The sequence below is a fragment of the Scomber japonicus genome, chromosome 3, assembly GCF_027409825.1.
Source record: "Scomber japonicus isolate fScoJap1 chromosome 3, fScoJap1.pri, whole genome shotgun sequence".
NCBI lineage: Eukaryota > Metazoa > Chordata > Actinopteri > Scombriformes > Scombridae > Scomber > Scomber japonicus.
Window position 1 is genome coordinate 10,899,393 of NC_070580.1, and position 60,948 is coordinate 10,960,340.

The following is a 60,948-nucleotide window of genomic DNA, read 5'->3' on the forward strand; positions in this document are numbered from 1 at the left end:
TAAATTACTGAAGTTTATTTGAGTTCACTCATTATCATATTTTTATTGTAATTACTGTAATGCCTGTTAGTTCCTATAGTTCAGAATTTTAAACCGATTTTTTTCAAAATGAAGTGAAACAAAGCTTCAAGGAAGTGCTTATTAAAATATGATGTATTGTATTAATTCATTTTATTATTTAATATATATATATATATACACACATATATATATTTTCTGTGGAACTTATATTTTTAATTATGAAAATATAATTGATATCAAATAATGGTGGTGACCATTTATATTCAGTAGCATTATTTTCCAGTAATGCATTAAAATGGTATAATGTTGTAGTTATTAGTAGTACTACTACTCAGAGTACTGATCAGGTAGCTAATGACTCTCTGCATACTGTGTGTACAGACACATTAAATGGAAACTTAATCTCAACATTTTACTTAATTCCACCCTCTAACTCCCCATCTCTGCAGCTACAGTCCCGTTTGTAGTCAATAGAGGGCAGAAGTGATCTGTGCAGGCTTGTCTCTATGTGAAGGAGACAGAGACATAAGTAGACTGTTAGTGTGTGTCTATGTGCCTGTGTGTTTGTGTGCGTTCAGTCCTGTCAGTGTGCATGTGAGCTCATCTGACTGTATGTTTAAGTTTTTGATATGTTTGCTTGTTTATTCCTTTGATGAATGTTTGTTTATCACTGGTCCATCTGTTTGCGCTGGACGGTAAAAGTAACAGAAAGGCTACTAACCTAAAATGATTTCACACAGATGTAAAACAATAATAATAAGAATAATAATTAGAATTATGATGGCACTGTCACAGATTTAAAAAAAACAATCCTAAAGCACCACACCACCCTTATAAACTATTAAGTACTCATATAGACCTACCCTGTGCTTATTCTAGCAGTAATGCAGTGATCTTGCACAATGTCTTTTTCCTCTGACATCTTGCACACAGAAACTGTGCAGCTGTACGTAATATATTAATTTATCGAATGTAACAATTGTGACCAGCACACTGACAATGACCTGTCAATTCTTACTTACTTTCCTGTAACAGTTTAATGAAAATTAAAAAGGACTGTCTTTTTTTTCTACCTTATAAATCAAACAGCATCAAATGTATGGAAGAGTTATGGAAGAGTAACCCCCCCCCCTCAATCCTCCATCCTCCACCCCCTCCCCGTGGTTTGGTGGCTTTATTGTCACACAGGCCTTATCTCCGATTGACACCTCTGGAAGCGTCCCAGGAGAGGGACAGATTTGCTGCAGGATTAAACTAATTTACCAGATGATTGAATGTGAGTCCAAAGCCACTCTTTTGGAAAAAATGCAAAAAGGGGGCTCATGGCCATCCCTCCAGTAGCCATGATACATGAATGACTTGGCAATCATGCCTACTCTATGTGTACATGCAAGTATGTGTGTTACATATAAACATACATCTTAAGATGAGCTGTTTTGAAGCTGATTTTTGTATCTTTCCTCCTGGACAATATTTGCTCTGTAGTTTCTGATAGAACTTCAAAAAAACGCTGTTGCACTGTTATGGTTGTGAAGATGTTCGTTTAAAAGCAAGCAGCCTGACACCAAAGCCAGCCACCATCTCTGGATTTGCAGCATTAGCAGCAGACGTGAATCATCATCAGGATGTAGAGCAGATGGAGACGGGGAGAGATTGCTTTTGGGACTGACAGTTTAGGAGAAGTGGGCTCCTCTGTAAGACTCCACAGAAACCAAACATCTTTCCAACACTTGTATGGCATGTAACTTTGCATTTTCTTCACGTTCTTCATGGTCTCCCAAATATGTAAAAATATGGGAACATTTTCAGTGTGTCCAAACCAATTTGTGCCTGGGGGATGTTTCTTAATTGGAACACATTCAAGAGAACCCTTACACGCTCCCGAGTGGTGTACAAAATATTACATTAATTAACATGCAAAACAGTCCCACTCGGCTAACGCACACACACACACTCACAATACAGGAACGCAAAAGGATTGCAGCGACAGCACAAAACAGACATAGGCCAAGAGGAAATAAGGGCAAAGAATAGGAAGGAAATTTGCTCGAAAATTTAGCTGTAAGCCTGCTGAAGATCTTATTACATAGGCTGAAGATAGAGATCTCAGCTGGAATAATACTTAGCACATGCTGCCCTTTTAATTAAGCAGTAATATCTGCAGAGAGGGGTGGAGAGCAAAATCTCTCTGTTTCTGTCTTCATCTTCCTCGCTCTCTCTCCTCCATATCACCGTTCCCCATCTTTACCCTCTGTTCCTCTCTCTCTCCCAATAATCTTGTGTTAAAGGGACGGGCCGAGGTGTGGGATGGGGGAGGAACAGGGGACACACTCCTCTGTGAAGTGAATGTCTTCTTTAAGGCCTTACACATGTTTCTGTGTTTCTGTCTCACTGGGGCTGTCTGAGCTCCCTGCCGATGGCCCTCGGGCTCTCACTTTGAGGTGTCTTTAAGTGTGTAAGCCGACATGCACGTATCCTCTCTTTATGCACACCAATTCTGCTCCCGTGTGTAGGTGAGGACCACCTCCAAAGCCCACGAGTGGTACATGGGCACCTCTACACCAACGTGTTAGCACTCTTAAAACCAGGCCCCGATGTGCCCTCAGGCTGCAGGGCCTTCCTCCTGTGGCAGCGATGTCTCATGTGAGTGTGGGATAGGAACCAGTTGTCCAAACAGGGCCATCCAGTCTGGTGGGGTCTGAAATATCATGATCTCTCACCATGGGGCAGCTGTCAGGGACAGACCCTTGGCGTCAGGACCAGGACCTCATTAAGTTCAGTCGCCAAAGTGTTTTGATGTGAAACTCAACAATATTAAAGTGTTCTTTGTTTAACCTGCCGCGGTCACAATAACTGTCACTTAATGGTCTTTTTTTAAATTATTTTTTTCATTTGAAAATGTGTAAAGAAAATCAGTCACTGCATCTTGAAATTATGGCTTGGTGGGAAGTGATGCATTATGATACCAATAAGTAAAACACAGCGGTAGTAAATGCAGTAGGTGAGCTGAATGCCTGGTTGTTATAGTGCATTACTGTTCTTAGGTATAAAGCCTTTAATCCTCTGAGTATGCTATTTAATCTAGTGGATGAGTGACGCCTCTGTGCACTTCCAATTGTACGACATGTAGCACATAAAGCCTTTATTCAGATGTGTTAACCATTGCTCCGTGCTCCATACAAGTGCAAATCGAGTTAACACTCTCTGTTAGCTTGTGTCTACACACCCTGTGCCTGTGTCATTACTCTGCTCACACTGGCAAAGGAGCTCATTCTGTAATTCTGCACTCTGCACACACACACGCATACACACACTGCACACACGGGAGCTCCAAAAGGCCACATGTTAATCAGCTGTGAGTTAAACTTGCAGCGGAGAAAAGACAACAGATCAGCTCAATTAACACAAAAAAGAAAGTGCTCACTATACACACACACACACACACACACACAGCCTTAGCCATTGCACCTGCAGCTGAAGGGGCATTGTTCCAACAGACCCCTCCTCTCTCTCTATCTCTCTCTCTCCCTCTCTCTGTGACTCTCTCTCTCTCTCTCTGGAGGAAAGCTGTTTTGTGGCTGCTCTTTTCTCTCCTCTCCAGGCCTTGGCCTTTCCATAGAGCACCCCTCCTTTCTCACATTTCCCCGGGTCGCTACTCTCTTTCGGAGGTGCAGGGTGCCCCTCGCCTGCCTCAGTGCAAACACAGCTGACAGAGGGCCGCTCACGTGCCGCTCCACAGGGCCCCAAAATCTCTTTGAGAGCGTGTACGAGACTGAGTGTCGAAGAGAGCATGGGGGTTTGTGTGTTTGAGGAGGATCCGTGCTATTCATCCTATTCCTCTTGATGCTTGCGGATGTCTGTCCATTTTCAATTGTTTGGGTGGATTGTTCCTTGAATATCACCCAAACATATCATGTAATCTAATCTTGTCTTTCTAAGATGAGATACATTAAGTAGCACAATATAAAGCAGGCTTTCTCTGATGCTGCCAGTGTTTTAGCTTACATTCTTCTTTAAATTAGAGCTATATTACAATGTAGACTTTAAAAATCCCCAGTATTACACCTTAATGCATGGAGCAACATAACATCAGCTATGTGAGAGTGTTTTTCAGTTTCAGTGTTACATAGACTCTCGTAGATGGAGTGAAAGTGAAAAACATGAAATGGAATAAATGACTAAGTGACTGATATCAGGAGTTTATTATTGACCTGTTCATTCTAAGAAAGTATGTTCTGTCTCCACTTCTCTTGGAAAATCATTCTGTCCTTGGCTCTAATGCCGTTTTGCATTGCTCTCCTCTTTGCCTCCCTGTCCCATTTGTCACTGAGGACCGTATTGCTCATTCTCACTGATCATCCTATCACAGCGCTATTTTTCATATTTCTCATATCCGCTCCCCTTATCTCTCCTCCAGCGCCTGGGCCAGACACGCAAAGCTAATACAGGCTCCCAATACGTGCGCAGAATTCAGTGACCAGAGATCACAGTGGTGTGAAATACATATAGATTTCATACATTATTCTCTGTTTGCTTGTAATAGGATCGGGCTTATCCCATTTCCAATAACTCTGGGAGATAACATGAAAGTACACATTGCTGATCAATGAGAAAGTAGGATTCCTAACAGGCCCGTGGACATTAATTTACTCTACACAAATTAGGACCGTGGTGGAAATGGCAACCGATATAATTATTTGCAATATCAATTAGGCTATTCACCGAGCACTTGACAATCAATTTCTGCAGCCACTCGCTAACCCATGGAGCAAGACAGACACACACGCACAGAGATTATAAAGTTGTGTATATGTGTGTGTTTCTGAGCACATGCGCATATGCAAGTGTGTGTTTGTGTCGAGGCTGTGATGGATGAGCTGCTCTAACTGTTGGTTGAGTGGTGTTGCTGGTATTCTAACCATGCTGCCTCTGTGTTTACTGCCCTGCTGGGCTGCTCTTTCATGAAGACCCTGCCTGGCTGCATCTATCTCCCCAGGTTAAAACAAACACAAACGCCCTCCACCACCATTCAGCCTCCTACCCAGGCCTGCTTGGCCTGCCCTCCTCCTTCTCTGGCTCCAACAGCCCCGTCCAGGGGGCAATAAACTCGTTATCTCCCCCTCTCAGATCCTAATCTGACGGCCCGCCGCCCTGCGCGCTGCCAGGTGACCTGGGGTGGGGTGGGGTGAAGCTCCCTCTCCAGCTCTTACTGCTCCAACTCCAGCTCCCCTCCGCTCGCCTTTTAAATCCCTTCAGCTTTCCCTGCCTGTCAGCACCATCTTAACCCCCACCTTCTGAAAACCCTCCCCTGCCTCAGGCTCTGACGACCCCCCCCCCCCACACACACACACACACTACTCCCCCTCGCTCTCCTCCTCCTCCTCCCTCCGCCCTTTCAGCAATTAATCCAGCTATTGATCACAGTGAAACTCTAAAGGCTGGGTTCAGGCAGACTGGTGGAGGTCTATTCAGGCCGGTGGCTGACACTGAATATGAAGCCAAAGCATCCGTGTTGTTCTTAAGTGTGAATTATGTTATATTTTATTTAAACCTTTGACATAACCTAGAATTATTGTACATTTTCACTTTCAAACTCTTAAATTTAAACTTTCCACTTTCTGTGTTGTATTGTGTTTCAATTCCATGCAACACACGTGTAAGACCTGAAAGTTGAGTTTGCCATTATCGCAGCGCAGTTGGTTTGTGTAACAGTTAGGGCGCGGGGCTTTGACAGTGTGCAAGATATTGGCTGAATTCCAGTCATTCTTCAACTCTTTTTGAGGAATGCTTTAAGATACTGCCCCACACTTTGCTTATTGTTCTTTGCATGCAGGGTCAAGAGAGGCCCTCCAACATTTACAGTAAAGTAAAGCCAGACAGATACTTGTAGACATGCTGTAGAAATGTTGTGACACTCCTTTGGCGTGTTCCACTTTAAAATACATTCATAATGTTGACATAACCTGAATACAGTTGGTGTAGCTCAGACAGCGTCCAGAGACTAGTTCATAAGCCAGACCACCACCTGTGATAGCTGCTCAGGAACAATGCTAATGTATGTGAGGCCTGTGACGACCCAGGGTCTGGCTAATGGAAAATTCCCCAAAATTCACTCACTTCCTTAATGACTCATTGTGCAGGTTTCCAGCTGTTGAGCTCCTATTTTAGTGTTGCGTTTGATGACAGTATGGGGGTGTGGGTGTGTGTTTTTCTCAGATTTGTGTGTGCAGTAAGTGTGCTTCCACTTACTCAGGAGTGAGTGACTTTCTTGGAATACTTTTTAGCAGCAGAAAGCATCACTTTATCACAATTGGGATTGTGAAATCTCTCAGGGGGTTTTCCCCGGTGATCACAACTACATTGGTGAACCACTTTGCTTTCCCCTTTGCTGGTGACACAGTCACCCTCTGTGCTGTGCATGGCTGAGGCTGCAGTCTGGGTCCAGGTCTTTGATGTAAGAAGCTAGGCGAGCTGTTTGGGTGTTTGGGCAGGAGCTGGGACAGACGGGGGCAGAGTGTGATGGAGTGATTACTCTCCTCGCTGCTCTCCTGTCAGCCCTGGCATGAATGCCCCTCTTCATCCACCCTAAAAGGCACATTATTGGCCCAGAGAGAGTGGGATATCCTGGCCACTGACCCCAGAGTAGAGGTCAAGGGGAACAGGGGGGCAGATGAAAGAGAACGTAATTATGAGCAAAAGACAAAAAGAAACCTTGTCTCCAAACAACTATTTTGGTGGGAAGCGGGGAGAGGGTCGGGTTTAAAGGAATACAATTGAGATCAAGACGTTTTCTCTGGCAAGTTATGTCCTTATCGTGTCCCCTGCCCTGCCATGTTAAGCTGAGGCCCGGCTCTGATTGGCAGAGTTGTGGGTCTTATCTGATGACGATTGGCTAAAGCCCGCGGGCACAGGAAGTGACAGCATGGTTCCCACAGTCCCACCCCTGTGAGAAACAGACTCTGATCTACCAAGGGCATGCTTATGTGTGTGTGTGTGTGTGTGTGTGTGTGTGTGTGTGTGTGTGTGTCCACATATTTATTGAACTATTTTTTACAGACTGCATCTCTTCTATATGTGGGAGGCTTTTCCTGCACACCGCTGAGGCTCTCTCTCTGTCTCTGGCCTCTGACATTATGGCAGCCTCAGGGTCTGTGTTTGTTTGACCTGGCATGCACTAACTGGCCAAATGACCATCTGACTTTGTGTTTTTTGAGTTAATACCCAGTCAGACACAGATTTGAGTTTGCAGCTTCTGATTTTGTGCTGTTGATTGCTGTTAAATGTCATCTAATAAATTGTGTGTAAAACATCAATTTTGCTCTCTGAAATACTACCAGAAACCTGTGTAATTGCCTCTTTCTGGCAGGGGATCCTCAAATTGAAAAGATTTTTATGGTTACTGTGGGTCACAGCAGTAGAGGGATCTCACTCTGGCGGTTTAGTCAGATCAGAATATATATAGCATTAACATGTTGTAAGGTTTAAGTGTTTTTGCAGGTTGTGGATCAGGGAAACTTCGCCAGTGGCAATCAAGCGTGTTGTCATGTAAGGGTGCCGATGCCATTCGTTGAGACCAATTTAACTATAATTTGTAGTATTTATAATATGTCTTCTGTGCAGTTATGCTGTGAGTGTTTTTATAAAAGGTCATTTACGGACAGGCAGTGCAAACAGGCTGAGGTTATAAATGCTGCAGTGTGTTGCATTGGTTCATGCTGTTCCTGTAAAAACAAACAGTAAAATAATAAAATTCATTTATCTTTACAAGATAAGTTTGCGGTGCGCGGTTAAAACTGTGGTACAATTTGAATGAATAACAAAGCAGTCTCTGCTCATTCATCAAAGCATATCAAGTCCATGTGCTGCTGAGTTGATTTTAACTTGACAATGTGATTATTAACACATCAAAATCAAACACTGAGGAAAATGAATTGTTCAGTAATGTTGTTGTATAATGACCCACAGTGTGAATCACACCAAGCTGGATTCATCTTAAAGTTGAGTTTATATTTGAAAATGACAAATATAAACTCACACTTTTTCAGGTCAGTTTTATAAGAATCTGTCAACGCTGATAGGGAAAATAGCTAAATCCTCAAAATGACTAATCTCAAAATCTTCATTTTCACAGATATACTGCACTCCATTGGATTGATTCATGGTTGAATTTTAAGATAAGGATTCTGCAGACAAGCAGAATTGTGAAAAAAGATGAAACCAGATCAATGATGGGGGGGGGGGCGCTTTGGAAATATCAAACTCAAGTTTAGACTGACAGCTGTGTCACTTTTAGATTATTTTGTATAATTATACCGCGATTAGTAATGACTGAGTGCACACATAAAAATGCAGAGTGAGTCAATCTAGCACTAATCTGACTGCAATTTTCTTTGAATTCATCTAGGGACCCTTTTTTCAGTCCCCTGAGACCCACCTGTGGGCGCTCAGTTCCTCTTACTGTGGACTGACTCACACAGCTTCAGAATGGAGAGGTGTGCCTTGGCACCCCAAGCCAACAGTAAGCATAAATGTGTGCGTTGTGTGTTTGCTTTATGAGATCATTCACATGTTGCCCTTGTGATCTTCAAGTTTTCCTACATAAATGGAAATGCACCCTTCTCATTATTATAAATGAGGAGCATAAAAGGGATTTGGAAGAGATAAGTCAGGAGTTGAATACCTGACCACTTGACAGGATTATCTAACAGTTGACTGATTAGATGGTGAGCTGGTGTGTTTGGAGCTGTTAGTGCATGTTTTGACACCTGTGGGCTTCAGATAGGTTAGATGCTTCTGGAGGGTGTGTGTGTGTGTGTGTGCGTGTGCGTGTGCGTGTGCGTGTGCAGGCTGGTGCTACATGCTGGCAGATGGATTTAGGATCCAGTCAGTGAGCAGAGGCGAGTACTCCCCCCAGGCTGATGGATGGAGGTCAGGGGGGTGTGCGGGGCTCTCCTTGCCCACCCAGGGATGACTTTATTGGGGATAGGAGGAGTGCTGCCACAGGCTGCCTTACCAGCACAGGACTCCTGGCCAAGATTCATGGTCGCCCTTTACAGGAATGTGGTCAGGCGAAGGGAAACGGTGTAAAATGTATGTGTGTGTAAAAGTCTTTAGAGGTGCGTTTATGTGGGGAGACAAGCATGTGAGCGTTTATACGTGTGTCCTTTTTTGTTGCTAAACTTGAGGATATATTTGCATTACTCCATGGATCTCCCAAAACTCCTAAACCTGGATTGAGAGCTGACACTTGAGGATGACTTAGTGGGAGCAATGAAAGGCAGTCGGGGCTTGTCTTATAAAATGTTTTAAAAAGTCACAAATTTGTGATGAGGGAGAGACGAACCAGCATTAGGAAGGAACATTGGCCCGAGCAGCTTTATTACTGCCAGAGATTTACGCTCTACTTTATTCCCAACTGTCACTCGTAAAACTAAAGGAGAGGAGAGGAGAAGAGAGGGAGGGGATGATATACTAGCATGGCCCTATATGATAATCAAACCCAAACAGGAAATCAGTCGCAGGACTCGGCAGGGAGGAGGATGTCATCATGCAGCTGGATGCTCTGATGGGGAGCGATATATCTGTTATTTCTCATTTCACCTTCACTCAATCTGCCCCTAAGCCTTTTTTTCCAACAGGACCTTTTTTTTCCTATGCTTTTCATAGAATGAAATACAATTTTAAAAAATCCTAACAATACTGTTACTGACTTCATTATGCAATACCATAATTGCCATATCATCATAAACTCTCTTCTAACATAAGCATCCTCTGTCACACGCGCGCACATGATAGTGTCATCTACAGAAGACATATCCTCAAGTCATCTCGCTAAGAAAAAAAAACATGCTTTGACGACTTGAGGAGGAATTTGAAGAACTGTCCCGAGGAGTGTTTCTGAGAAAATAGATAAGATAAACCGATGGAGGAGTTCAATGAGGCATTCAGTGAGATCAACCCCTCTGATAAACTTAAAGATAGAGAGAGGAAAGAGTGGAGAGATAGTGCAGGTATGTGTGAGGTAGTCAGATTTAGGAGATGCAGTTGGCAGGTTTTATGTACAAGATTGTTGTTAGATTATGGTATCTTATTTGAGCAAGCTAGATACAAGGAGGTGGCAAGAGTCACTTTTGAACAGTGCTTGAGCATGCGGAAGGGGGCTATGTGCTGTTGTTTAGCCACGCTCGGCTATACGGGCCCCTCTCTCGGACTGCATTGTAAAATCACATTGATCTGGCCTGACAAGGCGTTGAGTCTTATCCCCGCAGCGCAAGCTTAGGGGTTGACGCCACCGGCTGAGGAGGATAGCAGCAGCGGATAAGATGAGGGAGAGGCGAAGATCCTCTGCCTCATCGGCCGCATTAAGAGATGGGAGGAATCTAAAGTGCAAAATCGGCCTCTTTTGCGATCAGTTGGGATTTAGCGCTGGTTTGTGGCAGTCGGCGCCGGCGCTGAGTTCTCCCTCCTGACAGGGTAATCGCCCAGGGGCTTAGCGCCACAGGAAGAACAATACCTCCCACTTCCTCTCATCTCATCTCACGGATGATCTGGACAAAGTACACGTCCACATCGACCATATCTGCCGCAGCGAAGCAGCCGGGGAGAGACAGGAGGATGACAGACCGAGGCCTGAGAGAACGCTTAGAAGTCCAACATGCTGTCAGTGAGGGGCAGGCATGAAGAAATGTTTGTGTTTGTCTGAAGCATGTGTGTGTTGATGTGTGTCTGTGTCTCTAAATATACTGTGTGTGTGTGTGTGTGTTTGTGTGCGCGCACGCATCACTTTTTGAGTTTGCGTTCTTTTCTGTTTGCTGTTTGTTCAAACGCCGCGTTATAAGATTAAGTGTCTGCGTACACTGTACTTATATATTTGTGTGTATTTACACTGTTATAAGATGCAAGCGTGTAGCTGCACACTCAGATAATATGCTCATGAATGTATGTGAAGAAACAGCATGCATGCGAGATCCAGGGGGGTCAGTGATAATCTGCCTCAGGTTTTAGTATCTAGAATCCCTCCTGTTCCCATTAATAAGCGCCCTAAATAAAGCTGTATCCCTGACACATGCAAATGAACAGACGCAGCAGTAAAAAAGATCAAAAGATGAGAAAGGCTGCTATTACAGTAATCTACCTCGGCGGAGATGAGAGGCTTTTATCTGGCCTAAATTAACTGGCTGATCCGCAGTCCATCATCAGCCACAGGATCAGAAGGCGTCAGGTAGCGCAGTGCTGCACAAATGTGTTTCTAACACAAAACACTGAAAAACAGCCGGTGGTCTGCTTTTATCAGCTCGCACAGTTATGCAGGAGTAAACTCATTTTGAATCTTTCCATCTACATCTACTTTGTAGATGTAGATGGAAAGAGGAGGTGGGGGGTGGAAGATGGCTTTATTGGACAAAACTGTGCAGCTGCTGAAGCTGTAAAATGCAAAGGGAAACCAAATGACCTGAATCATGAATACAGCTGGTTGTCTGCCTTTATGGTAAAACTTTTAGCGCTGTCCAGGTTTTCTCTGTATCTCTTTGCTTTAGGCCGGACCGGCTGCACTGTAACCTGAGATACAACTCTCCTCCCCTCTCCCTCTGTCCAGGTGCTGGGCTTCACTGAGCGTCTAAATCTGTTAAGTACAGTCTCACTCCTCTCCGTCTAGCGCCGTGATAAGCACCAGAGTTTCCAGTCTCTACCTCACACATGCATTCTCATATAACCCAGCCATTACTTTGCATCATTGAGGTTTATTTTACCTGATAAGCACACTGAGGGACCATTCTCTCTGCTCTGCAAGTCCCAAGGAGGAGCGACTGCCCTGAAAAGGGTTTTAGCTATCTGAGGTATGGCAACCATTTTTATAACACTGCCTGTTGCACTTAGCAGCTTGTTGCCAGGTTTTCATGTCAGGCACATGCACAACAGAAAAGCACCCCATTGTGTGCATAAAACAATCAGGGGGTAATTATATGACCGTAAAAAGGCCTGTCCTCAAAGCAGGGGAGCCATTAGAGAGAGAGTCGTTTTTGCAAGCATAAATCACTAACGGACACAACTGCACACATGTGTACAGACACACACACTGACACATAACATAGCTTCAGGGCCATGACCTCTGCCCCAAAGGAGCTGCTAATATGCCCAAATGACTGCGCAACAACTTGGAAAACATCAAGTGGCTGACTGTTGAACAATAATGACATCTGCCTCTGACCATCCAATTAGCACCACAAATGGCCACAAGAGGTCCTACATGTATGTGTCACCGTGTGTGTATGTGTGTGTGATTCCCATTCATATTTGTACCTTTCTTTCTCCTGGATGTTTTAGTTGTTCATATGTGTGTTTTTGAGCTTCAACATATTTAAATACCGGTAAATGTAGTAATAATGTCTTTGCTGTGTGTGTGTGTGTGTGTGTGTGTGTGTGTGTGTGAGTGAGTGTGTGTGTTACCTGCCTCCTTTGGCTGGAAACTGTCACTGTCTCTGTCTAATCGGATTGGGAGAACACCGGCGGCTAATGCAGCCTGCTGCCATCAAGTCGTCCATTTAAAGCAGCACTGATCTGATTGCTGGAGTTTATTGGAAAATGGAGCGAGCAGGGGCAGGGCCAAGCTCCCCGTGTTCCTCTCAATGTAGCTCTTTTCACGGAGCGAACACTGGGAAGTGCTTCAGCCTTTACCTAGTTATCACTCTTATCAGTCACAGCGAGTTTGGGGTCACTTTGGACAAGGACCTAGAGGGAGATGTTTAATGTAATTTCATTGACAGGAAATGGGACTTTGGATGCGATTAGGTACTTGCGGAACAGGTAGGGGAGAAGTGAAGCACTGTTTGGACTGTGTTTAAAAGCCATTTAAATGTGCAGGTTGTAGCCCTCATATCACTCGTGGAATCGGCCACACCAGAACGAAAGCACCGGCGTTCACTGCGAATTCAAAGTCATATAGGTCACTTAACATCAACCTCTCTGTGGGATTAACGGGTCTCTCCAAGACATCCGTTTATTTCTGTTTTGTCTCCCGGAGAAGGGGACTGAGTCAAAGGTGCTGTGTTGTCACTCAATACAAATGTTCATGACACATTTTCATTCAATAAACAAACAGAGGGTGATTGTTTGGTTTCGAGTGAGTGCCATTTTTACATGCCGCTGAGCTCTGCTGCAACAGAAAGAAAAATTACTCTGACTGAAAATTGAAAGTGTTTGTGGAAAAAAATAGCACTCCCCAGTGAGTTGCATTAGAAGTGTGTGAATATGTGTGCAAACCCCTTACTAATGCCCCCCCTCCCCCTTTTCTATGACTTCCTATGACTCCCCCAACCCCCACCCCCGCTCCTGCTTGCGGCCACCACTCTCCCAGTCTCTGTCGCCCCGCGATCTTATCGCAACTCTTCTGATTTCATTTGACCGTCGCCAGCTAATCAGAGGCCAACATCTGGATGATTCCCATGGCAACCGACTGCACCAAATATTCTGGGCCTTAAAAGGTGGGCTGAGGTCTGGTGGGGGGAAGCAATGAGAAATTCCCAGAGATTGACAGTTTTGATGGACAGAGCAGAACAGAGGCCTGAATGGTGCTAGACTGCCACTGTGTTTTCTATGTGTGTGTATGCATGGGTGTGTATGTGTTACCTCATTTCCCCTGAGTCCACTGCCCATCCCATGGACCCAGTGGGAAAGGGTGGAGCGGAGGGCTATTTGTTTGTGTGTGTGTGTGTGTGTTAGGGGGAAAGAGTGCAGTGGTGGAGCTATTTTCTAACTGTATCAAAGGGCTCCAAGCAGCCGTAACAGCTACAGCTTATAAATACATTCATACACACAATAGTGTTCTTGCAGTAGTGAGAGAAAGGAAGTGCACTGGCCAGTGTATAAACCTCTGCCGCCTCCATGTTGAGTCACTAAGAGCTTCACGGCATTACCACAGCCTTATTTAACTTATTAAATGTCTGTATCTGTCGAGAGACATCAGTAAATTTGTTTGTTCCTTGTCCTTAAGATGCAGCTTTGTCACTGATCATCTGAGAGATGGATAAAGATGGATTCACATTTGATTGATCAAGGGATTGACTGATCATGTTACCTGTTAATTACTGTCACTGTTCCTACTTCTCCTCTGATTCAAGCAGCCTTTCCTGCACTGGCCTGCCTCTCTTTTTCATGTATTCATTTAGCTGCGTCCATTAAAGTTGGGCTCCCCAGGGCAAGTAAAAACCTTATTTAGCACAGCCTGCTCAGCCAAGACGGGAAACGCCAGACCCCCTCAGCCCTAACTGGATTAGGAACCAGCCAACGGATGGGCCGCGGGACAGAACTCCCTGGTCCAACCACTTAAGACTACACCACACCAAAACAGAGCCGGGTGGGATATGAGGGGATCAATACAGTAGGTAGTAGGATGGTGGAATGGGAAATTATTTCCATAGAAATTAAGTCATACAGTATATCACAACTGTGAATATGGAAATTGAAATATTTAGTATTTTGTAAGTCCTTGAAGAAAATTCCTCTGACATATAATTAATAGTGCTAGACTTTTAGGTTTGTATTGCCGTGGCTCCCAACTAAGGCATTGGGGCCCCCAGAAGGGGTCACAAGATGAATCTAAGGGGTTGCAAGATGAACTAGGACAGGGATACCCAACTACAGATACTGGTACCACAGAATACCTCTGCAGTTGTCAGGGAGTCTGCGGAAAGATTATAGAGCTGCTCGACCAATTTGAAAAAAAAAGAATTATAAATCCATATATTTATGTTCAGGGGGAAAAAAACCTAGCAAATAGGATTATGAATTGATATGATATTGACCAGTAGTATGAGTACAATAAGCTTTTTTCTATGATAGTGCAGACCACCCAACCTGATTGAGTTGTAACATGGTGTGAATAAAATGAGTCTTAAGGAATTCTTACATATTGATAGCTGGAATTAATTAATGGTTGAAAGTTGAAACTTTTAGTTTGTGCTACTCTGAGTGGTAGTAGTATGAATGCAAGCTTGACTAAACCAAACACTGACAATTCATTTTATGAAGAGAAAAAAAACCCTATTCTAAACCCAACATCTGTTTTTATACAATCAGTAGTGTTAAATAACATCCAGTTTATAATCAATTAATGTGAACACATTTAGGAGACAATGTGTGGCATTGATGAAAGGTTACTTGAGCTCAGTGTGTAGCTGTGAGGATTCATTAGACAAAACAGGCTGGGAGCCACTGCAAAAGGAAATTTGCCACACAAATTATGTTTATAATTTTTTTTTTGCCTTTTTCTTGAACCACATAGTTTTATCTTTGCAGGCAACAAAAAAATTTCAAATACTGTAAAACAACCTGAGGAGGTAAAAATTAGAAGACAAATTAAGGACATGCAACCAGTGATGAGGGGCTCAAGTAGATATGGATTTGAATGAGAGGGTCACAAGAAAAAAAGGTTGAGATCCACTGTTTTGTTCCTTCTTTTTATCCTTCTGAATGTGAGGTTTGCAGAGACCTTGTGTTGTTGGTCATTCGAAATCAATAATAATGCACAAAATAAATAAATAAAACAAGAAAAAACGTCTTTAAAAGGGCGATTGATGGCATGTCTTACTGACTTACTGATTGAACAAGTATTGCCACATCTACATTTAAAACAAAATAGAAAACCAACAATGTGACATTAGTAGAATCAAACTGATTTAATGAGTTCTAATAAGTGCAATATAGCAGCCTCATAGAGAGGAGACCTAGAACAAAAGATGTCCTAACCCCCCCACCAAAAAAACCTGAACTAAACAAACAAGCAAAATCACTTTTCACAATTCATCACTTACAGATGTATTAATTCTTTCCTGCACATAGACAAAATAATGCCACTTGGTTTTAGTGATTTCAGGTAAGGTTTTCTCTGTGTAAACATTATGTCATTTTACTCAAGAGTGGATATGCAGTTTTTCAGTGTAGCATTTATCATTGTCTTGATTAGTAATTTGGTCAAATTAACACCCAAAAAATCTGTATAAGTGTCTAATAAAATCATATTAATAGAAAATGTACTGACAATCTGACAATAAGGTTTAGTCATAAAATTGAGTTTAGTACCAACATAATCATACAGTTTAAATTCAATATGAGATTGGGTGTTATAAGTGAATTATACTAAAGTGTCTGGTTAAGTGTTTAAATGATCACTGTCATAAACAGACTGGTATGTAAGCGGGCTTCTCGTCGTCCCAGCCCCCCCACACACACCTCCACCTCCCTCTCCCCCCACTCCTCTTATCTAGCTCTCTTGTGTCACATTTTAAGACTATTCTCAAATGATTTACATGTATTTTCCAAACAGGCAGACAAAGATCACAGATCTCCCCAGCACAGCCCCTAACACTATTATCTCCCTGGTAGATATTAGTCACATGGGACATTAATGTGTTTTATTACATGGAAAGAAACTTGGTTTGTTTTTATATACAATGATTCATGTATTATTGCTTTTAGTCATCTGCGTGTGTGCTATTGGCTTCATGAGAGCAACTCATTTTAAACTATCAAGCAGAGTGTACCTGATGTTTTGCTTTGGCTGACCATTTCTCCTCTCGCTGACCTCATCTTACAGAATACTATTAATAAGAATACTATTTTCTCAGACAGTGAGGACAGAGGAGAGACAGAGGAGAGACCGAGGTGGTCCCGTTCAGCACAGAGATGTCAGAATAGCAACCAGGTTTTCTGGAGGTAAAGGTGGGGTTAACAGTTTGAGACAGAAACGGGGTGGGACGTTCCTCAGAGATCACAGCATTCCGAGAGAGGACGACAGAGACAGAGGCAGGGAGACGCGTTTTAGTCCTACACTAATAAAAATGTTTGATCTGTCAGATGCAGTAATTCACAATAAAATCAAACACGGTTTCATCTCCCTTTCTGTCGCTTTGCTTTTGTTTGATCCCTAAATCAATCTCTCCTCTTTCCTCGCTAAGCTTTGCAGTAGACATTCTTTTAGAGTTCAACAACCTATAAATTAATATACAGTATGATGAAATTTGGATAATTGAATGTCCTACAGAAAGAAATATAACTTGCTTATCTTGCATTTACATCATGCTTATTTAGCTGTTTTCTCTGCTTACAAATCAAGATAGCATGTGTGATATGCTAGTGCAATGTGACATGATGCTCAGATCCTATTACATAAATGATTTGATCTAATATTGTTAGTTTATTACCAAGTGGAAGCAACTCAGCCGACAACAACATGAAGCTTCAGCTGACAGTTGAGGGCGTTTCCTCTGTGTTGCCATGCACTATTGGTCACTTTGAATCAATTTGAAAGAACACATCATTGCACGCCAAAATGCATCATCCATGCCAACACCAGACTGGCCTTACAAACGCTACCGTTAGAGATAATACCCCAGGGAACCCAGAGGACAGAGAGGCTGAGGGCGGGGGAGGAAATAGAGGGGGAATTAAATCAGTACAAAAAAAGAGCTCAGAGAAAGTCATCGAGTATCAGGGGAGTTGTATGGATCCGTTATGGTGTAGGTATAATTAAGAGGGACAAACAGAATGTACATAGGGAGTATAGTTGGGTGTAAATGCATTAGGGCCCCCAACCCACCAGCCTGCTGTGATCAATAAGTCTCCTTTCACATCAGGCTGGACAGGAGCTGTCCAGCTCCCTGAGTGCTGAGAAAATCAGACAGACTCTCAAATCATGTATGAGGTGTTATGTTTTAAGATATATAATACACTGTGCAGGCAGCCCGTTGAAGGAATTTAATGGCAGACACCTGTTGAAGGCAGCAAAGAGCAGATTAAATAGGAAAAGACAGAGAAACCAGCAGGGAAAGATAATGTAATAAAAATGATCAGACAAGAGCGAAGGAGAACGGGAGCCCAAATTGAGGAGATGATGACAGGCAAAGGGAGGAGCACTGATAACCTTGCTGTCTTAAAAGCTTCCTCCAGAGCCTAATCAGGCCTCCCAATTACAAAAACGAGCTCCCAATGTACCCCCACCCCATCCTCCCCCCGTCCCAGTGCCTGATGTCCCCCCCGATAAACAGCATTATTAATTAAAAGGCTCCAATTGAATCTGTGTCTGATGGACGAGCCTCGGGACGATTAGCCTGACAGAGCTTATTTCTGCGTGGCATGATGGAATTTGTCGATAAAAGGAAGGAGAGGATTCAACACACCTATACAATGTCATAGAGAGGTGAACAAACACACGGACAAAGTATTTACTTACATTCTAATAGTATTTGTATTGATCAGCATCACATACAGAAAAAATATGATGCAATAGGGGAAGTATCTGTTTTTATTAGTCACAGTACACTTTTTGCGAGATTGTATTTTGGGGAATTTTTGTCTTTATTTCAGAGGTGACTCAATAACAGGAAGCTAACCTGCAGAGAGAGAGAGAGAGAGAGAGCAAAGGGGATGATATGCAACAAAGGTCACAAGTTGAAATAGAACCAGGGACTTTGCAGTTACATGATCATGCATCTTAAAATGTATTTCATATGAAGTGACTGTAAGGTGTCTAGCAGTTACATACAGCCTTTATAGACAAGAAGTCCTTCAAGTGCTCCGATGAAATGACATTTGAACATCGACAGTTCCATGACAACCAGACAAACTCTGTATGCTGAAAAGGTCATGTGATATGATTGAAAGCACCAGACCAGCTACTAAATGGACCCTGTGGTGAGATTGTTTTCTCATAATCTAACCTAGAAGCTGCTGATCAGTTGCCAGAATATATTAACTAATTTCCTGCTAAATCCTGCCAAATCATGAACACATCTATATCACTGACGCATTAAAGTTTCAATACGTGTTTCAGGATGTAACTGAATTTGTCATCAACATTTTTTCATTGTTTTTACCGTTTAACTGAATTTCTGCTGTTGAAGCAACAGGTAAATAACAAATCTTCTGCTTAGACCTTACAGATGTTGACAGACATGAGGACTTAAACTGAGTCATGTGCACTTGATATAAATAAGTCCAGAACTTATTAGAATATTGTCAATAAATCAGAAATAGAATACAAAGAAGTCATATTAAATACATTAGGATTATCAGTAGTGAGATGTATAGACGTATATTTAGTCAAATACTGTATAAAATTGTATGTTTGAGGTACTTATACTTTACTTGAGTATTTCCTTTATGTGCTACTATATTTAAGGGGAAAATATTTTAACTTTACTCCACTACATGTATCTGTTATCCTTCTTCTTTGACTCTAATGGTATAAACAATCCTAAAACACACAACCACCTAATGGCTAATAGATGTTGAGCATCATTTAAATGCTTCTCATGACCTTTAATTCTTCACTTTATACCATCTGTTAAAACATGTATGCTCACCGTTAGGTTTCACCTCACTGTGTGAAAGTTGGATGATAGCTGGTTATGAAGAGGTATGTAGACAAGGCTTGGCTTGGCTTGGCTGGGACGCCCCTCCACTACGACCCATCCACCCCCCCCTGAGGGAGCCCTGGGGGATCAGATAAGCCTGGGTTCCCAGATCAGGGTGAGATTGACAGTTGAGTGCCTGAGGAAGAGTGATGGGCTTGGGATTGAGATTGGAAGGCGGTCCCTTCCACTAGAAGGCCCCTGAGGGACCTCCAGAGCCCACAAAATATGTTGACCGAAATGATACTGATTACTTGATTAGGGCGAAATCACTGAATGGAAAACTGAATGTTATTATTATTAGTATTATTGTTATTATATCAGAATGTATTCATTGCTTGGCTGAGTCAGGATGGGACTGGATGAACTTTTTGGAGCTGAGCTATGGTTTCACTTTTGCTAATTAGTGTGATTGTATCCAATTAGCTCCTGCTTGTGAGAGAGCAATAAAATATTTGTAGCTGATGAGATTGGAGCTTGACAAGAAAACAGATTGTAGCGTCTCCTGGGATCCTTCCTCTCCTCCTCCTGTTGTATGATAGAACAAGATAGTTAAATAATGAGAGCGTTAGTTGGGGTTGATTCCCACGTATGTATCAACCATGTAAGCAACATTACAAGAGGGGTCAAAGGGCAGAAGCAGGGATTTTATCTAGAGAAGACCATTCCGTGTGAGAAGTGATAATACTTCTCGAGACAAAACAAGAAAAGGCCAAATTATCTTTTATAATAAGATCTGTAATGGCAGATTTTAATCAGCAACAAAATAGATAAATTTAGCACAAAAGTAAACCAATCTATTGCCTGGTCACAAGTTGTGGCTTTATGATTAACTGGTTGTGTTTTATAATTTGCTCATGGTTAGAATACTTGTTTTAGATAGTAAATTAAAGGCAGAAGTCGCTGTAACCAGCTTGCAAAATCCACAGTATCTCATCTGAGAGGGGATTGTATTCTGTGTTATATTTAAAAGGAAAAAAAATGATATTCTGGGCAATGCACTCTCAAGGCCATCGAGGACTCCTCCAGGGCTTCTGACTTAACCAGAGAAATAATGTTGCTGCAGACACAGACTGCATTATTGTCCTTAGCCTGCAGACAACCTTTCACATATTTTCCCTTTTGGTTGATGGAGCTTTGAGACTTCATGTCTCTGCTAGACACACATGCAAAGACACACACACACACATACACACACACACACACACACACACACACACACACGATTATATACACATACTCATGCCCCTTATAACCGTGAACTGACCTATTAACCCAGTACACAGCACCATTTACATTCAGTCACACACACTCACGTACGATTACACACTCATATATTGCACTATGTACACTGAGGGAGTTACGGACGCGCACATACACTCACACACTGTTTCCATCCGCCGTACACACGAGCAGAAACGCGCAGACGTGTCGGTCAGACAGACTAACTGGCTCTCGGGCTAATTGAGTAGAGTGTGTGGCCCCGTGTGGCCCTGGTCTGACCCCTCTGTAGCCAGGGACACCACTGAGCCGCTGCTTTGATACATTTGATACGGTTTAAGTGAGGAATGAAGACCTAAGCCTGTTTACATTTGAACTGGATTAGTGTTGGGGTGACAGTGCATTAACGAAAAGGGTTGGGGGGGAGGGGGCTGAGAGTCAGGAAAAGCAGAAGTATTGGAAGACTTGAAAAGAGGAATCAGTTTTACTGTAAATCTAACAGGTGGTAAAAACCAGTTTGTGCATGATTTGCATTTTTGTCTTCTTTCGGCTCTTCATATTTTGGTGCGGACTTAAGTTGAAGATGCTGCTGCAGTTATTTTATGCTTTCATGTTTGTCTCGTATAAAAATGAAATGATTGTAGTGTATGAATGCACTTTGTACATGCATACTTGTATATTCGCCAAGCCTTCCTACAGGGAGCGAGTATTGTTTCATTGTTTCAGTGAGCCTCTTGGTCAGTGGTGTAGTTAACTGTTTATTATGGGTATCATTCCATTATGAATTAGTAAAATAGCTCCCTGCACATTATTCTAATGGAGTGACTGAAAACAGGAGGAATCTGATATCTCTCTGTTTCTGTGTGTCTCTTGTTCTTTCTCTTGTTCTTTTTCTCTCTTTCGTCGTCGCTCCACTACTCCCCCTGCCCCCCTACCCCTACCCCCACGCATCGCTCTCCCCGTCTTCCTGAAGTAATGATTTGATGTTGCTAATGGCTTCCTAAATTTTGTAGAGAGGGCAGAACCAGCACTGTCTAGAGTTTCAGACATTGGAGGTCTGCCAGACAAGGAGGGAAAGTGAGGAGGTGGGGAGGGGGGGGGTCAGGGTCAGGGGAGCCAAGGCTTGGTTGGATACCATAAGGAAGGTAAGGAGGTCGAGTAATGAGTATTGGGATCAACAGGGTGTTATCCTCATAATGCCTGTCTTTTCAAAATGTTAAGATTTCCTGTTGTTCCAACATCCATACGTCACAAAATGAAGAAATCCCCCAAATAAATCAAAGAGCTTGAAGCCTAAACTGTCTCTTTTCTCAGAAATATTAATGGCAATGGAGTCGTCAAGGACAAACCATATAAATACTTGGAACACTGATTCATAACCAGGGTAAATTAACTTGTCACATACAAAAACAAGTAACAAATCCTAGATTTGGCAAGGCTGTAACTACAGTAAGTAAGCGATAACATTTAGCCTAAAGGTGTGTCTGGCCACTGCTGGGACTAACACACACGGCCGAACAGCCTCAACACTGCTAATAGAATGGATTCTATTGTTGGAGGACTCTACTGCTCATTCAAGTTAACCCACATGAAAGAAGTCAATGGCAGGGAGAATGGCGAATGAATGTGTTGGTGTTTACATGCTCGTACGTCTGCTGGTGTGTGTGTGTGTGTGTTTGTGTGTGTGTGTGTGTGTGTGTGTGTGTGCGTGTCTGCGCGTGTCTGCGTGCGTGTGCATGCATGTGTGTGCGCGCACGTGGCAGCATGTTTGTGTGTGTGTTTGCTTGTTTGTCACATGATGTCCTGTGGCAATCCCTAACTAACCGTACAGGCGCCAGTAGAAGGTGGGGGAGCGGGGGTGAGAGACGGGCATGAGAAGATGCAGAGGAGGGAAGAGGAGCTATGGAGCCGTGGAGGGGGGCACTCAGGCTCACTGCTGTCACATGATGGGCATATAATGAAGCCAAACTACATTCAAACTGTTGAATAACTGCGCAAATGACTCATGACCTGACTTAGCATTGTGTAAAAATTGGTTCAGTCCTCTGGAATAACAGCCATATCAGAAGATACATGCAGAACAGAATAAATAGATGTTAGTTTAACATTTACATGTAAAAAATAATGTGCACAGTCAACCTTTGACGCAGATTTTGGACTTGCTAATATTTTCACTGTCCTTTGATACTGTGTGTGTGTGTGTGTGTGTGTGTGTGTGTGTGTGTGTGTGTGTGTGTGTGTGTGTGTGTGTCCTAGAAACTTGGATCTGCTGCCAGTATTCTGTATAGAGCCTGTAAAGTATAATGGAGGTATTAAAAATACTTTACCAAGGCGGAGCATTTCATCACTATCAAATTAAAAACCAAACATTATGCCAAGGTGGTACTTCTCAGCAAAATGCTTAGCTGGCTTGACAGGAGTCCAAAGTCAGTGGACAAAGGATGGACACAGCGATGGGCACCAAAAAAAACATCTGAAAGGAAACACAGTGGCTGTGTGTGGCTCTTTATCACAGAGGCTTAGTAATGCTGTCATATCTAATGCTCACACTCCATTAATCTCACAGCCTGTATGTGTGACTGGGGTTGCGTGTTGGATGGCACTCAGCGAGTGTGTGTGAGACTCCATGTGGCCGAGGTGGTAGTGTTTACCCAGAGCATAAGCAGTGGTTGGCCGCAGGCCTGCTACGCCACTGTGAAATGTAGCTGACAGAGGCGGCCCGTTGCCCTCTCCACTGTAATTTTGTGTGTGTGTGTAGTCTGCGTGTGTGTGCACATTTGAATGGGAAGTCTAAATTAATTGTTGCTTTGGTTGACTTTACTGCATAGTTGTCATGCACAAAGTGTGTTCAGTGTAGGCTACATATCTGTACGTGTCAGTGTACACTCAGCTTCACTTTATTTCCATCATCAGGCCAGAAAGAGGCTTTTTAACAGGAACAGTGGGCATGTAGTTAATGATTGTGCAGTTAGAGAAAGGGAGTGGGAAGGGAGAAGAGAGAATGGTAATATGGTGGGAAAAGGGAAATGAATTAACAGAAGGCCCTGCCATCCTGGCTTATTCAGCAGGCCTCTCTACCCTTGTCTGTCGTCTATTTTTTCCCCTTTTCGTTCTTGAGCTCTTGATCACTTCTCTTTCCCCTCTCCACTGCATTCCGCACAGTTTTGTCATCCTGCCAAGGAAACGAATCAGAGAGCCCTCTTTTCCTTTGTCTCACTCTGCCTTTCTCTGCTCGTAGTTCGGTCGGCACCCTACTGTCTCAGCACACTTCACTTTGACCCCTGCAGCCTATGATGTCACACCGGGAGCAAGGGCTGTTGGGAAGCCACCCGAGGTCGAACGAGCTCGTGTCCAGCGAGCATTTTCTGCCATCGAAAGAGTGTCGTAAAAATGCTCATTCTTCCCTTTCAGGAGAGTGCTTCCCTTGTTTGGAGAAAGTGTCTCCTGTTTCAAGAAGTCTGTCCTGCCCTTTTAAAGAGTTTCAAAGTGGCTCCCTGATTCCCTATTTTTCTTCTAAGCTAATTTGATGTGTCTGTACGTGCTGGTTATCATGCTACAGAGCTTGTTATTTGCACCAATAATTGAATGAAGCCGTTTACATCACTGACTTTTAATTAATTTTCATGTGTTGTTTTCTTTTTTTCAAGATGATCTCCACTGAAGCATGGCAGTGGTGAAATGTTTTAATCAGACGGGTAAATGGAATAATTCTATCAGTCAATTTGGTCTTGTCTTTATTTTTACATGGGTGATTAACCATGTTACCAGTTGTTCAACTGGCAGGCTGGATTAGCTGGATTAGATGTTCTGTATGTGTGGGTCTGCGTATATGAATGCCTGTGTGCTTGCTTGTGTATGTGTAATACGTTTGTTTGAGTGTGTGTGTGTGTGTGTCTGTGTGTGTGATGCCAATTAATGATGGCTTGGCAGGCTAAAAGTCAATCAGAGGCATAAACGTAGCAAAGAGAAAGAGACTCGACTTTACCGGAGTGAGAGAACAGTGATTATACCTGCCTACATGACCTTTGGCCTTTCTAACAGTCTGGCTTTTTGCACTTGTGTACATGCCTGTTTCCTGCTGTCATACAATGCACACATATGGAGAAGACACGTCCATGACACTTAAACCCTCACACCACCGACTCCATCTATATTCTTTGCAACCTTTAGTGCTGTGAGAAGCTTGTTGGTAAACGTGTCGTTCTGCTGTCTCTTTCTCAGCTCTTATCAGGCCAGATAGTCCTCTGATAGACACTCATACCCGCACAGTCAGAAGCTCAGCTAGCCACAGCAGCTGATGGAGCTGATGCAAGGCCGCTATGACGACAAGAGGACAGGGCCTTATCTGTCGTCATGGTGCTGGCCATGATGGAATGATGACAATCTTCTCTTGGCTTCATGTTTGTTTGTCATTTTTGTTTGTTTTATTTTTATTTTTTGCAGGACGACATGACTGCTAAAACGTACACCTGCGCAGACATGCAAGCATCGTCACCGACCGGGTGCACGACGGCATCCGTATGCAATAAATGTGAATGCAAGCGTTTCATGTTGTGCGTCCATTACTAAGCTGGACGTGCTCTTCTCAAGCGTCTTCTCAAACAGGGAGTCGATGCACACGAGCAAATGATGACGGTCATGCAGAAACCGCAGGGAAGTGAGTTTATGTTACTGGCCCGTTTTTTGACTCATCGTGCTCTCACCGCGGTGTCTTTTTCTTTCCGACAAATATGACAGATGCATATCAAGCTGTGCAGTCTGCTCAGAGGAGATAAGGACCAGTTAGGTGCTAGGGTTGCAACATCCCACTGAGCCAATGAGTGAGCACAACGCCTTTTCATACCGATCCTCAACAGATAGGCCTGCAGTGCGTGTGTGTGAGTGCGTGCATGTGTGTGATGCCACTGATAATTTCTGTCTCCACTGAATTCTGGCATCTTCTGTGCGTAATGGTTACAGGCCTGCACACGTCTCCTTGTCCTGAAAACTGGTTTAAAGTAAAACCAAAGTTAAATAAGAGGAGACAGTTGAGGAGCAGGTTGTCTGTCCAGTGTGTAAAGGATATTGGCGTAGTCATGGTGGAGTCTTTTTGACCTTTTCTGATCAAAAATAGGAAGTGTCAGTTACAAAATGCAAAATGTCTGTTTACTCATAGAAAAATATAAAACATTGATACAATTATAGATATCAAAAACTTTCCTCTATCTACTTTTTGGATCTAAAAGAGCTTCTGACATCCATAATTTCACCCCTTTGAAGTAACACTTTCATCTTTCTCATCCCTTTTCAAGATGTCCCTGTGGTCCTTCAATGGTTTAATCATATTATGCTTTTTTTTTTTTTTTTTTAAGTGAAGCACACTGTGTTTCATTGATGGCACGTTGTAGCCCTCTTCATAAAACTGGCCTGTGTGTGTGTGTGTGTGTGTGTGTGTGTGTGTGTGTGTGTGTGTGTGTGTGTGTGTGTGTGTGTGTGTTTGTGCTTGCCTGTGTTGACCTGACAAGTATTGGGTAAACAAAACTGGAGACACAACAAAAATCTCAAAACTGGAGATAAACACTGAGAACAGTCCTCAAGGAATGCCCTCACCTCCTGCTGTGTTTCTACATGAGTGACGAGATGAGCAGCATTGAAACGATGCCTGGCTGCTTCATCTACATCTATGAGTGAGTCAACAGTTCTCTGGTATAACTCTGCATACAGGAAAACTGGTACCTGAATAACCCAAAGGATAGAATAGAATCAAATGTTTTATGTTTTAGACATAAAAACATCCATTTTTATTGTCATATGATGTTAACACTTGTATTTATATACATATTACATGTAAAAAGGTTTTGAAAAGTCAGTTCAGCTATTATTTGACTATTTATATCTTGCATGGTAGGTACACATGGTTGACCATGGCCCTAGTTTGTGCCTTCCATACATTTCTGCTGGTAGAGTTCGCAAACCTTCACAAGCACAAGCAGAGCCAGAGAGACGATGCCTTACATGAATGAGAGGGTTATTCCTCTTCTGTGTCTGTAAACATAACTCAAAGGCCTGACAATTATTTTGTTGTATTCACAGCTTAACAAGATATTTAGGGAACACTGACACACACACATTAGGAGAGCTTCTATCCCAGCTACAACAAACGTACCCACACAGAAACTCCATCACATGGTGTTTCCAGTGACTGACAAAGCAGCAGCTTTTCAGGGCAGACAGGGAGAGTCTGACAGCAGCTGCTCATGACTGGTTAGCTCTGACTAGTAGCACTACGTTGCTATCTATGCTACACTATGCAGCAGTCAGTTTGTATTCCCACAATCCCTGCATCACACACTACGTAGCTATGAGCTATCAGTCCTCTTGTTGCATCTTTAAAAATGTAGGGAGAGAGAGGGTGCTGGCAAAAAGAGTAGCTACACCCTTTCAGAGTAGCTATGCTTTTTTATAAGGACAAGTTGGTCCATGAATGAGGAGAATGAAGTGGGCTTGAAAATGATTTGAGGAAAGCTGCAGAGCAGCTCTGTCACTTAATCCACCACACAGGCAACCATCGTTTGACTACAATAGAGAGCAGAGCAGCTTGGGAGTCTGAGCGGGGCACAGCAGGTCTCTGATGACTTCTTCTGTCCTCCACTGTCTTCCCGTTCTCTGTCTGGTCATCAGTCCCTGTGGGAGTGTCCAGAGGATCCATCCAGGGGTAGGCACCTGGGTCCCATCTTCTCACTCCTGGCCACGAGCCAAGGTGTACTGGACTCCCCCACTCATGCTTTTCTCCAGTTACCTGCTAGTGAAAGCGAGTGGGGCGGAGCGGGCGCTGGGAATGGTGAGGGACATTAAATGGGCGCGGAAGAGGATGGCAGGTCCAGACGCCCACTCCCCTGAGCCCTCCAAGACATTAGTACTGTACTTGCCCCCCTGTTTGTCAATGGGAGCCTCGTGATGAATGGGCTCATTTGTCCTCAGACAGTGGGGATGAATTTGTCAGTGGGAGCAGGTGAGCAGGGGGGCCTCAGAGCAGCAGAACACAGCATGAATGAGACCTGAACACTACCTGTCCCAGGTGAACATCCTGAATGCTCCCTGTCCCAGGTGAGAGGAGACTGACCTCATTTTCAGGGTGAGTCGAGGGAGGGGTGCTCTGCATGTCCACACCCTGCCTCTGACAGCTACCTTTTTGGCAGATTACACGCTAGACGACTGTAGCAAAGAACGTGTGAACGGGGGGAGAATGGGAAAACGCTCGGATGACTGATGCTAATTCATCATGGTCTTGGTTTGAATTGCTGCAAGTTCATGTGATTAGGGGAGCTGAATTGTGTCATGATTTGGTATCTGCCTGATTTCAACAAGGGATTGTGTACAAACAGTGGAAGCCAGACGCATTAGCACAGCAGTAACATCAAAGCAAGTGGATACTGAGTCTGAGAGGGGATAATCATCAGGGAGTACAACATAGCAGCCACAAAGACTTGTAACTCTATGCACTCAAACCTTTTCATTATTAGAACACTCTAGTCAGAAAGTGCTTTTAAATACTACAAACTGGGGCAATAAAGTCTGTCCCCAGCCACCGCTGAATGAAACACTCTCCTTTGTTTCTCTCACTTCTGTCATATTAACACATTATCCCATTGATGGTGATGAAAAAGTGAGAAAGTTGTCTTTCATAGCGTAAAATATAAATTTTAATAAATTCTACATTGTACATGACATTTACATTTTTTAACTTTTTTTTTTTACCAATGCAATGTTCAGTATTCCAAATTATGCAAATATGAAGTGACAAATGTATGTTTACAGGGAAAATAGTAGACTTATTTAAATAGTGGTTGTATTTACTGTAGTCAGGACAAGCCTGCAGGAACCTACAAGATGAAATCTTTTAAGAGATTTAAAATGTTGAGCTCTTTTAATCAGTCTCTTTTTACCGTACTGTCAGACCGCTATGGTCTTAATTGGTCCTAATAGGACAAATAAGTGTTTCCTGTTTGAACATCTCACTTCCTGTTTTTCTTTTTTCTTACTGCTTTGAAAACGTCCTCAGTCAAGCTTGGCATGCAGCTGTAACTAGCAAGCAGCTTTCACTGTTTGGCCTGAAGAAAAAGAAAGAAAGACAGAAAAAAGCATAAAGCACTGTAGGGGTCATAGGAGGCAAAAATGATGCAAGAACATAAACACATTTGACTTTTTCTGACTAATTTCTGACATTAGAGAGATCATCAGTGAGATTCGATGTTCTGGCAGGTCAGGATGCGGTTGTTTCCTGTCAACAGAGGTCATCAGTTATTATCTGCTGTCAATTCTGCTGCTGTGCTTCTACTGACTGTCAGTTATTACCATCAAAGCTCTTGCCGATCACATCTTCTCCCCGCAGTATGGTTGATTAATCTGCAGAGTGTTAGGAGTTGTCAAATTTTGTAAGTGCACACATTTCCATGAATAGTGATCAGCAGGTGTTTTACTGAATTTACCCACCTTTTTCCTGTTAACACTGTCAGGGGTATTTCTATGAATTTCTCTTAATCCGCGAAAAGAGGAAGTTCAAGTTTGGGTCTCTTCATAGCACAATCACTATGACTTTGTAGGTATTCACAACAGTTATGAGCTTAGTTAATGCTTCATCATAGCAAAGGGCAAGTTCTCTTTTTGTTCATTGTCAATAAACAAGCAACTTATTTTATGTCAAATAAAGGCAGGAATACACATCCCATGCTTGTTTTATCTAAAATACTGTCCCGTCTTGCAGCCTTAATTTCCTTCTAAAGGTCTTAGGAAGGAGGGATGCTTTTTTAGTTAGGCCCAGGCAAAGGTCAACCCCCATTGCAACACACACGAAGAGACCTGCATCTGAACTGTGCTCCACTTCCTTTCATCTTCAGCGTCCCTCTCTCCCTAACTCAACTTTGCGAGGGGATGGTCGGGATACCTTTTGATTTCACTAATTCAATTTGATGAAAAAACAAATACACTGGGGGAGTGGGAGACAAGAAGAGAGTGGGAGTAGCAGGGGAGGCAGAGAGGGGAAAATGGAAAAATGAAGAGATGGAAGCGTTACATGGAGCTCGGAGAAAGGGGAATGAGCGGGTGGCGGGGTTGGTGAGGACAAACGGAAGAAAGCAGGGGAGAGACGAAAAAAGGAAAAGGAGGCAGGGAGTCGAGATGAGTCGAAACATCCAGTTCCAGGTTGAAGTCGTAAACCTCTCCGTGCTCTGATCTAGGTGGCCACCATGGTCACCCCGCCAACGCATCTGACATCTCTCCTCTTCATCTCGGCTGTGGAACGCCACTCTGATAGTGAAGATAAGTAACATCCTTATTTTATGGCTCTTTTCGTGTCACATAACTCATGAAGTGAGCTAGAGAGGGAAGTCCTGTTCTATGTAGTTGTTGGTTTTGTGAGGCTTGGTGAGTAAAGAGTATGCACAACCCTCACATTACAGACAGTGTATGAATGAGGGAGAAAATGGAGCAGTGGTGGCACACGCTGACGACCAAAACATTTAGCCAAGCATTCATTTCAAGAGCAAGTGTGCATGTCATGTGCTTGGTACCTAATGTGTTTTTCAGGGCCGAGGAGATGAAATGCCGCCCCACTTCCTGCAAACACAAACACTGCCTCTGCGTCAGACATGAGAAGCTTTGTCACACACACACAGCCCTCGTCGGCACGTATGCACACATGCCTGTTCATGTCTGCGTGAGTGTGTGGATGTGTGTGTTGAGGAGAGGGCAGCTCTGGGAGTCACTGGCCTGGCAGACTGCTGTATTATTTTTGGGAGGGCTGCTCCTTCCCTCTGGAGGGCCTCATTGAAGAGTGCTGGCTCTCTCGGTCTCCCCCTCTTAGGCTCCGGGAGTCCGGCCAAGCCCGGCCGAGCAGGCTCGCTGGCCACTGCAGCGCACAGCCCGCTGGAACCGTGGCTTGTACACGGCCCAGCACCCACAGCACTGCGCTACACACAGATGGCTAGACTGCTTATTGGCAGTCGAGCATAACATTTTCACTGGTGTTCAGCAAGTGGATGAGGGGGGATCCCACCCCCGCTTTAAAAAAAATAAAAAAAGACAGAGTCCAGTCCTGTATCCATGTGCGTACAGCCAGTCAGTGTTGTAGGTGCTGATGTAGCATGAGCTGACAACAGTGTGCTTCAGCCACACTGGATAACAAAACAGCACCTATATGAGCAAGCCTCGGGGAAACCCCAGGAGATCAACCACCACAGCAGTCCCACAGATGTGAGCAGGGTGGAGGGTTCAGTGTGGGTGCGGGGGGGCGGGGGTTAGTAGTCCACTTTTAGCCTGGACTTTTTAATCGGATGGTTTGTGCTATGGGTGTGTGAGGGCATGCAGAACTCAGTGATGATGACCTCAAATTGACCCTAATCGAGCAGACTCATTAGTGGCTGGCTCTGTTCAAAGTTTCTTCGGCCCGTTATTTTACTGTAATCTTCTAAATGGGAGGGGGGTGAACAATGGCCAACATGAGGAGAAGAAGAGAGAGAAAGAGAGAGAGTAGAGGAGAATAAAAGACAAATAGAACAATTGAGAGAACAGAGTGAGGGAGAGTGAAAAAAGATAAACAAAACAAAGAAAAAGAAAGAAAGGGAGGACGAGATGGGGGAGAAACAGAGTCGACGCCTGCTTCCTGGCAGCCTCAGCTGCGTGCACATCTGTGTGTGAAGGGGTCTGAGCAGACCCCCACGTGTTTGCTCAGGTCGCCTGATTGCCTTTCCTTCCTCTTCTCTCTCCCACTAAAGACCTGCTGTCCTTCCTCTCACTCCAATCACTGCGGCCAAGAGAGAGGGCCACTCCGACAGACAGTGGGAGTGAGAACGGCTCCCACCGAACTGCACTCACAACTCAGAATTCATCACAAATGTTTCCATGAACATTTTTTTCACTTTTAGATATTAAAATAAGAGATCTTGCATGGGCTATTTAGTTAAACAAGAGTGTGATTTAGGGTTTGTGTTTGTTATTTTTCAAGTGTGTGTGCATGTGTGTGTGTGTGTGTGTGTGTGTGTGTGTGTGTGTGTGTGTGTGTGTGTGTGTGTGTGTGTGTGTGTGTGTATGTGTTTGTGTGTGTGTGTGTGTGTGTGTGTGTGTGTGTGTGTGTGTGTGTGTGTGTGTGTGTGTGAGCATGTGGGTATGTGCATATGTATGACTGTGTGTGACTCTGGAGCCCTTCGCTGGAGCCTGATGTCTGGGTACAATGGTCCAGCCTGGGGCCTCAGCTCCACAAAGAGGCCTTCTCTTAACAACGCGCCATCACAGATAGAGGAGGAGCCTGACCAAAGCATTTCCACGCTTTAGGGATCACAGAGCTTCCCTTGATACATCTGATATCACTTATGATTTTAATAATCAAGCATTCTTCATTAGAAGGAGACTCGAGCCTGATGCTGTTTGTGTGTGTGTGTGTGTGTGTGTGTGTGTTTACACAGGAGTGGTCGAGACAGAGCAAACTGAGGAGGCAGCGACAGATTTTACTTCAGTATTAAACTTTATTTCCTTTACTTTTGGGAGATGGAAAAAATGATAAAAACATACAGCTCAGGGACTTTTCATCTAAGATAGGTCAGTGTTTTTCTTTACGTAATAACCACGAAATTAAAATCATAACAGTTTCCATGTGTCCTTGACGAAAGCTTTAAGAGTGAAAATAAATTATTGTAGCAATAATTATAACATCAAATATAACAACAATAATAGCAATTAAGCATTTATAAACACTCTATTTACTGTGTCTTTTTTTCATAAAAGTCCATTATTAAAAACAGGTGAGCATTGTGGTGGTGTACAATCCAGCATGTGAGGAGAGCACTGGTTTGCGGGTACTATAGTCTGCATTGGACTGGTTCGTAACAGAGGTGTACGGGTGCTGTAGCTGTCTGTGTTCAGCCAGTCTTTACACTTCCAGCACTGAAGAGTCTGTCTGTCCACATCAGTTACTGACGACAGCCGGGGGATGGACAGGGTGCACGGATCTCAGTATATAATGAGATGAGGTGAAAACAGCGGTTCTTTTTAAGACCTCTCGTGAGTCTCCTCTTACAGGGTCAAGAAGAGGTGGGTACCAAAGTGACTTAGTAAAAATAAGCAAAAAGAATGACAAGCGTCTCCATTCACTCCATTCCTGCAAGCCTCAGTCACCCTGGGGGAGTCACACGCAAAGCCCTCGTCACATTAGGTCTTCACAGAGTCTGCTAAAGTCCTGCTCTCTGCAAGCGTCCCATCAGTGAGGTCAGGCGACACACGACCTTCAGTCATTAAGTCCAACTGAAAGTCCCTCCCCTCCAACCACTGTACATGACGCAACAAGTCTGCTCAGCTTTCAGCGTGATGTGGAGGCCATTTAGTGTTAATGGCAATGTGGTGGCTCCTACAGGCTGAGAAGGAGTTCTTGAGGAGCCTCAGTGAGGCTCGGCCCAGACCGGCGAGCGATTGGAGTGGTGGGGGTGACCAAATGAAGGATGAATGGGCGTGGGAGTAGGCAGCATGTGTCCCGAGTGGCTGAAGTGGGGCAGGTGACCCATGTGGGTCATGTGGCTTGTGAGGCCGGGTGCACCACCAAACGGAGAGGCCTTGTCCTGCATGCACTTGGATAGCTCGTCAAAACCGTCCCCTACTCGTTTGTTCCTCTTGGACTTGCTGGACATCTTGCGGTTGCGTGTCTGGATGCCTTCTTTCTTCATAGTCAGGGGTCTGTTGACCTGTGGAAAACAGCACATTAGCTCAAAGCCGCACTGACAGAGTGAATTCAACATTATTATACTTAAGGTTTATTTTGCTGTTAGTTCCAGCTCATTATTTCAAATGGCATCAGGAATATGTCACATATTGCATTGCCAATTAGGATTTACATGCATTTCTTTCATGGCAGTCCAATATGAATGACGGCAGTGTGAAATAAATGCTATAAATAATGAGCAGCTGTTTTGCATATATAGCTGCATTATAAGGCCAGTCAGGGGCGTCTTTTAGCTTTTGTCTCATTTAAAACCAAACAGTCCGTCCTGGTCAATATGAATACATGGGGATGAGGGCCTGGCTGGAGCTGAAAGGAGCAGCCTCAGACAAATCCCCATCAGTGTAACCGACGCAGTTACACTGAATGACAGTCCCACCCTGCAGCCTCTCCGGGGAGTAACGCCCCCCATTGAAACAACGATGGATTAATAAAAAAGAGGACCGGTGGGTTCTGCTCGACAGGGTGAGCAGGCTTTGCCTCCACACTCCCACAGCTCCTCTGCTCCTAAATCGATACGAGCTGTCCGCCCACTTGACCAGTTAACGACCAGCACCCCCCACCTCCCATATCACCCCACCCCTCCCAAAATCTTACACTTCAAATGCAGCGTTTGTGTTTCTGGTATGTTTTTTTCAAGGTTACTTACATTGTGCAGTTTAAAGTAAAGGCCGCAGGCGTTACACACCGGGTCCCCGTTCCCGTTGCGCCTCCACAGGGTGGTGGTGGTGGTCTGGCAGTTTGCACAGCAGGTGCCTGCCCGTCTTGCGGCGGACTGAAGGAGACAGAGAGAAACACATCAGGAATAATGACACATTCACTTGTTGGCGAGAGGTCAGCACGGACGCTGAAGTGGACATAAAAACAGTGGTGTTGTTTAGACACTTATAGCTTATCATGATCATCTGTTATCAGAACCACACTGCATGCGGTTAATGTGTGATTTCTGCCTCAGCGCAAAATCAATAAGGGACAGAAAGTTTTTCTTCAATTAAACGGCGGCACGTGGATTTTTGTGAGGTTTCAACTTTGAACGCAGAGGCATGTGCAGAAAAGCATCAAAAGGAGCGACACTCAGACTGGAAAAATCACTTAACTCTTCTATTAAATCAATTGCATGTATGCAGACCGCTGCAACCATGATCGAATTTTCTAATTTGTGCAATAAGATATGGAGACATTTTTCTGCGGAATGCCTATTTGTGTACACGCCTGCTAGGAAGGATCATATTTAATGAATTAAAAAAATAAGTAGGCTATGCTGGTATATTGACATGTTATAATGCGAGCCTTGTATAAACCCTCTATTTATCCTGATCCAAGGAAACTGAGCTACAAGTCGTGTAAGACCCGGTGTCCTGCCTGGCTGTGCGCTCCTGCGTCCATTACGGATCAATTCTTCACACTTAATAAGAAACATTAGCTTTACATGCAAGAACCCTCCGGCTCTTTGCTTTGCGAACTGCATTCAGGGTTTTCTTTTAATTAATTTCAGGTGGACTCGTTGCTAGCGACCTGTTCATTTTTTTATGCAAAATAACCTCAAATAAAGGCAGCGTTTTATAGTAAAAGCCGCTGCGCGTTAAGAGTGTGCCACTGGCCACCGAGAATGACAAACAAGAGAGTAACATAAATCCATTTATTTTCCAATCCCCGCCCCTCACGGTCTGTCTCTTCACACATAAGCGGCTCCTACAGTGTTGTGATAATCTCTTTACAGTGTATGTCAGGCTGGCCATAGAGAATGCAGCGCGCTGGTTGAAGGCGGAAACAGCCGGGAGCCTGACTTCCTTATCTGGCCGGGCAGATATCCGGATAGGAAACAACTGGATGCCCCTTTGAACACAACTCTGAAAAACACTTGAGCTGAAAATGCAAAAGCTACAGCCACATGGGCCGAGCCAGTGGAAAATGCAATGGACTTTTCACGAGGAGGGACGGCGTGGATGTGGTTAAGGAACAACACGAGAAAAATATGATTAAAAAAAATTAGGTTTGGCGTTTTAAAAAACCCATCAGAGAATATCTCTGCGGATCGCCTGATAACGGCCAATTTATTGGCAAGTCAAATTACCAGCTAATGTTAATGAAGACCATTAGACCCAGGCTACAGCCTCTGCAATCATAATTAGGCTGGGCACATGAAAAAGTCCAGACCTCTTTTTTTTATTGCTGTAAAGAGATTATAGCAGCAGTGAAACTTTCGATTATATAATTTTAAAAACAGTAATTAATCGGCGATTATTATTATCATTATCATCATTATTATTGATGACGTTGCTGTTAATTTATTTAAGTTACTTACACTTATTAAGTTAGGGGCACAATGGAGTGGTTATCTTAATTTCTACAGAGCACATAACCCATTGATCCTCATTATTAAATGACAGAGAAAATAGTTTTTATTTGTATACAGTTGTTTGTAGCTATTTTCTAAAACTTCACAACAATATGTCCATAAAGCAGCCACTTCAATATGAAAGAATAAATCACTCTTATTGTTCTGAACAATAAAGGGTTCATGAGTTACTGAACAAGAACAATAATAATAATAAAAAATAATAAAAGACGATAAAAAATAATTTGTGTACTCTTGTTTGTGATTTTAAAATGAATCTAAATATACAGTTTTATAAATTGCTTCATAATCCATGAAGTAGATCAAATGTGGGAACATAGAAATATGTCCAGCCTCAGTGGGGTTAATGGTAGAAGTGTCTGCAGCTCTGGAGCAGTGATACATCAGCAACAACAATGTTATGTGTCCATGCTGCTTTTCATTTACTCAAGCATGGTGTTAACTAAAGCAGCATGGGCATTGGTATCAGTAACAGTATCAGAAGTACCAGCAATAATGATAGCAGGAACAATGGCAATAGTAGCAGTATTGTAACAGGCCATGAAGGCGGATCATCGGGGGGTGAGAGGGACAAACAATTCCAGGAAGATCATAGGGAAAATATAACTTTCCTGGAATTGTGCTGCCGGCATCTGCTTTGTGCTCATATTTGGGTGCCTTCTCTCAGAGTAAAGAGATGTGGGGAGAGAAGCAGGACTCACCAGTCGACGTTTGGGCTTGATAAGTGGTCGGTTCTGGCCGTTCATTTTATGGTACAGTCCACAGGCGTTGCACAGGTAGTGGCCGGTACCGTCCCGTCGCCACAGAGGGGTGGAGGTGGCACCGCAGTTTACACATTCACGGCCCTCTGCATATAATTCAAGAGAAGGAAACAAGAAAAAAATTTATATAATTAAAAAGTTCACTCTCAGTCATAAGTGCACCATATAGCAGCTGTCCAGTTCAGTCAGGCAACTACACAGAGCCGAGCGACACGAGCGGCCCCGGATGGCCCTGTAATATGAAGTCAAAATCTGTCTGCCCATATGAGAGCGCAGGTGTACCAAGTATGCATGGCTGTCATGGACACAGACACCTCTATGTAAACCGATCCAGAGTGGGGAGGCCAGAGACAGCCAGAACATGTCCAGAGGTGTCCAACAAGAAGAATGAGACTCACCATCAAATTAGGACTACATTATTTAGCAGCTCAGTGGGCACCCATGAGGGGAAATATAAGTGTGCGGTGGTGGTATTAAATGTGCCCGGACAGGGTTGCTGTCTTTGATGAAAAGCTTCCCTGCCAGTTGACTGCAATTAATATAGAAATGACTTTAAATGCAGCATTATTTAGTTGAAGTCTGTATTATTAACTGTCAGATATTTAGTACAGTATCTAGGGTAGACTTTACGTGCATACCTGGGCTCTTCTGTGTAAACCCCCCCCCCCCCCTGCTTTTTTTTACTTATTCCCACCCACTCTCTTTCTCTCCCATACAGGTTTGACTGACTTCAAACAACCTGTTGCTAAACCGACCGATTCATTTAATTCAAGTATCCCTCTCTCCCTAGAGCATCATCTCATTATTCCTGATATAATGCCAGCGACACCCAAAGTCCCACCCTTGCTCTACAATGGAGTCTGACCTGAGTAAAAAGCTATGTTCCTTTTGAAATGCACCTAAGCGCTTTTTTTTTTCTTTCTTTGTACCTCTCTTCTCTTTCTCTTAAGTGTTTCACAAGTCCGACAACCACATTAAAACAGACTCATTAACACTTTAAATATTCATCAGCAATGACTGAAGTATTATGCAATGTTAAGTGTTGCAATAAGAAATTAAAAAAAAAAAAAAAAAAAAAAGTGAGATGAAAGCTTTATGTGAAAAGTTAGGGTAGACTGGAGGAGTTCTGGTTTTAACAGGAAGCCACATGACTGTAAGGTATATGTGCTGACAGCTGAAATGTCATTGTGGCATTTTGTACAACAATCAATCACCATTACTGGCACTGGACATCGACTTTGATAGATAAGAGTCTTTTTAATGCTGTAGCTGATATGTTTGTGTTACTGATTCAGGCACAGTCTGGCCAGCTTCTTTTAAATGTCACAGTATAACATTTCTCTGCTACAAAAGCTCACATTCAGTCAGATTATCAACCGGCGAGCGTTCCCCCAGGTGGATTAAGAAGCAACGGATGACAATGTTGATAATTGCACAACTACATTTAGGAGCAGCTTGTTAACATTTCTGCTTGTTGTCACGTTTGTCCATTAATTCAAAGTACAGCAGCTGGAACAATGTGGGGAAATTACAGTCCCATTATCCAGACTGAGTTGTTTTTCAAATGTCTGCACTTATTTCCCTTAATATAACACTATATTGAATCAGGTGCTTGTCCAGACAGTCAGATAATAGGCTGCGCTTTATTATAAACAATTTCACTGACTCTGAGAATTCTGAGTAAAAAGGAAAACCAATTATGTGCATTTTTAATCAGGATTACTCAACATTACTGCTCTCCAAGAGAGTGGATGCATAAACACAACAGTGTTATTGAATACACTCTCATCTAGAGAGAGAAGCAGATCTACTGTGGACTTGGTTGCCTTCACTTCATGTCAGTGCACTGGGCCAAGGCCATGCTTAAAAACACAAACAGCAGGGCTGTGTCGCCTGTGCTTTGTTAGTACTGGGGAGAGCGGTGGGCGGGGTGGAGGGTCGTGATTTGTTCCCTTGGAGGTATACAGGATATGGCAGGAGCCAGGGCGTCGTGACTCCTTCATTTTTTAAGTGCAATAAAGGCCACATTTGAAAGAAAACAAGGCTATGGCACGAAGAAGAAGGTATTTGACTTTCTGGCCATGACGTTATGGAAACCAGTCACAATGAGAGCTGGAGTATATTTTCTAGTGAAAGATGCATCACTTTCATTCGTTGTCAGCATAATAACTGCGTGGCCGGATCAACAAAACACAGCCTGTATATCTCACTGAATAATTAATTTGTTTAAGTCAGCCTGATCCTAATCATTCAAATCTCTCCTATAGCCTATACCAAAACCTGAATAGTCGAGTTTCATATAAGGTTGATTCTTCTTTAAAGTGAACAACCAAAAGTGAGATTGGACGATAAGATAAAACAAACGGGCAGGTTTTAGAGAAGAGAGAAGCGTCCGATATGAAAGTTGTCACTTTTTCAATTTGCCCACTAGTTGTGCTTTCAAAAGGTGGCATCAGCATTAAGAGCTACAACAAACTCAAATATAAAAAAAATAAAAAAGTAAAACGAACTTTTATGTACATTCTCGCATGATATTGCTTTGTCACCATAACATCACTTTTTCTATCAATTGTAACAATATTAAGTTAAAATAACAATATTAAATGGTGACAAATGAAACAAGTATTTATTGATGATGTGTTTGGTAAACTGTAGTGCAGCGCTTCACCGCTCAGCAAAGTCAAACTATTTCGTTAGGCCCTATCACTTTAATGTGCCATCTGATGTGAGGGAGAGAAATTCATTCACACATGAAACTCACCTGAGCTCGACCTGGCTTTGCTTTTGCATTTCGGCGTAAAGCTGGATGAGGACCCGCCGAGCAGGCTGCCGGGGTGGAAGAGGCTGCCGCTGTATTCGTGGGGTGTATGCAGAGGGTAAGCTGGGTAGGTGGGGATGGGGTGATGCGTCTGGCCCTGGCTGTTCATCGAGGCCAGGCCGCTGCGGAGTGGACTACAGCTTTCCATTTTCATGCCGTCCGTCAGCTGCACTTGGTACTTGATCGACTCCTTCTCGTCCATCCTGGTCGAGGTGGAGGTCGGAGAGGTAGGGCCGGGGTCCGGAGACACGTCTTTCGGAGGGGTAGGGGGGAAACTGTAGAGGTGCGGGCTGGAGTGGGACGCCGGAGTAAGCGACGACACCGGGGCTGTGCCGGTGCTGCTGCTGCAGGGGTAGCCGGAGCCGGTGGGGTGCAGGCCGGGTTTGCTGAAGTGGCTGACCGCCCATGCGTTATGGTGGTGGGCAGCGGACAGTGCTGCTTTCCCGGGATCCAGCCAGGGAATACCGGGGCTGTGGATGAGGTGTGGTCGGCAAACCTGGTTCCCAGTGAGGCGAGCTGAAATTCAAAAGAACCTATTTAATTTTTTTTTTCCACAATTTTGAATCCCTCTCAGATCCCCTCAACACAGCTGTCTTCCCATGAGTTTACAACACAAGTCACAAACAAATCTTACCTGTTAAATCCTCTGAATGACACAAATCCGACATTTAGTTCCCCAGTTCCAGATGTTGATAAAATAGTTAATTTAAAATAACAGATTTTTCCTCACATTTGCTTAATTATCCTGGACAGAAAGGAGTAGCCTCAGACTGTCCGCCTATTTAAAATGGCAAAAGGCCTAGTGGCTTCACGAAACTGGAAAAGCATAGCTACTCGCCAGGGCAGTATCTTTTCATCAGCTGCAGCTCTCCGGACTAAAGATTGTTATTGGTAAATTTGCGGTTTTTATTTTATATCCGGGAAGTGCCTCTCTCTCTCCCTCCAGAAACTCCTGCCCCAACAGAGAGGGGTTAAATGACATAGGAACTGACTATTTCCCTTTCCTCTCGCTGTCATTTGCTAGAAATTCCTTTTATGTCGCTGAGTCGGCCCAGAAATGTCAAGGAGGACTGTTGAAGTATTTTACTGCACATTGCATAAATTGTTAACTTGTAAAATACTTTTGCACAAAATGTAATGAATAGGCCTCTTCCACAAACAATAGCACCTTTATAAAATGTGGAGATTTTTTTTTTTATTCCCATAAGAGAAAAAGATTTTAAATTCATGTATCTAAGTTATGCGCATCTTACCGTGTGCTTGGCTGTAGGTGACCCTTGCCCGGGAATTGGTGTAGTAGGGGTTCCCTTGAGAGTCCAAGTGGTTCAGAAACATGTCAACTTCGTCCTGGGGCAGTAAAGGCGCCATGGGCTCCATGTAGTTGTGGCTCAGACTGTGGTGGTGAGAGTCCGGGTGCTGGCCGTTCAGCACTGCGTGATGGTGCGCCATCCACCGAGACTGGTCGGCCGCTGCGACCTCCATGACTGAGCTGGCCGTCTCCTTTTCTCTTAATGCCTTTCTGTGTCGCGCTACTTTTAGGCTATGTTTACCTCCAAGTGGCAGTTAAATCCTCCTTACAATATGGTTCCTGAGCTGCGAAAGTCTCGGCTGTGTTTATTTACTTCAGAAATAGAATCCTTAAATAACCCAGTCTCCTCCTTTCTCACCTGCAAAGAGACGAAAACAAAATGTTAATTCATATGAAAACATTGTGTCCGCTCCACCTCTCCACCTCTCCTCCCATGCACAGAAGAAGCATCCTTATATATGTTTATCTAATCATAGATGGGTGAAATAAACTTGGCACACTTCAGGGTCCTATATTACAGCTCGAAAACAAAGTAATGCACAGCAGTCAATGCATCCCGACTCCGCATAAAGGAAAAAAAATACAAATGTTTCCTCTGGATACCTGTTGCAATTTCGATCAGCTGACGGCAAATACAGCTTGGATGTGTAAACCTCCTGATCCGTGCAGTGCTCGGGCTCATTAATGAGATGTGGCGCAGACTGATGCGGCTGGCGCCAGTAAATTCCCATATCAAGCCACAGTGGGCGGGGCATCGGTCTCAGCCTATCACGACCAGCCCTGCCACAATTGGCTCGCCGCATCCCTGCTCTCCTTCTTTCAATTTCCATTTCCCTGCACCGAAAAAACTAAAAGACTTATCAATCAGCAGTGTAATTTTCTCCGGGGTCTCTCTCTCATGAAGATCACACTGAATGAGCTATCGGCCCTTGGTAATCTGTTTTTTAGCGGTTATAAGCCTAAAGACAGACATTTAACACGGAGAGAAATTCATTTGTATAACGTATGGCTTATTATTGATATGATTAATATTATTTAAAATGCTGTCACATTTAAGCCATCGTCACCTGTATGAGCCCATCTTAAAAATAGTCATGAGAATTTTATTTTAGCAATAAAAGAAATGTAAATCTTGCACCTACATGTTTTTTTCTTGTAACGATTTAAGTTGGTGATTGAGCCTTTCAATCCCACCTATAATTGTAAGTGTTGTTTTTCGCATACCTACTGCTGTTATGTAAATAAACAGTGTTTTCAGCACCTCTAAAACCAACAGAGGAGGAGTCGATTTATGACCCAGAAATTGGCCCCATTGTTGGGAGCGCCTAATTGTCTTTAATTAGTACCAAGGCATTCCTCTTGTGAAAACAGAGGGTTTGTCTCGGGGACAGGGCCATCAAACACAGTTTGCATACTAATGGCGCCTCTTTCTCTCTTGGTGGCACCAGGGATGGGCGCAGGGCCTTACCTATATGAAAACCGGTTGGTGTCCAACAAAGTGTCTCTTAATGCCCTCATTCAGGAGTCACAATAACACTTAAATCAAACCAAGTAAACTGAAGCATATTGTTTTGCTATTATTGTTACACTTAATATGTACATTTTGATAGTGGATCAAAAGATAAAGGTTTTGTTTTTTTTATTATTATATTGTATCCTATTTAATAGTAGAATTGACCGCAATGCGTGCGTAAAACGCGCTTATGTCCACAAAGATAATGGCCTGTGTGTGTGTGTGTGTGTGTGTGTGTGTGTGATTGACGGGGAATAATTGGAGGGTGCTCAGAGCCTAGACTGGTCGCCACGCCGACGCCGGGACCTTACGTCACAGAATCAGGGGTGGTGGTCGGAGTTTGTGTGAAGCTTCTGAAACCTTTACAAATTCTCCAGGTAAAAGACCCCTCATATCATAACTCTGATGACATGATGCACCTCATCAGGGCAACAATCATGCTCTCATCTGATACTATACCTGCTGTGTGTGTGTGTGTGTGTGTGTGTGTGTGTGTGTGTGTGTCAGTCATCAGTCAGTAAATCACTGGCATGTTACCAGGGGCAGTGAGTTGATGAGCTCAGCCCTTTGAGCTTGTCAACTCCTAAAATCAACAAATTAGTGCATGTGGGGCAGCAGAGGGCTGACTACCTGAATAACTGACATTCCACTGAAAAGACACAGCACAGTGGCAGGTGGAGAGAGACTTTTTTAAAAAATCTTAATATGGTTATTTATTGTAACTTCAAAAATATTGTATTATAATGCACATCAGCAATACACTGTGTGTGTACCTACAGTGAAAAGAAGCTTTTCTATGTTGCAGATTGCTACCACACATGAAGCAACAACGATTCCCTCTGTTTGACTGGATGAGCAGCAATTCTCCTGATCTGGACAGTAGTGAAAGCACTTCTTCTTTTTTTCCCCACTGTGCACTGTTAAAACGTGTCAGTGTAGCCTGCAGTGGTCAGCATGTGTGCCTGCATGCGATGCATTCTGGCTGTGCTAACTACAAGGCCTTAGAGAGTGGGTCAGGCTCAGACTAGCTGCTGCAGCATGCCCATTGTTGTTTGCATGTTTGCCAAATGGATTACTCAGCAGGATTTAGCCCTCTGTAATTTATACCTTCATTAATCCCATTTGTATCTGTGCTGGAACAAAAGATGGGAGAGGGTGAGGGTTAGTGAAGAGGATAGGGTGGTGGTGGTGGTGGTGGTGGTGGTGGTGGAGGCGGAGGCGAGGGAGAGTGTTGCTCTCCCTCTGTCTTTTCTCAAGGACACAGCAGTATTGTTTCACACAAGGATGCTATCCTAGACTAGAGAACACTATCCCTCTCACAACACCTCCTGCACGGGGTGAGAACTGTGTGCAACAACTGTATCGCTGTGCAGCCACAGTGGCTAATGAACAACAAGATTATCATTCCGATCCATGCTGTTATTAAATGAGATTGGCTTTATCTACCTGTTTGTTCCCATTGGGCATGGTCATCCATCATTATCCAGAGTGGAGGTGTGTGTGTGTGTGTGTGTGTGTGCGTGTGTGTGTACTTGACTTTCTATGTGTGTGTGTGTGTGTATATGTGTTTGCTTGGGGGAGGTGAGGGGGAGTGTGAAGAGCCACAGTGGGTCTTGTGAAGATAAGCAGAGCCAGAGAGAGAAGAGAATGACACAAACCAGCTGAAGCATTATTGTCCCCTTTACTCACGGCTAATTAGATAGAGCCAGGGCACTGAGGGGCTTTATAGCCACAAGCACCCAGACACAAGACCATATATCGGCTGAGAGAGGGGCCTGGATGATGCTATGAGAGCAGCACTCACTCCTATTTAAGCAGTTTGAGCTCCGAATAATAACATTTCAGAATAGGGCAGAAAATAACGCACAAACTGCACACCTAACAAAAGAGTATATACTCAAAAGATATTTCTGAGGTTGCTTAGAAATACAGAACATTTTAGGAAAAGTTCTCTACGGTACAATGCTGTAATAGTTCTGCATAAAAACGGTTTGATAATGTGTCAGAGATGCAGCAACAGCTCATTAACAGCAGTTTGGAGATGTGTTCATTCATCCATTAATTCAGTCAGTCAGTCATTCATTCATTTTTTAAAAACTGAATTATAGGAGTTAATTCAAGGCTCACACAGTCTGATACTGATATACACAGAGAGAGAGAGGGAGAGAGAGAGAGAGAGAGAGAGAGAGAGAGCTTCACAGTATTCATGTTATTTAATGCATGCACACACTGTCCAGAAAACAGAATGCAGACAACAGCTCAGGTAAGAGAGAGAGGTTTGTGGAGAAAAAAAAAAAGGTGCCATGTATTCACTCCTGCATGCCTGTGGAGACCCCCAGCCCTCCCCTGTCTGTCTCTGCTCCACCATTGTAGGGATGTGATTGCTCTTTCTTGCCGATGAAAGAGGATTGCTCAAGTCATTATGCATTTAAAAGCGTGACAATTGAATACTTTGTCGTCACTAATATCACGCTGATGATACACTAATCCATTTCGTGATCGAGAGGTGTGTTTTTTTTTCTTCTTCTTCTTCTTCTTCATCCTAGGAGTGGAACACCTTGCCCACGGCAACACACACTATTAAAATTGATTGTCGGTTGTATTTTTACGTGACCAGTGTGAAATCTTCGAAATGTCATATGCACTGAGCGATTTGTTTATGTGCTTTCATTGTTACATTTTGGCACATTTTAATTGTTCACTTAATTATAAAAAATAATATGTTTAGATCTAAAAAGATTTTTTAAAAAAAGAAAAAAAAGAAAAGCAGACTATGTTGCCTCTGAATGGAATGAAAGTAGCACAGCAGAATACCATATTTTATGTTACATTCAGACTGAGGATTGTTACACTTAAAGTCATTTTTACCGCTTTTCAGATGTTATGGAGGTTTACACATAATTACCCGAACAGCCGTAACAAACTAAGACATGCATATGTAGGGAGCTAAATATAAACTATAAATTATTAACCGTGTAAAATCATACTACACCCTTAACAGCAATATAGACTATAATACTGCAGGAAAATATCCTTCTTGTTTTTTGTTATAATAATAATATTATAAATCGATGAGAAGCTGTTCATACATGGGTCTGTACATATCTTTCTTAACCATAATTATGGATGTAGCCTACCAATAGCTTTTGGACTTCTTATTTTACATTTTTAAACGTGAAAAAACTGTTCCTCAAAACAGATTTTTAAATAGCAGATAGTCTAAAAAAAAAAAAAAACCCCAACGATTGACTTACCTGCTCCAGTCTTATGTGAGAAGTGTCTGCGCTCTCTGAGTCAATCCAGAGAAAGTGACTCCATCTGATTCTCTGCAGCTCCGGCGTCTCTCCCTATATAATAACAAGGCAAAATACCCGAGCGACGCGGAAAGAAAAAGGTGTCCAAGACGGTCTGGGCTGTTTTGAAAGATGCTGTCGAGACAAACAAAAAAAGGAACAAGCGGTGGCCTATAATCGCAGCTCTCTGTGTGATCGCGGTGTCTGTCTGCGTTCAGTCTCTCGCTGTATCCAAACCCCTCTCTGAATATGAGCAAAAAACTTCTGTGGCCATATGAGAAGCTGCAGCCAGCAACGTAACGGCACGTCAGCCAGCAGCCTGTCTTCCGGGTCCCAGTTAAATAGACAGAAACTGGCAGCAATACCTGTTCCCGAGAGGTGATCAATAGAGTTTAACTTGCCCCAGAGGTGCCCAGTATTTTATCTGAACGTCCCCCAGGTCTGCTACAATAAACCCCTTTTTTAAAATGCTGATATGGGAACCTCTTCTGGCAGCCTTTTCTTGCTGTTATTTAATACAAAAATACACACTAGACGCATTTTTACGCACACCTTTCATTCCTCACAGTACATTAATACAGAAATTAAATAATTGCTCTTCTTGCTGAGGACTCCCTGTAGTCGTTCAAGGGCCAAAGGAGGCCCCTGGTCCCCTCTCATCCGAGGTGCAAGATAATAACCTGCACAATCATTATGAACAGTTTTGGGAATATGCTGTAAATGACCAACTTTTGCAGCGTGCCAACAGAAAACTTATATTTGAACTTGGAGTGTAAATGTAGGCCTATTTGACATTTGTTCATTCCTGTGCAGGTCCCTAAAGGCGTAGCTGTTTCATATAAACTACACTTCTTCTTCATAATATTTGATTTTGTTTTCATGTAATGTCTTCATTTATTTGTCTATAGTTTTGCTTGTTTAAAAAAAAGTGACAGCCTCTGTACTAATTGACTTACTGAGATTATGCTTCATGACTCTCACCCCCCCTGGTCCTCCCCCGCCCACTGCGTTCAACGTGTTAAAGAAGAAAAATACGGTTCCCTCCCTCCCTGTTTTTGTGTTTTATATCCCACACAGTAACAACAACTTTGTAAAACATGCAAAGCCCCTCAAATCTCCTGCACGCGACCTGGGCTCGTGCGCGTCGCTGGAGCCAGGCAGGTGCAAGGGGCGCGAGGACCTCTGCAACTCGGGGCTCGTGCTCCCCAGAGTGCACACGCACACAAAAAGAAGAGAATGAAAAGCTGAAGGGGAAAGAAAGGAGAAGAGAAAAGAAACGTGAGCTCTGACTGAATTAATTACGTTTGTTTCAATATTTAAAATCACCAGAGCAGATCTAAGAGTTCACAAGTATGAACGTTCAAGGAAACGCACACTAACTTTGTCCAGCATGCATAACGAATAACCAAGTGAAGTATGATTGCGCAAAATATTCTGACTCATAAAGTTTATACAAGGGGCCTTGGAGATTAAATTGATACTCAAAAAAAAATCCCTTTCTTGACGTTATTATTGTGACTATGAAAGAAAATGTATTTGTCAGAAAAACAGCATTATCAGTGTGACTTTTGATTATTATTAATCATCAAAACTCAGACTAATAATGGCCAGTTGTTGGTCTACTTGTATGACATATTACAGTTACAACCTATAGTCTATACCAACTATTAATATAAGAGTCTAAGCTAAGCAAACAAAAGATTTAAGTTAGCATGAATGCTTTCTTTTAAAATGAGGAGTTAAGATGGTTCTAATTAGTTAAGAAAAATATGACGAGTTTTTTTTCACACCACAGCAGCAGGAAATAAGCAGAAGGTTAAATTTTCTTTTCTTTTCTTTTTTTTAAAATCTGATACAAATTTTACATTAACAATTTTATTTAAGGCATTGTCAGGGAATACCTAATTACTCCATGAAATGACAACCACCACATTTAGGCTAATATCATTCGTTTTTTTGCTATACAAAATACACCTATTGGCAATCTATCAATAAATCTATCAATAAATCAAATTCACACCAGTGTAGCTTAATGTTCTATTTGTGGCTCCTTGCAGTTGTTTTGTCAATCAGATCTTTGCATGTTCTGCACGAGACTCTGTGTGTTTGTGTATGTGCACTGTTTTCGTCAGGCATGATATTATATGCACACTGCATTAGATGCCAGGGCCCTTCTTCTTCTGATTATTACCAGGGGTAATATTTCATCGGCACCACGCAATCTTTGTTCTCTGTGAAGATAATAAATGGCCTAATCGTTATCAGCAAACTGCTGGGGGTGTCAGCACCGACCGAGGCTGGAAGCGGGGTCCAAAGTGCTGCTGAATAAATTGGTGTTCCTTATCTCCCTCTCCCAGATTATCGCCGCCTTTTCAAACTTGCACAACAAATACATTCAATGCATCTAATGCATCATTTGTGGGGGGGTGTGGAGGTGGGGGGAGATCCCGCAGGTTGATAGAGACAGATAGGCGCAGGGAATGAGAAATATTTACACGTTTTACGCGCTGCAGCCGGACAGCCAATATAGGCTCTATTTGGCATTAGAGGGAGTTTATTGGCCAGACCATTGGTACACACACTTTACATATCAATACAAGCTATATTAAACATACATCACTGTGATATGATGCCTATCTCTCTGATTAGTCCCATCTCGTGCCCTGGGATAGATGTAACCATGTTTGAATTTAGGCCATCTTTTGAAAATGTATGTACACTGTGGTAAAAACCAAATTTGACTTTTTACAAACTAAGACAATACAGTCATACATTTTATAGCCAGACTGTCACGGTTGATTTTAACATGTTTAAACATTATTATAATATTTTTCTAGGTTGTCTCTCGATAAAAGCATAAAAATACAGATAACATAGAAAGCTCAATTTCCAGCTATAATTGCACTTGTGAAAACGACTCCTTCCTAATAAACACATCGAAACATAGCATTATAGCATTATCTTCAGTTTCACAACAGGCTAAGCCGCTTAACATGCACCGTTAGTTTTCTCTGATTTGGTTTTGTCTGGTCAGTAGGCCTGTTTTCCTCCAGAGAAAACGGGCCTCACATTAGGCCCGTGTTATCACTTAAATAACCTGCCGTGGCATTTGGTTAACAGTCCATGTCTGCTATAATTTAGGACATAGAAGACCTACTAAATTTTATAATTGATGTCAGGCGAGTGCAGTTTAATTTAACGAATAACGAACCGCACCTTCATTCACCTTTCTCATGACTGACCTTTTCCTATGTCTTCAGAATTGAATTTATAATTTCAGCATAGTGGAGAAAAAAAATCATAACACTGCGGGCCAAACGTGGCAAGGGGGAAAAAATGGTTGTACGTCCATAATCGAGCATGAGATATAATGCAGTATTTATGAGTGACACTTATGACAAAAAAAGGAAAACATTTTCCAATACACACACACACACACACACGCAAACGCACACTCCCCTTTTTAATACCGTGGCATCTCCACCGGCCCCGGTGCTCTGATGGTCTCCTAGACAACCGAGATAACGGTGCAGCAGTTTTCCATATCGGTCCCGGAGTCTATTATAGCTCGGGATTAGCTCCCTTTTCGAAAAGGTCATACACAAAGTCACCAAACCTGCTTTTTTCCAACCCATATGGCCCTGCGTGTAGCCACATTCATAAACATGTATGTGCCATTTCATTTAATGCCATTAGACTAATAGCAGTGCGCATCTTCCTGCGCAAACTAGTAATATAAATGAGAGGCTCATGAGCAGATAGAGGAGCCCTGTATCCTCCAGCACTGAGGCGGAGTGTTTCACACTGCAGGAGAGGCGCAGTCATGTCCCGCTGAAAATGTGCTGTTATGTAGCGACCCCTGGCGAGGAGAGGATGCAATAGCACTATAAGAGTGGTCCTCTGTATGTGCATGCTATATACAGTATATATATATATATATATATATATATATAGGTACGTGGATGTCTCTAAAGGATTGAGCAAGTAAAATATTGTAATAAGCAAGCAGCCCTGAGAGGGCAGGGACACTATTGCACAGCTGGAATGTTCCAGCTGGGATTCCCGGTGGCTGGACAGGAAGTTAGAGCCTCTGACAGGAAGTGTGTTCTCAGGGAAGGCCAGCATCGGGTGGAGAGAGAGAGGGAGATGTTTCCTGTTGGCTCTCTCCACATGTTTAGACGCCTCACAGACACACACACACACACACACACACACACACACACACACTTTCAGTTTGCTTCACACCCGACGAGAACATACCGGTATGCAAATGATTTTTGTAGCATCCGTCCGTGCTCACAGTATTAATGGTATTAAGAGGACAGTGGTAAGCCAAGACAGTAGATCATATAGGCTTACACAGGGTAGGATTGGGTCACAGGATGCAGATGTCACCACATGAAGTGAAACTTCCTGCCCATCAAAGCAGTCAGTGCCAGTTTAATGGACTCACAATGTGCAGCCCACAACAGAAAGCGAGTATGGCTTCATGGAAATAAGGCAAGAAAATTCAAGGGGTACAGATGGTATAGCAGAGGAGGAGAGAGCAAGTGGGGAGAGAGATTGTAGGTTGAGATGTGATGGAACGATATGTGGATTGGAAGAGGAAAAATCTCTTTGTCTCTCCTGAGCTCAGTGGACAATCAAAGTTTCCTATCAGCTCTGGAGTAGGGGAAATTGGCTGCCCTGGGAAGGAGAGGGCCACTCTCACAGCCAATGGGAAGTGCCCCTGTCACTCTAATCAGGTCCGATAGAGAAAGTAGGAAATGTTTGTGCGTGTGTGTGCGCGGGCTCAGACAAAAGTGCTTCTTTTTTTATTTTTTTTAACAGAGAACAGCTTTGTTTCACTTGCCCTTCATGTGATACAAGATGATACAAAGTCTTAAGTAGCGTTAGACCTTCATCTGCTGCTTATCCTCTGTACTGAGGGACATACATGAGCCACGCGGGCATGATTTTTGGCAAAACTTGCCGTGAGAGGCATGACCATCGGTGCTTTGATGGAGCGCCATGTGGCAGAGATCAGTGGGTCTTAGTGGGAGCTGTGGACAGTTGCACACAAGGGCGGCAAGGGAAGAGGATTACTGTCTCATCGATACAAATCCATACAGAGAGGGAGGTTGACATCAATATGCACAGAGATATAGGAAGAGCACAGAGGCTTTGAGCAAAAGTGTGCACGATGTAAACATCCGCCTGCGAGGAACACGACAGTGGACTTTGATGCTCGCTCTTTTTTTTTTTCTGTGCCGCCCATCTTTCTTGCCCTCCCCACCTCCTCCATGCCAGACAAGAATGTGTCTCTCTGCACCCAGGGCCCAATCCTCTGTTTGAAGTCCCATCTCCATCTCCGCTCTCTCCTGCACTGTCCTCCCCTTCCTCTGTCTGTCTGACTTGTCTTATCTGTCAGCCCCGCTCCTCCCCGTCTCCTGCAGCTGCAACAAGGGGCCACAGACGCCTTCATTGTCCTCCTCTTCCTCGCCCTCACGCTTCTGCACCCGGCCCCGATCACACCTGCCACCTGCACAGGACGTAGGGCCCCGGGACCTGAGCCGCGGGGGCTTTCATCCATCCCTCACCTCGTCCTTCAGAGCCTCTCATCCCCCCCTCATCCCGGCACCCTGTCACTAAGGAATGGCCGGTGCAGAGGGCCACGGCGGAGCGGGCACACAGAGCTACCGTTGTGAGGATGTGTGTTTTAAGCAGAGCCAGAGGGGAATCAGCGCAGGTGAGGTGTGTTTGAGGGTGAGTTTGGAGTTTAGAATCGACTCATATTTCTTCTATTCGTTGACATCCTTTTATGTAGCGGGACTGACTGAATTGAATGAATGTATGTCGTGAGGAAGGTGGACCTGAGTGTGTGTGTGTGTATGTGTGTGTGTGTGTGTGTGCACAATAACATGCTGACAGTGAGGGTGGTGGCTCTGTCTCAGTGATTTATGAGAGTGTGCTGTGAAGGGTCTTCTGAGCAGGATATTGTTCCCTGACTGGTGACTTCTGCCTCTCTCTTTGTGTGGATGTGTGTGTGTGTGTCTGTGTGTGTATTTTAGAGCGAGAAAGATTAAGAGGGAGAGTGCTGCAGGTGAGCACTCAATGTAATCAATCACCACCACATCACAAGGCCCATGGCTTGTGGATTACCCCTTCAGCTGATACCTAGTTTGACTTCACATTTGTTTTTGCATATTCATTATTTCTGGCAGATTAAGAAAGAACAGACTCTGCATCATTACTATACTTCAGGAAAGGAAGATAATAATCAACTTCATGCCTGTGGGGGGATCATGACAGCTCAACCACATGGCCCAACCAGTCCAACACCTTGCACAAACCCCCACCATCCACCTCAAACACACACACACACACACACACGCACACGGTTTGCCACATCAGGATACAGTGCTGCACATGAATTCCGGTTTTAACAGTATTCTGCTCCGCTTACACCAACAGATAAACCGCAGTTCTTCTGCGACCAGTAATCACATCCTGGGCCAGAGGACAGAGGTTGGAACTGAAAAGACTGAGAGGCCTCCAATCAACTAAACACCTACACCACACAAGACGACGCCCCATCAGTGGTAGAACAGATATATGAGAAAGCAAATGTATCGACCAAACGCTGTATGACGACATAAGCCTCGAAGGTCCAGCCATATTCAATTATGCCACCTTACCAAGCAGCCAGTAGCGTAGCAGTGAGATACTTTATAACAGCAAGACTTTTTGACTGTTTTTGAGAAATTCAAAAGCTCACACATGGCCTATTTTTGGGCTAAATTGGAGGCTTCACTTCTGACTCAACATCTGGGACTGAGTCAGAAATCTGTAAAGAGCAACTTAGAGTGGAAAAAGTTATTCATTTAAAAAAGGGAAAAAGAAGACACATTTATCAAGCGCCTTATTCCTACTTGGAGTGAAATTCAAGAACAACCTTTAAGAGCAGCTCTCAAGTGATCTAGATAAATCTTCAAAGCATGAATAGCCAATCAGAGATGAGAATTTAGCCTACATTTAGCCCCATTGTCTTTTAAAACTGTTTTTTTTAATTATTTGTTATTCTGTAAAGTTTTAATTGTATAATATATATTTATAATATATATTAATTTAATATTGTGATAAATATCACTGGAAACAAGGAAACTAAACAGGACTAGGCAAAATGCTGCTAGAGGTGGTTTGAAGTAGTCTACATAAGAGAAAAACAGATATTTCAATGTTGCACCACAATAAATATGAATGGAAAGTGATGGCAAACAATCAGTTCCACCTTTCACCTATTCTAAATGGCTCCAGATTACAAATTGTTCATGATGATGCATGTAACAGTGTACAGAAATGCCAAAAACATCTCTCCAAAGTGTTTGATTTGTGCTTTCTCTGTACTGCAGCCATCTGGGACCAAAATAAGTTTCTTGTAGCCAACTCACTTCTGAAGCTCTCTTTAAAAAGACATTTGATGAATAGCTTTTCCTGAAAAACTTTTATCTTTCATTTAGGTCTAAAATTTCACCATTGGCAATTGATAAATGACGACCATGCTCAAAAAAATCCTGTTTACATAATTCATTTTTAATGAATGAATGCTGTAACAACATGAATATCCATCACAGGGTTTTCTTCAAGATGTAAAGTGTTGATCTTAGCATGGAGAGCTGAGGTATACTGTTTAATTTTGTGTGTCTGTTATTTTAAAGTAGGGCCTCGAAATCTGCTCAATTTCCCAGATTCAATTAAGTGAGAATCCTTCAGCCATGTCAGTCCAACATGCAGACTCAGAGAGGCCTGATAGCATCGCTGCAGAGTGGCAAGCAGACGTGAGCTCAGTGGCTGGTGTCGAGGTGGACGTGTGCGAGCAGCAGCAGCAGTAGTCTGCCCTGCTGTGCTCCACTGTGAGAATTAGACTGTGTGGCTCTACAAACCCTCACTGCTTCAAAACTCCACTCAAGTACAAACACACAAACAAAAATGCCATTGTGTGGCCTTTCACCAGCACCAAGCATCAGCGCTAACAGACATTGTCTTTGCTTTCCCCTGCTGTGTACTTTCAGAATGATTATTGTATGGCACATACAATATGTTAACATTATCATTGTGAGTGGAAGGGGGCCTGTTATTATGGAACAGGAAGTGACCTGCCAGGACCCCTGGTGACCTAAGAGGGAAAGCAGTGACCTCAGACTAACCCCATGTGTTTGTCCTGGGCTCCGGCTGTGATGGAGGCAGGTCGGCTGCTCTGCTCACTGGGGAGGAGAGGTTGATAGGTGGGGTTGGTTTGAAACAAGGAAAGCAACAATGTGCTGGAATTTCCCTCTGAGGTACCAGCTTTAAATGGGCCACCAGTTGTTGTACAAACTTGGCTTATTTTTATTTTGAGAATGTAAGATCATAGATTTTCATTTTGTATCTAGTAGATTATTCAATTGCTATTGTCTAGGTCAAGATGCAGTGTAATACTGTTAGTGAGGAAATAAACTACAGGAAAGTGGTGGTTCTTGACACAAGTGTGCCCTCCTTTGGTGAACCGAGGTCATTGCTTCCAAATGTAACTGCCCCAAATAGACTAATAAAAAATTAGAAATGATCTTCATGCACCTGCAGGGTTTACTAAAAAACAAACTGACTAATCAATGAGGCCGTTTCTCAAAATTTTATTTCAAATTTGACAGCTTTCCATTTCATTGCCCATTTCACAAACATTTGTGTCCCATTTCCCATGTCTTTTCTCGCATACAACCTAATCTCATGTATCCACTAATCTCATGGTCGAAACAAAACCACTTACAAAACAACTAAATCATACAAAATGTAGAAAATGTTACTGAGGTACAGTAAAAACAAAAAAAAACAGACACTACATGTTGGATTTGGGATGACACAATCAGAGCTTCAAATTTGTTCAAATATTAAAGTCAGTCAGGGGCGAGTAGAAAAAACTTTCAAGTGCACAAGAGAGGAGATTAGAAAAGACTAAGCAACCATCATCACACCCGACCGGACAGCTGGAAATTATTCAGTATTTTAAAACGGCATATGTGAGTAAAGACATGAGATTGAAACACTTACGCCTTAACCATTCATTTGAAAAACAAATCCCCAAACCTTTAAACTCAGAGTGAGAAACAAAAAAACGCAGTCCAGAATTGAACATGAAAATGACGTGTCAAGTCTGAGCATGTGTGACAGTTTAAGCTTGACAAACTCAAAATAGACAAACATGTTGTGATGTAGCTGCTGAAGAGCTGAGCATGCAGTGACCTCAAGTTTATCACAAGGCTCGAAGGCACAAGTGTTTGGATAAACACATCACTACCGCGAGATGTAGATATTGACAGTCCATGTCTGGGTGGTATAAGATGGTAAAAAAAAAAAAAAAGAATGTGTGAGCATTTGTGTCACATTTATTTGAATTCTCGTACATACAAACAGATGGTTGTATGTTGTAGCAGGGGTGTTTATGTATGCTACTGTGGCAGGAGTTGTTTAGAGGGCATCCAGCAGACTGTCGATGCGGCTGACGAGCTCCTGTCTCTTTCCGGCCAGAGTCTTGTCGCTCTCGATGTAAGCCTCCTTCTTGACCTTGCCGGCCACCAGCCGCTCCGCCTCCTGGCAGGAGCGACACACCAGCTCCTTCACCTGGCCGTCCAGCTTCTGCACCTCCCCGACCTGAAAAAAGAGCAGAGAGAGTGAACTTCGCTGTTTGTAAACCTCTAGTTTACTCCACTATTCCAATCCGAGCTCTCAAACACACACACACACCTTATCGGCCAAGTCGGAGCCCTCGGCTTTAAGACGGGCCTGCAGTGAGCTGATCTCGTTCGTCAGAGTGCGGTGGTCGGCCTCCAGAGTCTTCCGGCCGCTGTTTAGGGCCCCCGTGTCCCGGGACTGCTTATAGCGGTTGACCACTTCGTCCATGTGTCGGTACAGACCCAGACGCTTGTTAACAAGAGTCAGCACCTGCTCTGTGATGGAGGCCACCTTCATACGCACCTCGGCCGCAGGGTCCTGAACAAAAACAAGTGAAAAACTGATTCAAAATGCATGCAAGTCAACTGATTGGAGAATTAAAAAAGGAGGTGAGAATACAGATTAATTAGCAGAAACCAGGCTGCTGTTGACATACCTTTGTGATGGCAAAGTCCAGACGAACATAGATGATAACAGTGAAGAAGAGGATGTAAAAAGCTCCTACAACCAGGAGAGGCTCCTGCAGCATCAGGATCTTATTGAAGTTATAATGAACCTGGCAATCAAAAGACGACATTTATTAATTTGGGTTTGAATTAACTGTCACAACTCATATCAGAAGTTATCCAAATCTGTTCTTCCAACTTCTGCTGTCTAAACATTAAATGATTGCAAGAATTGTCCTCAAAACTGAAATATGAACTTTGACAAAGACATTACTTAAAGGTAGCAAATTGCCATTCTGCTGGTATTTTTTGCAAACCTGCTTTAAAGTCTAACTGGCCAAAATCCCCATTCTTTTCTACTGTTCTTCTTACCACAACATCCTGAATGTGCTGCTCCACCAGGTTGTTCTTGGTGGCGACAAGCACTGGTCGGCCAAAGGTATCCAGGTACGTATAGTGCAGCTGGTTTGGCATGCGATCGATTTTGTATGGTGTATCCACATGGATGTTTCTGTTAGGATACGACAGGGGAAGTTTGGAGATATGAGCATGAAGTACTACAAAAATCTCAACTCCACCTCATGTAGATTTTGTTGCAAACACCCACCTGGCTCCCTCAGGCAGGATGATCTTAACAGTCATGGAGTCAATGACTTGGTCGTCATACACGTGATCAACAAGTCTCATCTTCAGTGCATATTGGTCTCCTAAAAAGTATAATTACGCAACACATTAGTAACAGACCGCAGGATATAATGATTAAGAAGGATGTGCCTCAACAGGAAGCTGTGGTTACTCTTCTAGAGCATCCTCTGGACGAGAGCCGTTTTATATCTTACTTTTCCCTCACAACTCTTCTCATTTTACAGTCGCTTTAAAAGGAATCAACTCTCACTTTAGAGGGAAGTCTTGTTTTCTGAAAGCATGTTTTCAAGCTTAGCTCCTTCAGGTGGTTTCAGACTGATATAATCCACTGATCATAATTAGTTACAAACCAATTTGTTGAGAATAATTAGCAAGACAACTTGTGGATTAAAGATATCTTACCCAATGAGGTTTGTAATTTAAATATAATGGATACATTTGTCTGAAAACGTAACTTCAGGTAAAACCTATCATTAAGTTAATTAAGCACTGCACAGTGCAGAGAGGAATTACAGTATGAACCCTTAGGTTACATAGAGCGTCTAAAACCCTGTGTATCTGAAACTTAGTGCAGGCTTATAGATCAAATGTAGTGAGGGCATGAAAATGTCCCTCAGTGCTTCCAGTGGACAATACGTGTTATATCTATGTCAATATATGAATTTAAGGGAAACATGAATTCTAACTACTTCTTCACATTTTTAAAGATGAAATATTTCTCGTATGACTCGGTTATTTGGGGCTTTCAGCAGTGAACCCACCCAAGGTGTAGAGGTACTCATAGCTGGGCAGATTGTAGCCAATCATGTAGTGGGTCTTCCAGCCTCCAAACAGGGGGAAGCGAGGGCGGACCTCCACCTCCACTGAGTCATCAAGGACCTGCAGATGGGAGGTTGAGATGTTGCCAATTTCATCCCTGTAGTAGACGTCCTGGGCGGAGGCAGGAAGGATAGTCTGTTGAGGAGAAAGGATAGAGTCATCATCACCTTAATAGTTGAAACCAGTCAAACAATGATTTGTGTTTAACCTCATACCTTGAAGGACTTGACTGACGAGATGCCGCTGTCTGACTGACGCTGGTAATCATAACGTGAGAAAGGCCCCTTCAGGTTTGCCCCTGTGTGTCTCAGATCGACAGTCTCTTCCACAGCGATGTTGCCCCAGTGAGAGACCTCGATTGTGCGAGTGATGCTACTGATGGTGAGGAAGGGTGTGTTGTTTTCATAATGGATCTTCATTGTATCCTGAAGGTTAAAAAATAAACATTTGTAACAACTTTATTGCAGCTTCATCATCCAAAAACCGTGAAACTTGGTCAGAGATTTACCTCGCTGAACGGGGCGACATCACGGAAGGGTCCATACTCGATGATCTCATCGTTCTTGCTGGGGTTGCCCAGCTTGGTGTAGCTCTCTACTGTCTTGGAGGCCAGGCGGACACGTGTGGTCTGACTGCGGGTGGGGTAAGGGGAATACAAGTAGTGGTTGCCTTGAAAGACCACCAGCTGGCGCTCAGCCTGGGTGATTTGTGAGGGGAAAGGCTTCAGGACATGGCTTAAAGTCATCTCCACCTTTGCTTTAAGCTGAGCACCTGCTGCCAGACTGGAAGTCAACTGCACTTTGTAAAACTCCCCACTGAAAGAGAACACATGATAAAGAGGAGTGTGCATAAAATAAACATGCATAATGATGTTAAGTGTTGCTCCTGTAATATGTCAGCTTCTCTGGATCTATGCATGGAAAATGCTGCCAAAGTGACTGCTATATTCAATAATAAGTCATTCCTGTCATCAATGAGTCACTGATAGCTGGAGTACGGAAATGTTTCTTACTTTCATAAAAGGATAGTCCTGTGTTTCTTAGACTACAGACAGCAGGACAGGGAGGATTTAAGGACCTATCTGTGATATTTAGACAGAGTTAAGCTCTTATCAGGAATGTCACTCAGACACTTTATTTACGTCACTCAGTCAACACACACCTAATGTTGATTCAAATGCACCTGTAAAGCTTTACAGGTGCATTTGAATCAACATTGTTGGCTGCGTGTTTGCATAAGTTATGTTGTTAAAAGGTTAAAGGTTTGATCTCGTACCTTTGGCCCGGCATGGTTGTCTGCTGGATCTCAAGTGTGCCATCATCCTCTTCATCACCCTTCACCTGCAAGGACATGATTTCTGGTTGAGCTTACTCTGTTTCTGAAATGTACGCACTTCAGAATTCACAATCGGATTTATTATTAACCGAGTAGCGAGCACAAGGAAATCAATGTGGTCCAGATGTCAACCAAAAAAGCTATTTTAAAAAATACATTAAAACAATTAACATTAACACAAACATAACCATTTAAAAAAGACATGATAAAAATGATATGTGCAATAAAGTAGAATATAAATAGAAGTGTGAATACAAATGTAGATATAAATGATGACAGGCAGTATGAATTAGAATGAGATATGCAGGTGAAGTGAAGATAGCCTGTAGACAGACTTTTTACTGTCCTTGTTAAAGAACTTGATGACAAAATACATGACAAGTGAGAGGTTTATTCTATATTTTTAGAAAGCATAGCAGTGTGTGCAGCTTCTATGTGAAAACAAAGCACTGCAGCATTATCATTCATTGAGAGGGGGGCAGGCCTGTGCGCAGTCAGACACGGAAGTCAGCTGCTCAGCGCATACGTGTCGCTCAGCCACTGACAGAACGTGCACCGCTGCGGAAGTTAACATCATCCTTTAGCAATTCAAAATGAATTTCTACAAACTAGAAGTATATCTTTACAGAAAGGCTGCTCAAAGCAAAGCTAATGAAGTGAAAAGTTTGCACTGAGCAGTATACATTATGAAATAGTAACGTTAGCTGCGTGAGCTTGCAGGAACACATTGAATCACACCACATAGCGCTAGTAGCTCTGATTTCATGCAATCAATGAACACACTGCAACATCGTGTGGTAGCATGTCGGTAATCTTGTGCACCAATGCATATCTATTTCACGCAAAAAATAACGCAACACATGAGAGCAGCGGGACATTTACGTAGCCAGGATACGTGTCGCATCCTGTGAGCTAGCTAAAAAGCTAACGCTAACTACAGCTAGCTATGGTGTGTTCCTTATCATTGATGTTTAACTTACAGAGGCTCCGATGTATGCCAAGTGCGGGGCCAGGCCGGGCTCCACAGCCAGTATGAAGCTGTTCACGGCGGTACGTCCCTGGTTGGACAGCACGATCTCTGCGGTGATCTTGGCCAGATGAGTGCTCAGGTCCACCGTCCTCTTCACGTCCTCATTCACTAGACCTTCCGCTGAAGCTTCCGAGCACACCGCGGCCAGGAGCAGCAGGCAAGAGCCGACAAGTGTCGACCACCGAGTCATACTTACAGATACGAAAGAGATGAAACACCTAGGTAAAGACAGGAAAGTGTAAGGAGGAAAATGTAGAGCAGCGAAGAAAGGCCGCCGCGCCGCTCTACATCAGAAAAGGATGACGCTTCATTCAGACCGACGCGATGACGTCACGGTGCGCTCTTCACAACGTGCCCTGCGTTGGAAGCAGCCTAGACTGTCCGTAAAAACTCCATGGAGACAGACACAGGAAAAGAAGTGCTTTTTAAAAATATTTTATTCATTCTTCAACAGGTTAATGAGTAATTAATTCATTATTAATTTTGTATTAAATTTATATTTATGTATGTTTAATATTAATTTGCAAGCATCAAGGCATAGATAACCACAACAATAAACACACCTTAACAAACAAGGTACATAAGATAACTTAAAGGTAGAATATGTAGAATGAGCAGAACAACGAAATCGAGTGTCTCGAGATCGAAGTCACAACAACCAAAAGATAATAATGTAAATATTAATAGAAAATAAATACATCTTAAAGACAAATTAACAATAATAAGAAGAAGAAAACTGCACTCTTTGATAGTTGCTCAAGACATCATGAAATATTTTTAGTTCTTTATAAGCTCTAAGGACACATTTTGCATGTCTTCCTTCATTAGCCTTAAAGCACTGAGATTATTGTCCATAGGCTCCCTTTTTAAAAACAGAAACATGATGTGCAGATGAAAATTCTGGCCTGGAGTATTGGGTTGTTCAATATCAAGTCACTTTTAATGTCCTTCATGTTACCAAACACAATGTGTTCTCTTATGAGAGGAGTACAGGAGGTTTTTGTTGTCAGCCAGTCCTGCAAATCCTCCTAGATTATCACAATTGCAGAATCACAAAAGCTGCAGTTATGTGATTAACATTAAATCTCGGTCTTAGCAATTCATTGGATGGAATATTAATTTGGAAAGACTTATTTTGTCTTGGGCAGAAAAACAAGCACATGGTGTTTCAGGTGACGCCATTATTTTAATACAACCTGTTTTACATTGACGTGTTTGTCCTTGTTGGACTGTTTGTTCATGATGTGCTTGTGGTAGTGACCCTTACTGGCCTGCTGATGGCACTGTGTCAGTCTCTGTGAATACAGCAGTGTGTGGCGTTGTGCCTTTTTCAACATGATGATAAAACAACAAAGGCTTGTTAATCATAACTACTGTAGGAAGTCACTTGCAGTTATGTGCCAATATTTGAAAACCAAAGCTCACAATCAATCTGTCTGTCAGTCAATCAGGGGACAGCCCATGGACATAAGGGTTTTTTTCTGGTTGCAGTCAGGGATCCTGATCACATTTATCTTCAGTATTACAATACAATTCAGGGGGT

General features: G+C 43.2%; 2 protein-coding genes across 3 annotated transcripts; both read right to left on the reverse strand.

Moving 5' to 3' along the window:
• Positions 1-32,160: 32,160 nt before the first annotated feature.
• On the reverse strand, positions 32,161-40,810 carry gata2a (GATA binding protein 2a). Of its 2 annotated transcripts, none has more exons than XM_053315755.1 (5): positions 40,582-40,810; positions 39,272-39,844; positions 36,451-36,596; positions 34,040-34,123; positions 32,161-33,355 (listed from the first exon to the last, which is right to left on the reverse strand). In XM_053315755.1, the coding sequence occupies exons 1-5, from the start codon at positions 40,808-40,810 to the stop codon at positions 33,056-33,058; spliced, it is 1,332 nt and encodes a 443-aa protein (XP_053171730.1). In that variant the 3' UTR covers positions 32,161-33,055. The 2 variants fall into 2 exon arrangements, with proteins under 2 accessions (XP_053171730.1, XP_053171729.1); XM_053315754.1 differs by having other exon boundaries at positions 34,040-34,165.
• A 13,264-nt stretch (positions 40,811-54,074) lies between these two features.
• On the reverse strand, positions 54,075-59,716 carry rpn1 (ribophorin I). The gene is made up of 10 exons (XM_053315424.1): positions 59,356-59,716; positions 58,316-58,380; positions 57,549-57,855; positions 57,256-57,465; positions 56,983-57,175; positions 56,184-56,283; positions 55,949-56,087; positions 55,567-55,686; positions 55,203-55,448; positions 54,075-55,109 (listed from the first exon to the last, which is right to left on the reverse strand). The coding sequence occupies exons 1-10, from the start codon at positions 59,593-59,595 to the stop codon at positions 54,927-54,929; spliced, it is 1,803 nt and encodes a 600-aa protein (XP_053171399.1). The 5' UTR covers positions 59,596-59,716; the 3' UTR covers positions 54,075-54,926.
• Between the last annotated feature and the right edge of the window lie 1,232 nt (positions 59,717-60,948).

Bases quoted from the DNA above. Each gene is read 5' to 3' on its own strand.
- rpn1 (XM_053315424.1), bottom strand. From the start codon at position 59,595: ATGACTCGGTGGTCGACACTTGTCGGCTCTTGCCTGCTGCTCCTGGCC. The intron at 57,856-58,315 runs GTACGAGATCAA...GTTCTCTTTCAG, and splicing joins ACAACCATGCCGGGCCAAAG to TGGGGAGTTTTACAAAGTGC. The intron at 55,449-55,566 runs GTATGTCAACAG...GTTTTTGTTCAG, and splicing joins TGGACTTTGCCATCACAAAG to GACCCTGCGGCCGAGGTGCG.
- gata2a (XM_053315754.1), bottom strand. From the start codon at position 40,810: ATGGAGGTCGCAGCGGCCGACCAGTCTCGGTGGATGGCGCACCATCAC. The intron at 36,597-39,271 runs GTGAGTTTCATG...AATTATATGCAG, and splicing joins CAAAGCCAGGTCGAGCTCAG to AGGGCCGTGAATGTGTAAAC. The intron at 34,166-36,450 runs GTGAGTCCTGCT...TGTCTCCTTCAG, and splicing joins TCAAGCCCAAACGTCGACTG to TCCGCCGCAAGACGGGCAGG.